The following is a 72,089-nucleotide window of genomic DNA, read 5'->3' on the forward strand; positions in this document are numbered from 1 at the left end:
ATAACATATATACACTGATTTTCAGTTACGAACTGAATCGGCAATAACTTGAATGAATCAAAGTGTCTGACATCAGTCAGACGACGCATTATTAATCTATCATCGTACGCAATACCAACGCCGCCACCTGCCCTGTTCGATCGGTGTACATGAGTAAATTTGTATCCATCTTAAGTATTCTTGAAACTTTTTCAGACAATTGGGGGTCAAATGTTAATCTTGAGAAAACACAAAATAGTGTGCTCAGAAAAGGGGACATCTTTCGAATAGGGATAAGTGGTTTTATAGAGGAAGCCAGATTGCCACTGTAAATAGTGTTACCTTTAAGAATTCGCCGTGATAAACTATGTAAGAAATCCGCTTGTGAACCAGCAAAACAGAACAAAGACAGGTCTATAAAGCTCAAATGTTATTTTTAGCAATGAGAGAGCCAGCAGATAATGTAGATTCAGGCGTTGGCGGATTTTTTTATGATGAAGCGTTGGCAGTGATGTATATCCTCCAGTTATGTGTCCGAATGTGTGTCGCAAGTCATTTCCCGAAACTTCGGGCACATACGACAGTCGTCAACACTGCCCTCGAATAAGTCTCCCGGAAGTAATCACATAGAAAACTAGGAGCAGATAAATTCCGGAAAACCAGAATCCTAAAAGTGTTGACCATCTTTTAAAACGAAGTGTGACCCATCATAATTATTATTCAAAACTCTAAATGTTGTGACTCAATGATAATCCTTACTTAATTAATAACAAAAATATACAAAAAATACACACTCCTAACACTCTCCCCCCTGAGGAAAAGAAGGTTTCGCAGATACAAATACAAATATTTAGGCGTCTGGTTTTCAAGTAATTTAGATATAACTAAATGCATCTCAGACCTAGTAAGCCAGGAGAAGAGAGCATAGATGGAAATCATTGTCAAACTAAACACGATTGGAGTGATTGACTGATTCTTGTGACATGCTCGAATGTTTTGAACATGATAGGTGCATTTGAACTGCATTTTAATTATTATTACTGCATCCCAACTGCTTTACAAACATCCTCACTATGGTCGAATGTATCGAAATATTTATATTAATGCTGGAGTACAGCTCGAATGTACTTCAAATACACAAATACCTGCCTGCGAGATCGCCTGGGACGGACTATTTTCAACACGGACTGTCAGATTCCCAAATCCACATACCAAAATTTCGACGTATGTGAAGATATTCATCATCTTCAGGAAAACATTATCAATTCACTCGTAAGTATAAAGTAAATAAATAAATTAGTTTTTTGTGGCCAGGTATGTTTTGGTGAGGGCTGGCAAGGTTTACATCTAACCAGCCTTTTGATTTTGACCGCTATCAGGAGTATGATAGGAATACACAATACATCAGGCGCAGAATTCACGCCCACCGTGAAAGGATATGGACACACATTACACTAATGTTTGTACAGCGGCAGTATCCAGGTGATCTCACCAAAGGCGCTTTGACTTTTCACTTGATCACTGGATGGAAATCTTAAACGGCACATGGTATTATCACTCTCAACACTCTGAGAATCATACACCTCTTGCAACCACTAGGCACTCCAAAGTAATGCAACGTTCCCGTCCTTACGAGGTACCCATTGACAGCTGAGTGGACTGGGACACATAATCAGAGTACTTTGTCCACGTTTACTGCAACACGTTGCTGCACCCGCAACTAGGTGTTGCACTTAGTCAGGTGGCCACCATCTGGTCATTTACCAAGGGAATCGTGGATTCTCTCAAGTACACAGGATTGTATACGTCAAACACGAAGGCTTTGCAACGGTTCGCGCGTGTGTGTGTGTGTGATTGTGAGAGAGAAATGGGAGCATCTTGCTACGTGTGTGGGCGAGCAGCTGTGTGTGGGTGACGTATGTTCGTATGTGAGTTTAGTTTGTGAGTGTCGATTATTAAGTCGATGGGAACCCTCAGAAAACACAATATCCTGTATCATAAACACGGCCCTGTATTACGAGACTGCCCAAACCGAGAAAAAAACATGCCATCATTCACTAGGGGTGAGCAAAAAAAAGCATTTTGTGTTAATGTTGATAAAAGGGGGTCGATGGGAACCCTCTGAAAACACCATATTCTGTATCAGAAACACGGCTCTGGGTTATAAGACTTCCCAAAACGAGAAAGAAAACACGCTATCATTCGCAAAGGGTGAAGGGGTGATCAAAATTCATCTTGTGATAATGTTTATAAAAGGGGGTCGATTGGAACCCTCTGGAAACACCATATTCTGTATTATAAACACGATTCTGTATTATGAGACCGCCCAAACCGAGAAAAAACTCATTCAGGAGAAAACTACCAACCTGTTCAGCAAACTGATGAATGGGAAGATACACGTTGTTCGTGGAAACTTGCAAACTGCCCACAGCACTGGTGCTAAGCTGACACTCATCAGTGCTCGAGATCCAGTTGGCTGAGGCGCACCTGGCCGAATACACACAGAGTCGATAACACTGCCCTACTGTACCTGTTTGAAATATCTGATACACATAACCAGGTAACACCTTGTCCCGTTCTCCCCCCATCTGTGACAGCCAGTCTGAGGACACACTTGAAACCGTCAGCATCAAGATGATGGTTCTCATGCTGATGATGTTGGTCCTGTGAATTCTAAGACCTTTCTGCAACTCGCTCAGCTTTGTCCAACACCTGTCCTTGACTTTCCGTCGTTCTCTGTACACTGACGGTTAAGTTTCCTTGGTGCTTCCCTATGGTTGCTCATGCGAGAATGATGTCGATGATATTTTGAATGGCTTTCCAATGTAGAATGGAGATGATTTCAATTTATTATTTTTCATCAATACCATATATTTAGAAGCAGGAATTAAATAAAAGACTATTGATGAATTGTTCGAAAAGCAGATCGATTAGAAATCAATCATAATTTAGGAGACTTTTGTGCAACAAATCGGAGGAATAAATATTTCATTTCGTGACGATGAAGAAACGTTTCAGTCCCTGAAGTTGTGCCTGCGAAATAGCAAAACAGATAACAGAAAGTTTTCTAGTGAACAATTTCCTTTCCCAGTTTTGCTTGGTGTAAGTAACATGGAAAGATGTGGGACTTGTGTCCACCGACGATTCCATGTTTGTTATTATGGTCGGCGAAGTAAGTGATCGATACAAGACCAGTTCATATTAATGGCACAATCATTACAGAGAGATAGTGTCAACAGAGGGTACTTTCACGCATCGTTGGATAAATGGAGAGAGACAGTTGTTCTGCAAGACCAATGATGAGAATGACATTCTGGTTACCGTCAGTTAGTAAATAAGACTCGCAGTGCCACACGATAGTTTTCTCGCACCAGCACCATTTGAATTTCACAATGCATGCGTATGGTATATCGTATTTCATGGGGTCCAAAGCAAGAATGTGTTCGATCGCTTTGACGATTTCCCGAAGTTAAGTCAGCGATTCTGACTATCTGATTGCTCTGGTTGTCTCTTTAAATTGGTAAAAGTTGTAGGGAAAGGAAATCTAGGCCAGAACCTCAGGCATGTACAGATTTGAGTAAGTCATTAATTAGAGAAACAGCAGCCTTGGTTGAATTAAATGAGTGAGTGAGTTGGGTTTTACTCCGATTTTAGCAATACTGCCGCCATATTCCAAGCAATATTCCAAGGAGGAGGCACCAGAAATTGGCTTCACTCACTAGGAACACTTACACCACCAAGCTTCCCCACCGCAATCCTGCAACACACAGCCTCGAGCATATATGTTCAGACCCTGTGCTATCTACATACAGCACTTTCATTATGTCTTACAGAGAAGGCTTAGGGAGGACTACCTTTGGCGGTGGGATAGCCTGGAGGTTAAAACATTCGCTCGTCATGCAAAGGCCCAGGTTCGATTCCACACATACATGCTATGTGTGAAGCTCATTTTGGTGTCAGCCACAGTGATGTTGCTGGAATGTCGCTAAAAGCGGTGTAAAACAATACTGTCAGTAGGAATGGCGAAGAAAACGTTAAGCGTTCACTGTGGCCGTGCTTCAATTTTCAAACTCATAGACACAGATCCATTGATGCCCTCAGGTGTCGAAAGCGCAAGGCATTGATTTATCTCAAGTTGCCATGACTACTGTATTCAACCCTGATTGTGCTGATTGTTCTGGTACATGATTGATTGTTCTGATTCAGGATTGATTTTCTCTCATTTATTGATTACTAAAGTATCAGCTTTTTGTTAAGGAATATTGATGGACCTCACACCTAAACCTATTCATGTCTTTATTGTACTCTGATAACGTTTCTCATTTGAAATTAACACCTATCGGGCTTGTAAGTCATAAACAAAGAGCCGGCTAAGCGTACCGGCAAATGAAACAGTGCCCAATGACACGGCGTCGTTACACATGAGTGCACAGCCACCTTCTCTAACTGGGTTCGATATCACTTCTGCTTCGTTTCGAGGGAGGTAAACCAAAGTGCGAAATATTGCACTTTTGATTTGCGATTACACGCTTAAGATTTTGTTTATTTGGGTTTTTCACAAACACTAAAGCATTTTATAGATCACGAACAAGTGATAACTGTGTTTTAACTATGTTTGATATTTTGGGTGCATGTGACCTTTATCAGAATTCCCATGAAGCCTTAGCAGTACCGTCTCGGTACAGAGTGAATACGTCGACGAGGTCGCTCTTGCGGTATTCTTCCCTAACTCCTCCTGCAATACGATAGTCAGTTGTCATCAACAATAGCAGAACAGTGTTTACCTATGTAAACTGGAATAGAGCTGGCCAAAACCTGATTCCCTACACTCATCTTTAGCTTTAGATTAAAAGTTCTGCTGATTCTTGATCAACGATTTAGCCCCATTTCACTCTTGTTATCATGTTTTGATAAAACGATTTCATTAACAATTGCAGATTAGTTTGAGAAGTTTGCTTTTGCTATGTAAACTGGCAAAGAGTATATATATTTATTTATATAGGGTACATATCCACGCACTAATGCATGCTCAAGGCACTGGTATTTTTCCCTCGATCCCTGGATGTCTATCTCAACAGCGCCTCGTATTTCTCTCAACTCCCTGGAGAGTATACAACTCTTGCTGCCACTTGGCGCACCAAGTTTATTGTGGCTTTGTCCAAGTTCTCTCCACGTTGCTGTACCCGGAACTAGAGTAGTTCCAAATTACTTTACCAAGGTTACTCATTCACCAAAGAATAACAAAGAGAGCAAGTTAACAACAAGACGGGAGAATACCCAACGCGGGATAACGACATGCATGGGTGCAATGACAACTGAAATAGAAGTTCAGAAAGTAAATGGGACAGTGCCACTCGCCATACCCACTGGTAAGACTGCCCTCACGTTCAGGGTAGACATGAATAAGACGGTCAGCAAATCCAAAGAAACTCCAGCCCAAGTTCTAGCCACCCCAAGGAGTACTCAGGCTGATCAAGAGACATAAACCCTCTAGACTCTTTACCAACGTCCGTGCGGTGGGCAGCGTGTGACAGACTGAGAAAATCCAACACGTCAATTTGTATGACATCCTCCAGTCTACGTATCGTGGTCATCACAGTATCGTTACAGCACAACTCGAGGCCTTCGATTATTTTGTGGCGTGGTGTGTTAATGAGCGCAAACTGGTGTATTAACCCTTCTCGATCTAAACAGTGCCTTTTATACCACTGACCATGACCAACGCATCCATCGTCTCAGACTGACGAAACAGCTCTCACGAGGTTCCGGGTCGTATCTGTCGGGTCGTGTTCACACCGTCATTATTGATGGTCAGTACTCGGCCAGCATCAGATATGGTGTTCCACAGGGGTCGATCCTGGGGCTAGTCCTGTTCCCATTGTACATAAGAGAGCTTGGAAGCGTAATTGACGAGAACCGAGTGAATCGTCATTACATTATGTATGGATGATGCACCATTCCCCCGAGAGACATGTCCCAAAGCTGAGTGGGAATTAGATCCTGTATGCTAGTAAATAAATTAAAATTGAACCGCAGTAAGGCCTCTATTCTCCTAGACAATCCATATCTTCCCTTCGCAGATCAAGTCGGAGATCTTGGTGTAATCCTAGACTCAGATTTGTCACTTGACACTCATGTCTCTAATCTAGTTAAGACTTGCTTCGCCTCAATATCCGTCAATACTTGACAACTGAAACAGCAGCAACTCTTGTTCTAGCCGTTGTCATGAGCAGACTTGACCACTGCAACTGCCTGTTGGCCAGTGCATACCAAGTCTCAGATACAAAAAGCTACAAAGAGCGCAGAATGTAGCCACCATGTGACAAGATCTAGGAAGAATAATCATGTCACTCGTATTCTATACTTTCTACACTGGTTATGGATAACAGCTATAACATAATGTTAAAATGGTAGACAGTAGGTGTATAGACAACAGACAATATCACTTTATGATATTTAGAACATTATGGATGTGGATTAGTAAAGTTATACGAATATATAGATTCATAGAATTGGCTTCTAGTTGACCACACAGGACGGCGAATAGGAAAACACTTATCCCAACATGTATACATGCTTATCTTCATGCGCCAGAAGCAGTTGCATTAGTATATAGAACACATATGGATACCTTTAAGATACGGCTTGATCATGCAGTTCTGATATATAAATATGTCACATGCAGGATGCAATCTGTATGTCAACAAGATGAACTCTGCTAGAACAACAGAATCATGAAATAGTTAAGCCTATACATTCCTCTTGACATTGACATCGGAGAGAAATTTAAAAAGGTGATCATTGGGAAAAGAAATAACTGAAAGAAGTATTGGTAAAATCCTTAATATGGCCAAAAATACAAGCCTTGTAAGCATCGTCTGTACAAACTCTGTAAACATATGTAAATATGATATTTGCAAACTGTAAATGTTCTTAAATCAGAGGACGTCCGAAAGGTCGCTTCATTTCATCTCTGACGTCTTTAATGGGTGGCAACTCAGGGGATCTTGCGCACCTATGTAACAAATTAACATTATTCTTATCACAATACCGTTGTTCAACACAAACCACGTGTGGTCTAGCGTAATCCATCGGTGTTAACATGGGGTCGTTACAGGTGGGGGCCATTAAGATGGCGCTGTATAAATTATTGTTTTGACGAAGTACCAAATGGTGTTTCTATGTACGTTTGATCGACAAGCAACATCGTCTCACACTGCGAGATACCTGATTCTTCAAAGCGTACATATAGATCTGTAGCTTCGTTTTTTCTGAGCCGTGACAAATCAAACTTGCTCATAAAGGAAGAGCAGAGCTGATGTTTCCCGATGTATTTTTGTCGATACACGAATTGGAAATTTAAATTCTATGCATAAAAGAACAATCTGTATGTGTGTGTATGTGTGTGTGTGTGTGTGTGCGTGTGTGTGTGTGTGTGTGTGGGTGGGTGTGGGTGGGTTGAGTGTGACTTAAACATCAACGCATGAGTTGCATGAAGTAAGAATGTATGACGTCCATGTTCGTAACGTCAGCAGGCACGAGGCCCCCAACAAGCTGTCACATCAATATCTCACATGTACACCAAAACAACCACTCAGACGTATACCAGATCGATACTTGTAATGTGATTTCGATTTCAAGTAAATATAATCAGATCGATAATGAAGCGATTGAATTTGTTTGTTTTATGACCCTGGTCACGTATCCACGAAGCCTAATTATTCTTACGAGATCGAAGATCTTTCTCTGTCATGAATATAAAATATCTTCATTGATTAACTGTATAATTATTACATGCATAATATGTGTTGACGACCAAACATAATAATAAACATTATTTTACGAAAGCCCTGGAGAGGGCCGTCCCCTATCCGATTACCAAAGTACATAAATAATATCACGCATTCGTCCAGACAATGCTTTGAATAGGCATTGTCAGTGGATGTCCTTCCTTGTCATAAACAGAATTCGAGCCAAGAAACCTGATCTTGTCCTTTTTGGAGAAACCAATGAATTTACTTATCTCACTGAATTTTTGTCCCTTTTGACAGCAACGTGATTGGTAAAAAATTCAGGAAAACCATGCGAAATATCTGGACCTCGCCTTTGAATGTCAAGGCCATCTATGGCGGACAAGTGATAGTTAATTGCCGATGGTTTGGAGAAAATGATTACTTACCAACGAGGAAATTATAATTATGCATTTTGCAATAAATTTTAGACCCATGGAATGTTGCTACCGGTAGATTCAAGTTGATTCAAGCCGTACATAGGTAGTGTCAACGTGGATGGATCGATACACCAATTGTGACCATTTACTCATTTTGTAGGGAAGTCATTTTTCGATCCGTGGGACTCGATGGGGCCTTAAAATACTTTATGTGGTGAAATCCAACTTGAGCAGTGGGTAGTTTCGTCGTTACATCCCTTTCCTTTATATAGCACTAGGGTATACACCTATTTATCTTTCCAACACAGTTTAAAGCGATACACGCCACTGTATAAAACATAATAAAGATAATATGTAATAACACCGACCGCATTCTCATAGCATGGACAGTTCATTATTACTCCGGATGGTTCAAGCTTCTTATGATGCGCAAGAAGGCTACAGGGTACGTAAGTCCCGAAACGTTCAAGTTAATGTAAACTTACCAGGCATTTTAAAACTGGTATTTTTGTTATTTTAATTTAGGCTTCCGTACACTCGTCGGCGGGGATGGCGCAAATTCGACTACGGTCCATGCAAATACTAAAGGTATTGTAAAATCCCCATGATCCCTAGTCTAGTGATCTACCTCCAATTTTCGGCGATCTATTGCCCGTTTTATTACTGTATTGTCCACATAATGATATTAGTTTTAACTTTCTACGCTAGTTGTTTTCCTGTCCTTTGTCGCTACGTTTAAATAATACACATGTACATTCCATTTTAATGTTAAATGTTCTCGTCACGATATGGCTGAAATATTGCCGATGTGATGTTAAATATTAACTCACTTACTCACTCAGTAGAAAGTTATAGTCATATCACTTACCTGACTACATAACTAACCATATTCTGCTGGGTGGACAGGGGCAGTTACTATATATGGAGACACTACTACAAAGTGCAAATGCTGGCTTCGGGTTGTAATATAATTGCAACGCATCCTTTGATGGCCACAAGAGCCGACTGAAGTGTCTGCAGACGCTTGATAGTAAGGTTGATGTAGATGTACGCCGATGTCTTGGATCATTACCTAGATATCCCATCACTGTGCGGCTGAGATTGACGATGCCACATTATACATATTGACTCACGAACTAGCAAACAATGTAATAATAACAAAGACAGGCACACAAACGCGAAAACAATCGTGTTTAATGATAGTTGGTCACGTGCAATAGCCAATAAGAGGCAAATTACGCCATTCACACACTTTCGTGAGTGTTTGACTGTGATTGTTGAATATTTACTAAAACAAGTTGTAAGAGCTTTCGCCCACGTGATCCTGCCAATCTACATTTGTCAGAGAGGTACACAAGGAACGTAATCCATTACTGGTGGTAATGTTCATGAACGTTGCAGAGGCTGAGTGGGTTAGATCACTTACTGGCTTTGTGCCCTGGCGATTAGGTTCCTCACTTGAGGATAATGGCTCAGATCAGTGATATGACGAACAAACGTACTAGAATGTGTACTTTACTGACGAAAATGTAAACATATATATGACACAAGTCAAAAGAAAGGTTCATACGAAAAGATTCGATAAATGTAAAGACACATGTGCGTCATTGCAGAAAAGGTTTGGCAATGATCAGATCAAAGGAGTCAGAGATTAATTCTTTAACCTCTTGAAAGATTTGTTAGTTGGTTTGGTGTTCAGCGCCACATTCACCAATATACCATCTATATGGCAGCGGTCTGTAAATAATTGAGGGACAGACAGACCGTTCGACTTCATTTTACCTTACATGCCTATTTCCTTTTGAAATTGAACAAATCCTTGCTCAAGGAAACGCATTGACACACAATGTATCCAATGTGAAATTATCTTTTGTAGCCGGAACTGCATGTCTCCATGTATATAGACGGACTGATATTTGATAAAGATATGTTAATCTATAATCGTCAAAACTGCACCTAAATTCTTCATGGGTGCAGCTACCTGATAAAATTAAAAGGAAACCAATGAGCTCGTCATTTGTTTGATTTTTACAACTCAGCATGAATAGTTAAAGTGGAATAGCTATGATCGAGTTGTTCCCCTTTGACTTTCATGTTATGTGTCGCTTCAGTTCAACAATGTCAAGTGGGGATAGAAACGCTCATTATGACAGACATATCCCTCAGCTAAAATCTGAAGAAATGTATCTGTGGTCCCTCAAATGTGTTTTTGTGACTAAAACGTGGGTAACCCCAACAAGCCTGTGTTGTCAAGCGGAATATCTTTAAAAGGTTTAAACGCATTGTAAGTAACCTAATGTCCATGTTTCCACATGTGGCCGAACCAACATGATACATAGCTATATTTACATTCTTTCCACAAGAATTTAATTCTAAGGCTTTCGCATATATACTTTGTAAATATTCATATTTAGAATCTAATTTAAAATAATGTGTCATCGTAAAGATGGAAAAACAATTAAAGACTGAGCTTTCTGTCTGGAAATTTCAGACAAGAAAGAAGAATGCATTTCAAGATGTTTTACGTACCCTGTGAGCAAGTATATACAGTGTATATCCCAACACGACAGTAGTGTAAAGCCTAATGTATAAAAGGTATATAGCTGTGAGAGTGAGTGAGTGAGTTTACGCCACACTCAGCAATATTCCAGCTATATCTGTAAATAATGGAATCTGGATCAGACAATCCAGTGATCAACAACATGAGCATCCATCTGCGCAGTTGGGAACCGATGACATGTGTCAACCAAGTCAGCGAGCCTGACCACCCGATCCTGTTTGTCGCCTCTTACGACAAGCATAATCGCCTTTTATGGCAAGCATGGGTTGCTGAAGACCAATTCTATCCCGGGACCTTCACGGGTCAGCTGTGAGACAGAGTAGTACTCCTACGGTGGCTTCACTGAACCCTGGCATTGGACAATATGGACAATTTGACACGATTCTGGTTCCCGATAGCTACTGAAGTCAAGAGAGTTGTTTCGTTGGTATATCGAGGTACATGCAGTTTAAGGTATGGAGCAAACCTGCACGGTTGTCCGAGCTCAGCGTTACCTAATGTAACACGGTGTTGCATTAAACCCAGCATATGTCCCATTTGTCCAGCTTGATTGGTGATGGAAGTGTTGAGTGGGTTGTTGCTATTTATGAAAAACAATGTTGGCATCGAGCGATCTATGATCTAACGAAGATTAGTTGAATCTACATCAGCCGCCCCAAATGCAGCATTGGAATTCCATAGAAACGGCATGTCCTGTAACAAATATCGCAGTAGAATTGATCATGTCGAATGAGGGGGCTAACGGGATCGACCGTCAGAACCGCTGACTTGGTTGACATGTGTCATCGTTTCTCAACTGCATAGAACGATGTTCATGGTATTGATCACCAGATTATATGGTCCAGACTAGATTCTTTCCAGAAGCTGGAATATTGCTGACTGCACGCTAAACAACAAACCAACCAGTCGAACCAACCTTCAGTCAAACTGTTGGATCATCGCAATGACAGCGATGTTGCAAACACTCTAAGAAACAACAAAACACAAATGTAACGAATATATATTACTAACGCTCAGTACACAAAATGATACATAAAATGCCATTTTTGAAATTGATTATCTACTTCACAATCCATCAGCTGAACCACCTGTTCTCTCTTATGCACATACGTCATTGATGTCACGTGTGTTGCACACAACGTTCCGCTGGCATCAGTGTAGGTCAGCTGGCTGTCCGAGTTGACTGCCCATTTCGGCCAAGTCATGCTTCGAGCCACACACGGACATTCCATCAGTTTCAACACCCTCGATCCTTCATCATATCCAACACACGCACCTTCATATAACATCCGACCAGATTCATCTATAGTAAAGGTGTTCTCGGGAATAATTCTAAACTTAAAACACAAAGATGTGACACCAATATAGCCATCCTTCATGACATAGAAACATCCTGCTGTCTGATGATTTGTCACCTCCCCAAAGAAGCGAGCATCCCGTGTTGGAATCTTTATCTCTGGCATAATGTGCTTCAGGAACCAACCGAAGTCTTTGCACTTCAAGCGTCGTCTCAATTGACGTCGTTCTTCAATGGACGCCAGCTCCGCTTCATTGAATACGGGGACCTTCCCATTGAGGTCTCTGGATGTAGCATAAACAATGTCTTTATATTCGTCCATCCAGATCTCAGCAACTCGGAGCAGATTCCTGGCCAGAATGTATCCTTTGCCTTTGGGACCATAACTGTATTTGTTGCTTTTGAAAACGTGACCTACTTTAGAGCACGGTACCGTCTCCACTCTGCCTCCGCTTGTCCATACCTTGAATGACAGATCAAAATGTTCCCCGCCCCATATCTGGAGCCCTGGATCAAACCCACCAATTGAGTTGAAATATTTTCTGTTTATAGCTATTGCGCAGCCAACTAGAACAGGCGTTGGAATTGGATCAGTACGGGAGGTGAGCATCTGATAAACATATGGCGGAACAAACATCCAGGCATACCTGCAAGAGGGAGATACACCTATGTTAAAATCAATCGCAAGGGGACCCTGAAGGACCCTGAAGTATTGAATCAAAAAGTAACAAAACCCTTTGTGTTATCAGTGAGTGGTTGGGTATGGTTTCACGACCTTATCAGTATTGTTCCTACAATAGACATCGTATTGTCCACTGTACAGAATTATTGCAGTATTTATGGTTGTTTTATGTGTTCGCCCTTGTCACTCTATGGCTGATGGGAGTGGTGGGGTGGGGTGGGGTGGGGAAGGTGTGGGGTTACAGGAGTGTGACTTTAAAGTATATCTCACTCACTCGTTTCACATACTCGTCAGAAACATTCTAGCAAAAATCCATATATTCAGTTAAGACCAACCATTATTGATTGTTAATTGAATCTCTCGAATCATCATGTTTAGCAAAAATAACATGCATCGTGAGTTGAGTTTGACGTTTAGAATCTACTCAAGTTATATCACTGTGAGTCTGCTTAATGTGGGAGGAAATCCCGGGGGTCTAAAACGTTTGCAACTGTCGTGAAACCCTTGAGCACAGTAACGGTGCTGGAAACCTATGGTCTGAGACTGGATTCGAGTCAGTGAGTTTAGTTTTACGCCGCGACCAGCAAAATTCAAATAATGTATGCATTATATATGAAGCAGCACACGCGTATTCCGTTACGTTCCATTCGCAAACCAGTGACGCAGACTGAAGTTGGTCGGTTGTTTTAGAGACTCAACAATATACCAGCTATCAGCTATATGGGTACGGTCTGTAAATAATGGATTCTGGAGCAGATCATCCAGTGATCTATAACATGAGTATCTATCTGCGCCACTGGGATCCGATGACATGAACAGGTTCGAACACAAAATCACGTGTCCAAAACTGTCCAAATGTGCACAAGTATATGTATATGTCACTTGAAGAGCTTCATACAATACAGGATGGCATGATACACTATACTTTACATAGTTACACAAAGCGATACATACCAACACTTACTTAGCTATCAACATCTTTCTTACCTCATGTCCCAACCAAACCCTCCTCTAAAGGCAACAGTGTGGCCAGTCTCGATATCAAAGGTGTCACCGTCGATTCCAGGCACATCTGGTTGCACAACGATAGCTGATTGGCTGTTGAGTCTGTCAAGAAGAGGCTCCGCCCAACCAGTGCACACTTCCATATGGGCGTCAAGGAAAACAACTACGTCTCCCCTGGCAACATCGGCACCATGTAACCTTGACATTACAAGCCCTTCGCGACCATTGTTCCGCAATATCTTTATTCGAGGGTCAAGAATAAAAAAATAATTGTCCAAATCTTTACCTAAATAAGAAAACGTACTGTTATCGTCCACCAGAATAATGTCTTTCAGCAGTTGATCAGGAGTGCGCAAAAGAATTGCGAACACGTGACGGACGAGGGTGGACAGAGCCTCGTTGTGGACTGGCGTTACCACGGAAACTGTCGGTAAGGCTGAGTAGTTGAATGTGGCATCCTTACACTGCTGTGATCTTCTGTCGGGGATGTCCCTGTTGAAGGGAACTTCCTCGCTGCGAGTGACGTTGAAACCGTAGTAGTCGTCTCCTGGACGCGAGTGGGAGCTCAGAATATTTCGCATAGCGACGTCAAGGCGAGCCATCTTCCCTGGGCCGATGACAAACTTCTCAAAAGACCCTTTCTGTGTCTTCGATGTTGGTTTGAAATGCAGCTTGTTGCCTTTCCTGGAATGTAACACAACCAAGAAATACACACTCACACACTCAAAACACACACACACACAAAGACAAAATATCCTGTTTCATTCCGTTGATAGTTTCGTGCTTCTGAAAGCGTGCTTTGCTGATTTCAACAACGTCAGCCCCAAAACATACGCAGGCTATTTTTTTAACAGTAGACGAAATTAATTACGCACAAAGACGTGATTTTTTTGCAAACCGGTAAATCCCGCAACGTCAGCTAGCCCGTAAATAGTCGAGGACAGATGCAAATAATATACATATATATATATGTGTGTGTGTGTGCGTGCGTGTGTGTGTGTGTGTGTGTGTGTGTGTGTGTGTCGCAAGAGTATTGATGTTTCATTATTTGACAAATATCGAGATTGAACCTACAATGATAGATGCAAACCGAAACAAATGAATAAATGAAATAAGTCAAATAAACCTTTTAAAGTCCATTTTCCTCCGCTCGTGCCGTGTGTGAGACGAAAGCGCTGGTTTGGGTATAGGATCTGGTGCTGGATTTTCAAAGCTGGCTGATCCCGTCCCTACCCTCTTCTCTACCCCGCCCTCTTCTTCCAAGGGTCTGTACACACCGGTCAGTACGACGAGAAGAAGAATGGTGTGGAGGAAGAACCAGGTCACAACAGCCAGAGTCCACAGCATCACCTTCTTCCTCTGGCCCATCTTCACTGCACCGTGAGAGTTACCTGGGGAGCCCTGGTACCTGGATGCAAGCGATTCACTGCGTAACTGAAATTATGGTCCATAGATATGTGGTGTGGTGTGGTTGATGATAAACGCTGTACCATATTTAGCGTTATTGTTATTGCTGTTGTTGTTGTGTGTATGTACGTAGCGTGTGCGTATGCGTTTGTGGTACGTTTAATTGTGTGTGTGTGTGTGTCGGTGTAAACCTAAGTGTCAAGCATACACGCTACACCGATCTAAGGGGCGTCACTATTCTACAGTCAGTAATTGAGGGAGCATCGTTTTACGCCACTTTTGGCAATATTCTTGCTCTACCACATTGGGGTACACCAGAAATGAACTCCTGTAAGGTAACACTTAACAACCATAACTGATAATAGTTTTATTTGTGCTAATGTACACAGGCTGTTATAGTTGTATAATCACAGGAAGGTAAAGGTCTAACAAGTGAATAACAGGAACCGAACAAAAACAGTTAACTTTCTTTCAGTCCCCTCAGTTGAGGCCGGAACTTGTGAAGGGGACCAGGTCGAGGATGTGGTATCATATATGCTAACAATAATAGCTACCAGGTGTGTATAGTATCACTGGGTGATTTTATGCCCTCATTCCCAGTATGTTGGTCCGCCACTTCATTCAGCCCATCATATCCAGACTCGGGTATTTACCGACCGTCGCCATATACCTGGCATGTTGCTGCTTGCGGCGTAAAACTAAACTCACTCACTCACTCACTTAGACCATATATCAATTAAAAATTACGTTTGTGCACTTGATAAATATTGATGTTGTCACGCAAGCCTGACTACACGTAACAACCGCTTACAATTATTATTTACACATGATGAAAGTCTGTTTGATTGGCATCTTTTAAGTGGAGAAATACGATAAATACATGCAGCAAAGAGGGTTCGAGTGATCGTGGCACAGACACGTTAGCCCGGTTCAGCATAAGTAGATAAGCCTCCTCCAAAGTAGATAACCCTCCTCCTCCAAAGAAGCACTGCCAAGCTGAGTCCAACCCAGCAAGAACTTTCCTGGGGATGTGAAGACTGTCCAGCACTGCAGCCTTCTGCATTACCAGTTTCATAAGTCTTGAATTGTTATAGATGCCGGCATACGCGTTGTAATCGACGTTGCAAAAACGATCATATGTCTTATTCTATTGGCTCTCTTGAGATATGATTACTTCAAACTGCATCCCACATGAAAACGTCGCAATATTAACTAAAAGCCTTTAACGACATAACATGATCACCCACACATACCGACACATGAGTGTCATTAACCGATTCAGATAATGACCTTCTTTTCAGCCGATGCGAATTTTCTCGTATGAAAGTGAAAATGGACACCACAAACAACTCTGGTTACACTGAATTCCTGTTCCTTGCATTCCTTGTAAATGGTATGTACAAATGAATTTCAATTGTAAACTTTAATAACACCGTATTTCAATGTTTTATGTCGAGGTCGTAACATAATTCACAATGCCTCCGGCTCACTGGTGTTTGCGCTTGTTCAGTGTAGCTCTGTAACGTTCAATGAGATTGATATATATAATAGCAGTTTTTAAGATTTCCACGATTTCCAGGTTTCCGTTTGTCAGAGCTCCCTGTTTTGCAAGAATTAGGAGCGTAGTGTTATAATATGTCTGTAGAACCCAATAAACGCGAAACGAGACTGTTCTTTAATCAATGTTTTGACTTACAATTGACCACTGTAACTGACATACGTGATGATAAATACGTACCTGTGCGCGGACATACCTGTGTGGTCCTGTGGTCCTGTGCTGTACTGTGCTGTGCGTTATCTGTGGAGTAACCTGCACGGCGACACTCTCGCCGTATACACGAACAGCTGTCACGGTGACCCAGCTCATTTGCACGATAGTCGACATTGAAAGGTGCGTATTTCAATCTTCCCATTACTCACGTCCTGCACGTGCTGCACGAGATTAATCTTCCCCGTGCAGCAGTATTTGGCGACAGGTCAATGAAACGTGTACGTGAAGTTGGGCATGTGATGAAAATAGATTGTACGACATTCACGCCTGCTTCTCATTTCATTCGTCACACAACAAGTACGTTAATGTAATTTTAATTCTATTTCCCCCAGAATGACCTGTTAATTGAATCAGTGTAACTGGCGATGGATCAGCCGACTTACTTTCTTAAGTTTGATAAGGGATGCAATAGCTGCACTGAAGTGCACATATCTTTTATATGAGTTCAGTTTTACGGCGCACTGAGCAACATTCGAGCTATATGATTTAACATACTTACAAAAGAGGAACAGAATCGGTAACGGAGCTGTATGTTGCTCATTAGAATACCGCTCCGGAATACAAATAAAACTGTAGATATAACAATCTTGAGGAAGAAAACATGCTATTAATAAACAAACAATAGTTTTATATAACAATCAAAAACTAAATATAGCAGTTTGTAGCATTAGAACCATTAGTTTCGGAAAATTCTTAATAGATAAGTAGAATTTCGTTTTTACTATTACAGCACAAAGCTGACAATACAAGAAAAGAATGGATAGACTCTAATAATTCAAGTTTATCTGTAGTTGATCCATGTTAGTGTGACCGTACATAAATGAGTTGACGTCATATCCTCTAGTTAACAAGTGTATTTAAGTTATAGTTAAGAAATAGTGAACCGGATCTCCTTAACAATAGCCACGAGAACATGGGTGAGCTGAAGTCTTAAATTTGAAGATTTAAATCGTCAATATTTACGTTCAGTTAAATCGCTGCACCCGTGCCTGGGACGCGAATGGATAATATGACATATCCGGGTCCAGAGTTTAAATTTAAGTAGTTTGACTTGTCATTACTTGACACCTTAATCTTTTCCAGCTATATGGCGTTATATATTAGTGTAACAGTAGTATGAGGGTGCATTCAACTGGTTTAAGGTATGCATGCAGCGTTCATATGAGCACGTGGTTATGTGGGAATACATGCAACGGCAATATTGTGCAGTGTTATAATGTATACAGTTGCAAGAGAATTGCTTGCAGCAAGTAATATTTACTTTACAAGTAGGCTGCTTACTGTAAAGATAAATTTGGCGCAGATCTAATAACAACAAAGAAGCAAAAACATATATATATACATATATATGTGTGTGTGTGTGTGTGTGTGTGTGTGTGTGTGTGTGTGTGTGTGTGTGTGTGTGTGTGTGTGTGTGTGTGTGTGTGTGTGTGTGTGTGTGTGTAGGTGCACACACGTATACAGTGGAATCTGTCAAATCCGGACACTGAGTAGTCCGGTTTACTCCAAAACCTGAGCCACTTTCTGAGTCCCGGCAATTTGTTCTTAGTGTGTGTCTCCCTCTGCAGGGAGTGGGGGTTGTAGGGTGTGGGTTGTGTGTATGTGTGTGTGTGTGATGGAGAGGTAGGTGGGTGGGGGGGTTGGAGAGAGAGAGAGAGAGAGAGAGAGAGAGAGAGAGAGAGAGAGAGACTAGTGTGGAGTAATGAGTCATGTACACATTACACGAATGCTTACTTCAGTACGACTATAGCGTTACTTGTTGAACTTGTCAATGCGTATTTACCTTATAGCAAAAGATATCTCACCGCATACTACACGAAAAAAGCCGAAAGTAGCCGACAGCATACATGAACCGGTTTCGCTGTCCTTATTGGTATCCACCTTGACTGTCGGGTGGAGGGAGGGTGTACAGCTATAAACTGCAGACGTTTGAGCTAAGACTCACATATATTCACGTATTGCTGAGCTTTTTTTAACATGGGACTGATACGCTGGGGAGTTACCCTTCTTCTCTTCACCCTGGCGTTCACGTATCTGCCTAGACTGTTCTCCCCGAAACTGAAGCCTCATGTCGATGGTTATTTTCATCCGAAGTTTCGCAAAGTTGCTGACACCCTGAGGTAAGTTACATAGTGAAGGCGTAAAAATACTTTCTATTTTGTACATTGTTCCTAGAGTCGGTTAATTCAGGTTAATTTGTTTTCAAAGTTACAGCTACCTGGTCGGTGTATTGGACTATGGACCGAAACCGGTAGTCCAACGTTGTGTCACGAGTATATCTGTAGATTATAAGTGTGAAGTGTGAACTGTGACAGCTCAGTTTTAAATAGGTTGATACGGTGTGAACGATTTTCTGATGCGGGTACGCAATTCAGCATTTTTTATGAAGTCAAACCTTTGAGGTGATAAAATGCACATTTGCTTCGTCATAGGCATTTTTGTTCACCCACACAATCTACTCCATAACACTGAATGACACTGGGCCTGACTCACTCCCAGACTGACCTGATTACATGTGATCTGCTGCCTAACATGTACACATAGGCATTTTTTAATCTACTCCATAACACTGAATGACACTGGGCCTGACTCACTCCCAGACTGACCTGATTACATGTGATCTGCTGCCTAACATGTACACATAGGGGTTCACCTGTACAGGTATTGGCGTCCCTGTAAATATACCACTCAACTTTTGATAGGACATGCGTTCTTTGACCGACTTAATATAAATCAACATTCATGGCTTCTATTACGCTTTCAGAATAATTATTGACGTATATTCCCAATTTGTCTTAGTTCTACCCATGTAAAGGTATCATCTACATGCAGACTTACTTCTACACAAATTGTCTTAGTTCTACCCATGTAAAAGTATCGTCCACATGCAGACTTACCTCTACACACTTTGTCTTAGTTTTACACATGTAATCTTGTCGTCCACATGCAGACTTACTTCTACACAAATTGTCTTAGTTTTGCACATGTAAAAGTATCGTTCACATGCAGACTTACTTCTACACAAATTGTATTTTACCCATAAAAAATTGCTAAACGCAGCGTTTTAACTTTGCATTCCCACACGTCTTGCCTTTTCGGCTACAACATTGCGTTACCCATACACACATTCTATCAGCATACACAATGCTGATGTCATGCTGCTCTTCAATCTGAGTCACGCGTACACATATTATCTTACCCGTTTACGAATCGCCTCACACATATATATGATGTTTTACCATAGAAACCATTGCCTGATTGGTACTATGGCCTTATTCATCCTAATATTGTTCACCCATGGAGATCCTTGCCAGAATTGATATTCTGGAACACATGCTTATAAGAATCAAATAACGGGGTCGGGTGGTCAGGCTCGCTGATTTGGTTGACAAGTGTCATCGGTTACCCACTAAGTAGATCGATGCTCATGATGTTGCTCACTGGATTCTCTGGACCAGACTCGATTATTTACAAACCATCGCCATATAACTGAAGTATTGCTGAGTGCGGCTTAAAACTAAACTCACTCTTTCTAATATTGCTGTACTCATAAACGTATTGTATTACACATTATCGTATTGTTTTACCAGTACACATATTGCCTGAAATATACACGTTAAGCCTTACTCTTTAATACACAAATTACGTTACTGATATATATGTTGCATTATAAATACATACAATGCCTCACCCTAGCATGATGTTTGAGTATCAGTAACGAAATATGTGTTAAAGTAAGATAATATGTGCATGACAAGTATTGTGTTGACCCTTAAGAACATTGTCTTACTGTACACATATTGCCCAACATATTAACATTGCCCTTCAAGTACACATATGGCCCTATGGCCCACATATTATATTGCTTATGAAAATAGTTCGTTACTGGTACTACTACAACCCCTTCTCCTTACTCCATATATTCCATACATTCACTTACCCGTAAATATATTACATGTAGTTCTACCTGTAAACAAATTGCCTTACTTGCATAAATAGAACCTAACACCTACATACATTACTTCACACAAAGCTCTGTCCGTTATACTGATTTGCTTCCACACATGTTGCCTTATCCGTACGAATTATGCCTTACCCATGTATTGCCATACCCGTAAACATTGCGCTACTCGTAGGCAAGTATTGCATTCTTTTTACATACCCGTTGACATAATGTCTTACCCATTCAAATACTGACTTACCTGTTCACATACTGTTTGTTGATACAAATATTGCCTTACTCGTAAATATATTACTTACCCGTTTACATACAGCCTTACACAAATTGGTAGAATTGTGCAAATTAAGTCTTACGCTACATAAATGGCGTTGTAAGATAAACGTAGAGATTGTATGTTTGCGAGTCAGGCAACATATGGACGATTTATCCAACTGCATCATGTGTGTGACTGATGTAATATGCGCTCGAGTAATGCAATGTGTGTAGCTACAGGAACATGTACCAATCGTGCCATATGTTTATTTATTTTTTTGCTTTACTGGTATACATGTTCCCGCAAGGCTGGTGTATAGATGGTCTCCTCCAGGATTTGAGGGGCTGTGACGTTGGCTAAAGCGTTTGCTCGTCATGCCGAAAACCCGGGTTCGATTCCCCACATCAGTACTGGTCTTCCCTGGGATATTGCTGAAATATTGCTGAAGTATTGCTGAAGTATTGCTGAAGCGGCATAAAGCCATGCTCACTCTCTCACTCCAGAGTATGAGTCATTCAGTCAAACAAATGATAATCTCTTGCGGTTCGAAAAATGGCTGAACAAGTCTCAGTTGACTGAGCCAGACCTTCGCGCAGCTTTTCCATCCGGCTGATAAGGTGTTTTGCCTTATAACACTACTGTGTTAATGTGACTTCACTTTGCGCCACCACTGTCATCACCTCCATTGAATGACGTGCCTCTAACAGATATGGTGTTTTGAAAGTCAGAATCGTTTTATCTTACATCAGCCGCATTGTGTACTCAACACGCTTCTCCATTCAACTGTAACAAGGTCCTACTCTGCTCAGTTGTTTATCACTTCCACATACTTCTATGCACATGCACACAAGTGAAGTCTTCTTCATGATACATACAATACCGACCATGTTTATGTTTTGACCAATCGTGTTTCATCTGTTTATATCCACCCCCTCAGTTTAATGTATTCAATGTACAAAATACACCCACTGTTCCAGGAGTCAATCTACGAAGCGATCGTAGTGCCAGGACAATCGGACCAACACCTTAACAAACTAACGACAGTCCTATCAGTAAGGTCGCTTCGCACAAGAGCACCCTAATATATATTATCGTATGTTAGCAATGCCTTCAGCATCTGTTCCCGTATCACTGGCAACGAAGGAAAACTATATAGATACACGATATTCTAATTTGCCTCCGTCATATCAGTCCAGATTCGATTTGTGCAACGATGTACCGTCACGCTTCAGAATGAAGTTATGTCAAAGACTGTCAAGAAAACATTATCTGAAATGAGAGATAATGACTCTTGTTCCTAATTCAAACGCTCAACAACACGCACATGACTTTGACTATGACATTATTCACCTCGAAATCAGACAATGAAACCATATTGGGTCAATGTTTCCTCTCTCCTGCCAGACATAAGTCTCTCTGACATTTCTCTGTCATGTTTCTGTGTCCTTCCTTCGGCTGCATTACGCATTACACATTACTTGTGTTACTTGTTACTTAATACAAACTGTCTCAATGTCATTCCAACTGCAAGACTGTTTCATTTCTCCTATTACATCTCAGGTCTCTGTGTCCTACCGCCATCCTTCTTATCGTCAAATTATTGTTGTCATGTCTCCTGCCAAATTTGATTTCTCATTATTCCTTCTCCTCTCATTTTATGCTTCTTTTAGTTTCTCATACAGAATAATGTTTCTACGTTCTTTCTCCCAGCACACTTGATTTATATCATGTATGTTTGTACTTTCACCCATAAATGTTTCTCCTTTGCCATTTTCCCTCTTATAAAAATGCTTCTTTGTACTTTTACTTTCGCCTATATAAATTTTTCTCCTGCAAATTATGTTTGCTCTTTCTCTTGCTAAACAACCTGTGTCTACATTCTTCCTTCCGATAGGTAGTGTTTCTTTGTTTGGAAAACAATGTATATTTTCTTTCCAATTTCTCCTGTCAAGATGTGCTTCTTTGTTTTCTTCTCCTCCCAGTTAAATCTCTTTCTCCTGTCAATCAAAATTCTCTATTCCTTTCTCCTGTTAATGTTCTTTTTCAGCAAAATTGTGTTTCTCCTACGCCTTTCACCTAAAATTATCTTTCTGCCTCTTTTCTCCCGCAGAAAAATATATGTTTGTTCTCCCTGCTTTGACATCGTGATGTTTCTGTCCGACAGAGACAATGTGGAAAGTGGAAAGGAGCGGGGTGCGGCTTTCGCTGTGTATCACCATGGAGAGGTTGTGGTCGACATGTGGGCAGGTTATGCTGACGAGGAGGCTGAGAGACCCTGGGCCAGTGACTCGATGTGCATTGTCTTCTCAACTACGAAGGGCATGGCCGCTATCGCCGTAGCGAGGATGGTAGACAAGTGAGTGACATAACAGGAGATTAAAGGGATGTAATAAAAATGAACATTCTGTGCATCTCAAGGAGAAACTCTAAAGGTATATCCAAAGTCAAACCTAAGATGTGTATCCTGTATGGACTCTTGTGCACTTTGTCGTCATATTGATAGAATATTGCTGAGGATGGAGTGTGCCATCCTCCTTCACTCAAGATACCTTTAAACACACACGAAAGGACTGCCTGTGATTTCTTTGTTATTTTTATTCATTAAATTCAGTGAGTGAGCGAGTTTAGTTTACGCCGTAATCCGCAATATTTCAGCTGTATGGCGGCGGTCTGTAAATAATCGAATCTGGACCAGACAATCCAGTGATCAACAACATGAGCATCAATCTGCGCAACTGGGAACGGATGACATGTGTCAACCAAATCAGCGAACCTAACCACCCGATCCCATTAGTCGCCTCTTATGACAAGCATAGCCGCCTTTTATGGCAAGCATGGGTTACTGAAGGCCTATTCTACCCCGGGACCTTCACGGGTCATTACATTAAGTGCAGCCATCCTTGCATATCGAACAGCTAAACTATTTTTCTTCCCTTTACCTTGTTTCAAACTTTAAGCAGTTGATTGGCATCATTCATATAATGACAGGGGGATTGATGGATGTCAGCTTCTTTATTGTAGATAATGAAGGAACAAGCATACACCCAGAAACGTCGTGTTATGCCCAATAAAAGCGTTGACATCCATAAATCTTGCTTTTCTCATGTATTCCACTTTAAATGCATTTCAAAAACATCTTGTCATGCCAACCACGACTTTTATAAAACCCGTTGTTTCCATGGTTACATCCAGGGGATGGCTGGACTACAAGAAGCCGGTGGCCCACTACTGGCCGGGATTCGCGCAGAACGGCAAAGGGGAGATAACTGTTGAGCAGTTACTGGGACATCAGGTAGGCTGATCCAGTTTCTTATAAGACAACAAAACATGAAGTTATCTTTGAACATATATGATCAATATGTGGACAACGTGCATTGGGTGGTTTTGATGGGACAGAACGTGCACCCTGTAAGAACAAGGTGACGTGTGCTGAAAATAATTAGCCCAATGGGTATGAATATCAACACAACAGTTACATCTGGAATATTAAGGCATATTTATCCACAGGGTGGGCTGGTGTCACTTGGGGCTAACAAGACGAGTCTGCGTGAATACCGTGACAACCAGGAAGCATTCACTCGACGGCTGGAGGAGGTAACGCCTCTTTGGGAACCAGGTTGGTCTCTGTATGATTCATATGCAAGTGATATATATAGTGATTCATATGATGGTGGTATGCAATGCAGTAAGGTAGCTTATCCACGTTCATTATTTCTGTTAATACTAGTTTCAATGGAATAAACAACATCGTCATCCCTATTAGCTTCATTTCGTGTTTTTGGAATGCCAAATTCACTTCGAGTTTGCGCAAATTACATATTTGTACAGATGTAGGATACGGAACGCCTCCCATATATCCTTTGGGATATTTTATTTCACAGATTCGTGACTTTTGGAGTCATTAGCGATAGTTCTCAGTGCAAACGTCGCTGTTCAGCTCAAGAACCTGAGATGTGAATTTGTCTCGGTCATGTTCTGAGTGAGTTTAGTTTTACGCCACACTCAGCAATATTCCAGCTAAATGGCGGCGGTCTGTAAATAATCGAATCTGGACCAGACAATCCAGTGATCAACAACATGAGCATCGATCTGCGCAAATGGGAACCAATGACATGTGTCAACCAAGTCAGCGAGCCTGACCACCCGATCCCGTTAGTCGCCTCTTACGACAGGTCATGTTCTGAATAATCTATATTCAAGGTCAATGTCACAAGATGTCTCATAAACAGCGGTTCTGATTACAAGAAATGCTGCTTAATTTATGTGGAAACAAGTATTTCTTCTACCTGTTCATAATCTAGCGACCGTCAAATGTCTTGGGTAGGTCAGATGTCAATGTATAAATGGCGCGTTATATCTTAAATCTTTTACATTCGAACAAATAACATGTCATTTCAGGAATCAATTACGTTTTTGTGGAAATCTGTGACAGTTTACGGCATATAGTACATGCACCAACCAATATATATATATATATAGATAGATAGATAGATAGATAGATAGATAGATAGATAGATGCTAACACATATCTTCATTACGTGTAGGCACTGCCCATGGTTACCATGCCTTTACGTTTGGGTTTTACGTGGATACCCTTGTCAGGATGGCAGATCCCAAACACAGGAACATGACTCAAATATTCCGGGAGGAGATCGCCGAACCGTTTGGTGAGCAAACAAAGACAGATATGTCATACTCTTAAAACAAAATATTGTAAGGAAAGGACGTTATTAGTAACGTCACAGGACAAAGGGTCATGGTTGTGCTAAAATAATCTAGCTGATCCTGGCCACTGTATTCTTCTCAAATAGTGGGGTAGCTTGCTTGTTGAAACGTTCTCGCATCGCGCCAAAGACCCGGGTTTGACTTCCCACTTGGGTACAATCATTGTTTTCACAGAAAGGAATTAACATCTATTGGGTACCGAATTTTACCGACTACATAGTCTTTAAAATCAGTCTAAAAGAAACTGGAGGCGTTGTGAATTAAGCCATATGAAGTTACTGGCGATAAAAAATTCAGCTTTTGATTTAAAATTCTTCTGTCCACTGATCGGATGCTTCTAATGAAAGTTTTATACGTTTCTGTTGCAGGCATTGACTTCCACATCGGTCTCCCTAAATCTTTGGTACATCGGGTAGCTCGGGGACATTACATGTCTCCCCTGGAGTCGATTGTCAAATCCGTGCAATCTTGGCATTTGTTTAACCTCTTTGCCAGTAGTATGTTCTTCCCGGAAAGTTTCGCTGGCAAGGCACTTAATGTTTTGGGTTTAAAGGTAAGGGGCTCTTCGGACAGTGCGTGAGGTAGGTGGGTGGGTAGGTAGGTAGGTAGGTAGGTAGGTAGATAGGTGGGTAGGTAGGTAGGTAGGTAGGTAGGTAGGTAGGTAGGTAGGTAGGTACTACATTATTAGAGCTTTCAACTGATTGTATCAGGCATGAACTATCTGATATCTGAAACATAGGTTAGAAGTCGTTTAAGTTTTCAACATTGTATCCATGTAGGGAATCGAAGCCAGGTCTTTTGCCCACGTCACTAATCGACTTAGTTCATTAGAGTTGTGTCTACCGTATCTTTGTCGGCTATTACCACAGAACCCATGTAGATTTAACGTTCAACTGTGTAACAAATATCTGGTTTAGGAATATATATAGATAAGACTAAGTCAGTATGGATAGGCTCAATGGCAGGTAGTAACATGATTTTGTGCCAGGACCGTAAGCTTGATTGGCACAGTGGGGGTATTGATATACTAGGGATAAGGCTTAATCCTAACTTATATTACAATTTGACCGAAATGATCACCACTATATTGCCGTATTTCCAGTATGTATAATATCTACCCATATGGACTTATGTGTTATTGTGTATTTGTACTATTGCATTAAGTATTTTTGTGTATTTGTGTCTACTGAAAAATCCATCTTATATGTCCTTATATGTCCTGGACGATGTGATATTGGTAGTCAGCATCTATACCTGAAAAATCCATCTGACTCACGAAGATTACTAACAATATAGAAATACCTAAATACTTTATCCCGGAAACGTATCCACCTGTTTTACATCCAATGGTTCTTGTGATTTTGAGCAATGTTTACGATATTGCTATGACACTATCGCGATACAGAGAAAGAAACTTTTGAAATGTAGCATGAGTGTTACAGTGAGAATTACAATCTACACAATAACCATACTTCGCTATATTTTAAAAATAATTTTGCCGTACCATTTGCACAACGGTAATGGGAGATTTAAAACAGTCTCTGGAGAAGTATAATAAGTAATAATGTGCCTTAAGAAGTATAAATATGTCTTGAGAAGTAATGATATGTCTTGCAATATTTCAACACTCCTTGCGACACACCTTGCTCACTGGACCAGTCATTTTGACCTGTCTAGTGTCCACGATATTCCGTGGACTCCCATTTTACGTTGTCACAACGTTGTGGTCTGACGTTGTTATGTGTCATTTTACGTCGCCACAAGCTTAAAGTGATTTGATGCGAACGTTTGCACGTTGTCACAACGTTCTGGTTAACCTTAATAGTTGAACAGAAACAAGCAAATATTCACCTCAACGTCAACTTCCATGTTGTTTTGGTATTATGTTTTCTGAATCTGTAGTTGCATAGTAAAGAAAGAATCTTAAAGTGAAAGGTTTTACAGAAATCTCTGTAGTGATACGTTATTGGAAATCGTTGTCAGAACGTTTTCAGAAGCCCAAAGAATAACGTTTCCTCAACGAAAATGTGCAACGTTGTTCTTACATTGTGACCTAACGTTATAAGATGTTGTAATGGCAACTTTGTGACAGCGTTGCGTGTTTGCATCGAAACCAGCACTGAAAGATTTCGTGGAGATTTCATGTCAATCCTCCCTCCATCGACATTTTGATGTCCGCCGTCAGTGTTGGCAAAGCTGAAGCAATACTGGTTTTCAAGACAAAAAAACCCAGTCCACGGAGATAACCCGGTTTAAAGCACAGGCATTAATCAAAGCCCACTAAATCATTACATCGTTGCTACTGAAGCACAGGTGATCTCTTACTCCAGTTCAAGCTACATTCTAGGGCTGGGACGGGTAACCCGGAACCCTGGGAGGAATGGGTAGCGTAAAGAGCTGGACCCGGATACCTGTAGCAATACCTGGAACCCTATGTTAATAGTATTCTTTAAAGGTTAAAGATTGTATTATCTTTAAAGGTTGAGGCAAAATTACAGTCGCTTCTTTTGGAAAAAAAACACGGTTAAGATATTGAAAAAACTTGAGCTTTTAGTCGCCGAGAAAAGATATTGCAATTTCTTACAAATTTGATGTCTGGAATTAGCATAATGGGTATCCGGGTAGGGTAGGGAAATTTGGGGGTGGGGTAGGCGGGTAGAAAAATTGTGCCCGTCCCAGCTCTACAAGATTCTTCCCATGGATGCAATGTTTAATGTCTATCCATGGGTTAAGTCGTCTGTAGGGTAATCCATGCTCACAGCATTTCATTTCATCACAGTATATTTGTTTGACAGTTCAATACGTTTAATGACCCTGACGAGATGAGTATTGGTCAGTCAGCGGTACTTGGTATCGGGACAGCACGCAGTGTGGCCAAACTCTACAGTTACATGGCGATGGGCGGAAGTATCAAAGGGAAGCAACTCCTCAAACCGGAAACTTGGAAGATGGTGACAACCAGTTTGAGAACAGGCCAGGATCTCGTATTTCCTTCGCTCACATCAGAGTGGGGCAGAGGTGTAGGATTTCGTGATCTCCCTCACCCAAAGTATAAGGTAGGTGCAGAATACATTATCAAAAAGAGTCGTACAGCCTTCACATTCTTGCTTACACTACATTAAGTTGCTTTGGCAGGTGCCAAATTAAGTATGCAAAATTCTGAAGTTCATAAAACACTTCCCACATATAAGGTCCAGTTAAGAAGATACACCTAGTAATATGTCATTCACATGGACAACAGACATAAGACGATTTCGAGTTACTGCTACAGGTTCATATTCCATATGTTGATACACATTTATCCTCTTCCAGTGGACACGCCAAGTTGATAGTTTTCTAGGCTCCTAAAGGACTAGTCACATTGCCATCACAAACAATATTTTACTTTAATGGAGTAAAGTTTGGTTTTACGCCGCATTTAGCAATATTCCAGTACAATTACGACTGGAAACATCAGAAATGGGCTTGACATATTATACACATGGGGGTTAATAAACCCGGGTAATCGACGTGACGCTTTAACCACTGTACTACCCCAACATCCCGCGCTTCAATGGAGGTAGGTTTTTTTGCGTGACAATTCAGATTTCCACCATTCTTGCGTTTAACTATCAGTAATACGTTGCGTAAATTCTGACAAAAATACTTCAACTTTGTCAACACACTGAAACGCTCAAACGTAACCAAATCCGTAGGTAGCTAAAACGTGCCTAGCCGATGGAGCCCATGTATGGCGATCGACATTATCCAATGAATATAGCATTTCATATGCTTTACGTACGTACGTACCTACCTACCTACCTACCTACCTACCTACCTACCTACCTACCTACCTACCTACCTACCTACATACATACATACATACATACATACATACATACATACATACATACATGCATACATACAGGTAAATATCAGTCAAAATTTGACACATCTGAACAGAGAAGACAAATAAACTGGGATTCTGCCACATTCACATCCATAACTAGAACATTCGGAGCCCTTGCACTGATGTTAGGAAACCGTTTGATCGCTAAATGTACTCTCTAAACACTCTAGACTCTGAAAGCCCTACAACTCGGAGTCGTAGAACAACACTGCCATGATCTGGGAGTCAAATATTGTAAAGAAAACCTTGTAGGTAAACTGCCCATAGGAATACATCGTTCTTAAAGCTTCAAAAAGGCTTTCTTGGCCTTTATAGCAAGGAAACTGCAGCTTTTTGAAAAAACGTATATAATAATTGGCTTGTAAGAACTAAGCCCAAATAGATTTAGTTAGAAACTACGTCCACATTAATCCCACTGTCGGTCTACTTTTTTCCAAACGTGATGATTTTCCACCTTTTCTAAAAACCATTAATTTAGTTTTAGACATACTAACCGTCAAATCCCCTGATTCACAACAACCTAGGAGACTATCAAGACGGTTCTGCAGATCATTGACGCTAGCTTCAACAAGAACAAAGTAGCCAAACAACTTCAGAGATATCAGGATACAACTGGATACCTCTACCGTTTGTCTTAATTATTTCATTCGCCAGCTCATTCAAAAACAAGGCGAATAGTACAGAACTCAAGACACAGGCTTGCCTTACTGTATTAGGAGTTTCTACAAAATCTGAACAACCTTCATTTGTCCTGACACAAGATTTAAAAACCTTATACATACTCTTAACGCTACGAAACAACTTACCCTTCAAACCAATTCTGCGAAGAAGTAACAGCAACGTATTTCCGTTGACACTATCGGAGAATTTTTTTATAATCAATAACGGCAACACAGAGTTTGCCTTTCCTCTTGCATACAAACTAAACCGATTATGAGCCATACAATATCCAGTCTGCACGTGAAATTGATGCTCTAGCAACTCTTCTATGCATACGCTTGAAACAGTACCAGAATCTATGATGATCATTCTTTGTGGCTAAAAACCACTAGTTATCTAACGCTTATGGAATAATTTTATGGAATATCTGGTTTTTACCTCTAACAGTGGACTTATACTTATGCCAACGCTGTTTATATTGAATATAAGTATGGCGCAATTTACATTTCCTATGGTGTCTAAGCAACCTTCTACTGTTTTAAACCGTAACATTCTTTATCATACCACACATTGTTAACGTCATGGGATGTACTGTGGGATGTTTTAACAAAACATTCACATGCATCATATAAGATCATATATTAAACATAGAAATAGACGCATCAACATCAGCATGAAGCATATCAGTTGCATTACTTAACATATATACATCATATATGACACTGTACAGCTTCCAGTGACTAGTAAATGAGTTGAAGATAGTTTGATTCAGATCTGTTTCCAAACTCACAGTCCATTCTGTAAGAAAACAATTCAGAGGATGCAATACAGTAATCTTTGGAACTTGCACCATTGTCACAGAGGATGTACATTTACCAGTTCGAGTAACACACGCACAATAGCACTGTATAGCAGCACTGCGTTAGAGTCATGAATATTCTCCGACGTGTATTTCTACTATCTAAAGTTCTGCATAACGAAACATTTCACAACATAATAACCATAATTCATACTCCGAACCCTAGAAAGGATACAATAAGCACTACGTAGAAGTTACTATGCCCTACGTAGGTGTTAATAACCTCAACGTAGGGGATAGTATTCCTACGTTAGAGATAGTGACATCAAAAACATTTTTCACCGTACCCCTACTACGTTGCCGCACGATGTATGGTATTGTGATGAACGTTGACGGGTTTGTCGTCGTTGGGCAGCTGCAAACTGCGACTACCCAACTTCACGTTGGCCCACGACGATGTCTCCATTGGCTGTAATCGGTCGTGGCATGAAGATTTCTTCTTTTGCACTCGAAAACGAATGACATAATTCAATACAACGTTTGCCTTTTTATAGTGATCGATACCGCAAATATCTCCTCAAACACTTCTAACACAAGGGGGAAAGTTCATATTGGCGTTGAAGCGTTTTTACAAGGTGACGTTTTGGAAAGAAATGGTGAATTTGAATTGTTTTTGCTGCAGCTTCATGACTCCAAATTCTCAAAACAAAAAAACAAAACAAACAAAAAAAAAAAAACCCCAAAACATAGCTACCATTATTTTTATCTGCCGTAACAGAGACAGTAGCCCATTGGTTAGTGTGCCCAATACAGTTCAAAATAAATCTTTACCTAATAAATGTAATATCATGGTTTCCATTTCGTCATTTGGCATGTAGCGCTAAATGCTCAGTTATAAATAACTATAATCTTATTTCCATAACCAATATTCATTCACACAAATTGTTTTTCAGGGTCAGAAGGTTATCGGTCACTCGGGCTTTGGAGGACAAGTCGGATACTTTGACCCCGTCAACCAAGTCTCCTTGGGGTACATCACAAACCATGCCTCTGTACATGGTCTGTATGATGATCCACGGTTCCTCGACCTGGAGGCTGCCTTTTATGACTGTCTGGAAGATTATGTACGAGCGAGGAAATAGTAACTACCGAGAAACTTTGATTTATTTATTCAGGTTTTTATATGCCGGAATATCAATTTTGTTGGCACCTTTCTTTTCTGGATAATTGTTGACGAAGATGGAAATAGTATTTTTAGACAAACAATGATTTTTGTTCAGATGTTTGCCCGACATGAAATTCAGGAATATATCTTTGTTAACGTGTTTTCAAACCTTCCGCTTCTCTTCATGTGCAAGACTTTCCATATTCCTTTAGGGAATTTTATTAATCGATTTGGTGAACTGGTCCATTTTTTCTGCTAAGGACTTTTAAAACGTAGTTTCACTAGGAATATCTACATAGCATTTCAAGCATAAGTGACATCTCTCGGATAGGTACTCTTATTAAACAAAGCATCACAGACCTGTGCCTGCTTCCTTCCACGTGCAAACATGTAAATAGAAATTATGGGATACCCATTTTTAATTTCATTTTCAAATTTTAACCATTTTGACAGGTTCAAAGGATGCACATTACATTCTGTGCGTACAAAGGCTTCGTTCCCGAAAACTAATGCATTTTTCATATATGTGCTCTTTAATAAAACTATCTGTGACACAGACAAAAACATCATTATGTCAAAATGTTAACATTTCGAACTGCACCTTAAATAATGACGCCAATATCTTAAGATGAATGAATAGTTTGTCAGTGAAAAAAGCAGAAGAGTACATTTAAAAATGTACGGAAAACAAAAGCACTTCGTCCAGGTCCTGGTTTAACGATATATGTGCATATATTGGTCTATAGTGTAAGCACCAGATGATCACTTGGCAAAAGAACAACAGGCATTCTTATATGCCCTGTCTAGAGCCAAACTGTGACGACCGCAGAATACCCCAGACCTCACGTGGCTCCAAGTCAGTCTTGAGTCAGCAAGTGGGGTTATCCTTTATGCCACTTATGCTTGTTTCAATTTCCTGTAAAAAGGACTTGAAATAGAAGTGATGAGTTATTGAAAAACTTCATTTCAATATCATGGTGTTCAGTTCAAGTTCCTTCAAATATGTCGAAATTAACAGGTTAGAAATGATATTGAAAAGTGTTGAAATAGATTGAACATCATAAAAACGTTCGCGAATCTGCGTAAAATTCGCACACTAAGATAAGATAAGATAATACTTTATTGTCCTGAAGGAAAGTTTGATTACATCTTAAAACACGAGACAAAACAGTGCAAGATATCGCGTTTCAGTCAGCACTCAGATAGTAAACGTAGATAAGAGCACTGAAAGAGGTGGTGAGTAGGATATGATGAACTCAAATGGTCAGTTAAAAAAGCGGTGGTGTAAAATGGTTTATATGATGGCAAGATGATGAACATAAATACTGTGTATTAGCTGTTAAGATAGTGAAACCGGCAATCAGCACTCTTTCCAGAGATCTCTGAGCGTGAAAAACTATGATAAAAACTAAACTGAGGACGTTTCTTTCCTTTCATGCAAATGCAAACACTGGAATGAACGTATGAAAGGAATTGTATTAATTGTATATTCGAGTGTGACACTTTAATTTTGATCTGCAAGCAAGAACCAAGGCAATGTACAGCATATAACCACAAAACTCTTTTTGTGCAGGACCTCACAAATTGTGATTTATAAAGTAACAATTATAAAGGCAAAATGAAATCAGCTGTAAAATCCAATTTCCCAGCAATGGAGCAAATCTCACAAAAGAACTTGCACAGTTTTAAGTTATGTACAAGGACAAATCTTAGAAAGGTTGGAAGTAGTTCACCTTGCAGTGTTTGGGCAGTAAGATTCTGATGAAGTGTACCAAAGAACAGGTTAAAGGCACCCTTAAAAAACTCAGTATGGCAAATACTATATAACCAAAGACTATCGTTAAAAAAAACCCCAAAACCCAAAATATATCACCTCAAGAAGGTGGAGCATGAAGCGGGTTCGTGTACCAGTAACAGGGTATTTTAAATAAATTACATATTTCACGCTTTTTATGATTACGTTTGGTGTAGTGAGAAAACACTGTGTGGTATGTTTGACATCCTTCTGGATAATATTCATGTGAAGAAAGACATTTATCCGAAAGAGAGGGCAGGTCTACATTGTGCTGGCCATCTTCTCGATCTGTTTGTTTATGCACATGAATCGGAATATCGTATGGGACTATTTGTTTGATAGGCATTCTAGAAGTTGGTGAAACATAGTTTGATAACGGTGAATAAATCTATACTGAATTCTTCGAGCCGACAATTTATCGTAAGGTTCGAGAGCTTCAGTGGTATGATACCCTTCAAATATGCAACCAAGGGGCATTCCCCTTCAAACGACGTATCCACTAAACGCAAAGGAAGCCAGTTAGACGGCTTCATCTGTTTCATATTTAAAGAATAACCATACAGACTAGCAAAAATAATTTCTAAAGATATGACAAGGGGGTGACTTCACCTTTCCAATAGCTACGAAGATTATATGGCGCGACAACAATTAAGGCCTTAGCTGCTAAGATTCAACTTTTTCCTACTCCCGATATGATCTATATCTGATAGTGACTCCTTAACAAACATCCTGACACAGCTGGAATTGTAAATCTATTTCATGTATGGTTTGGGGGAACGTTTCAACGGTTTATTTATAAATGTGGTCCCTGCCGGGTTCTTATGATTCCATAAATGGTTGTGAAACGTTTGGTATAAAAGAACATCGTGTTCCACATGTTGTTTATTAGCGTTCCATATATGTATATTAAACTTTGCGGGTTTTTGTCCTTGGAGAAACACGTCATCATAGTGAAAGCGTTTCTTCACTATCCAGTCCTGTCAAAATGTAAAATCCTTCTTCAACTTGTGAAGCGCGTCTCTCTAACTATTATTTATCATCATTACTTTTGAATTTCGGATTAAGCAACTTTTAGGCAGGGAGTGTTATTTGTTCGTCTGTGTTCTCTATATGTAGTGATGTTATTGTCTTGTCGTTTTCATGAAATCAACATGTGATTGAATGTGGTTATAGGCTGTATTTGGCAATCAATGTTCCAACAAGGACACGGTAGCCGACAGAAGAGATAGGGTTCACACATTGTACTCATGTGAGGAATCGAACCCAGGCCTTGGGCATATATATATATATATTCATGACAGATCCTATATCCCTCTACATATGCTGGATTGATGGGGTAGAATGTATATGTTCGTTTTCTGAATGATGAACTGGAATTGAAATGAACTGTACCTTCATATCTTCATTAAATGTCTGAGTGATAATTGTCACAGTGAAAACGGGTATTACAAGTAAAAACCAACACAGCACATTGTTTTCACATGGAATGAAGGCATTTGACTTCTACCCTTAAGCTTCGTCCACAGTCTTATGACAAATGAAGCGTTCATGAAAGGTTCCATCAATTTATGATTATTTTTACTTGAAACATTGTTTCCAGGTCCTCCATCACTTTGTCATGTACCATATCTTCTTTGCAAATGCACTTGTCTGCTGCATACCTTTTGTACCATGTACTTGACGTTGAATCTAAATTATTGAAAATAAATAGTCATGAAAATGACCTGTGTTAATGGATGTACTTAGTACTTAATTTCTCGAAAGTCATCAAAGGCAATTTGATGGGCCAAGTTCGATGACTAGTCTTTTCAGTGGTGAGTCGTCATGTGTATAATAGCAAGATATTGTTGCTTCATGAAATGCAGGTCGATGATATTTAACTGGAATAAATCATCTAGTATAAACTGTTACGGTTAGTAAATTACCGTGAGAAAAGGTATGAGAATCCCCTCTGGACCAGCCAAATATAACACAGGCAAGTCTAAAATATTCAGAAATATATTGAGCAAACAATGAGCAAGTTACAATGAACCACAATACAGATTTCTAGTAACATGCAGTTGAGTCACAAGTCTAAGGTAATGGGTCCCAAATATCACATATGAACAGTCAGGCATGGAGTGGCAATCTTGGAAGTACATTCAGATGATGCTGTCGACAAACAGTCGATGATAGGTTAGAGGCACACAACTCCAGTATAAATTCTCGAGTGTAAATCCGTGTGTATGTGTGTGTGTGCGTGCGTGTGTGTGTGAACACAACCAGCCTTGTGGAACTGGTCGAACTGGAAGTAAACAGTAGATTGTCAAGGGAAGGTAACTGCAGCGCTACCAAAAGCCTGCCGCTAAAAACTACTCTTGCCATTGACCATATATGATGATAAAAGTGGCCCACAATCCACAAAAAACCTCTAAACATTGTGGTCCAATGATAACTATCACTTAATCAATGATAATACATCTTACAGAAAACACACCCACATAACAAAACTATGTGATAGTAGAATTCGACAAGTGAGTAAGTAGAAATCAGTATTACATAAATAATGAGAGAAAACGGAAAAGCCAAAAACTGTGCAATTCACCTCTGGGTGATACGGGAGGAAGGTTTGGCTGAAAAAACTCGAAAGGCTTTGAAGTAATACACACACACACACACACACACACACACACACACACACACACACACACACACACACACACACACACACACACACACACACACACACACACACACACTTTGAGAGTTAGTGAACGCTGCTTACAGCAATATCACAGGGTGGGGGACTGTAGGAAAAGGCTCCACACATTGTGCACATGCGGGGAGTCGAACCCTTGACAAAGGAATGCTTTAACCACTAGGTTGCCCCCAACGCCCCAATATGAATTGTAAAATGAAGTATGGCAAGAACAGAAGTGCATATCAAAAGACTGCAAGAAAAGAGACTTACTCACCAGAATTGGATATAAAGGTGACGGGTTAGATTGGAGACCGGTTCCATACTGACCGAAATAACAGTCCACTGAAAAAAAAACTTTCCTCAAGGCTGTATGACTCGAATTGACCTTTAAAAGATTGTCACTATATATTTTATCATGGTAATAAAGGTCTAGGTCTCCGGTCATGCTGAGCGTCAGTTACAGAAATGGGTGAGTGAGTGAGTTTGGTTTACGAGGCACTCAGCAATATTCTGTAAATAATCGGGTCTGGACCTGACAATCCAGTGACCAACCGTCTGAGTATCGATCTACACAACTGGGATACGATGAAGTGGTTCAACCAAGTCGGCGAGCCTGACCACCATGCCCCGTTAGTCGCCCCTTACGACAAGCATGGGTTTCTGAAGATCAATGCTCTAACCCAAACCCTCACTGGTCAGAGTGACAGAAAATGTTCTCAGGTCTGATAACTGCTTCATCGTGTATTTGATTGAATATACTAATATACGCAGAACAGAATAAGTCAATGAAGAATAATACATGGACATCCTACAAAAGCTGTAGAGAACATTTATCGCACACCTATGAAAAACATGTCAAAGACCAGTGGTCTGCTGTCCAAACAGTTCTCAACAGTTTTCAAAATATTGCACTAACTGACATATTTTTACTTTGCACATATTGAATGTAGGGGACGATAATCAACGATCAGACCCAAGTTTCATCTTTCATCAAGTATAAAACAGGAACTTGTCTTCAAAAACTGAGTGATGGCTGTAACAGTAAAGCTACAGAACACATTGTATTTACAAAGAATGGAAGCAATTCATTTCTTTCAGAGAGCACTCGTTATGAGTCACGTAAGACCACGGTAACACGAAGTGTCAATGACAATTGCTTCCAAGTGAGAGGAGGCAGTTGTTAGGGTAACCGGGTTCCGGTGTGTGTGTACCGAGAACTCCCTAATTTGATTCAGTGTGTTCCTGATTTATCAAACTGTTCCTATCTTTTTCAAGTAATGTTTAGCCGTGTGATAACATCAGTCAGTGCATACTAAATTCAATTGACATAAAACATTATTATTAAGCAGCTGACATTAAACGCAACTGATGCTATCCTCAGTTATAAACAGCATATATCTCAATATTGTAAGCCATAAAGCATTTAAAAGGGTCAACTATTTTATACACAATATGTGTTTTTACTCATTCGGTGATATGCTTTGTGTAACCTTACACCATACTGAATGCTGATTCTTTCGGATTTCTTACATCTTGATAAATCCTTTCCTGATTTTCTTTTGATTCTGATATTTCGCCCAACCTAATCTGACAGACTTTAATTTTAATCTCAGAAAAAGCTGAATTTACACCCTTTATCATAGTGATCCACAAACAAATGTTCATGATATAGTGAAAACCCTACTATCAACTTCACTTCGGTTTTCTTGTGCCATGAATTTCAAACAGTCGTCTTCCACACTTTTGTCATGGTAAAGTAATATAAAGCTTCAATTTACCATTCAACCATACTATATTCTTCTAGATTGCAGTGGCAACATTACAGATTTTTTTGTGTTCACAAATCATCAAATACACCGATTTCATCATCTGACGGTCATGTCTTTGAAAATATAACATTTGTTAGATTAACCTATGTATTGCCAACAACTGAAGGTAGATCACCATAGCAGGGACCATGCGGACTTTTGCTACCTGCATGTATTCTGTTAGGAACTTGATAACTACTTTCTGCCTCAGATCAAGCAATCAAAACGAGGCACGGATAGTATGCATTCGTGCTCAGTTCGTGTCAGCCCCTGCTATATTTGGTTATGTGCAGTCAGATTGTGAAATCAGATTCGGGAAATGGCAAAAAGTGACTAAGTGGGTCAGACACTTCGCGTCATTTTGTGTACTTCAGTCATTTCATGTGATTAAAGTGTTCGCTTGTCACGCCGAAGACCGTGTTTTGATTCCACACATGAATTCCTCATCATTGCATTCCTCAGCAGTGTTCACTGCTATTATGTTGCTAAAATAATGCAAAAAGTCTCACTCACTCGCAGACTATTTTATGAACTGTGAAGTGATACTGAACTGATATCGTAAACACCAGAAATATATCAGGGAACGTTCACACTAATGTGTCCTAAGTTCACACTTACCTACTGTAACCACACGTTTTTCAACACATGCCATTTCCATCACAAGGAATACCTATTTCAAAATGCAATGTTCCTGTTGACACGATTCGTTTACATTTGATTATCTGTCTTAGAAACAACATATAGCGTATATGTATACTGAACATCATTGAAAACGCACCACCTGTAAAGTTTGAAATAAGGCAATAGAATCTTTTGGAAATGGAAAATTAATGGTGGGAATTTTGATAATAACACACTAGATCGTAAATAACGCTCTACAGTAAAAAACGGATCGTTCGAACACATCATCGAACACATCACATGAAAACAACAAAATTCATGCACATCACACACGAAGGGCACAAATTGCATGCAGAAAGCATGCTGTTCAGGGGTATAAATGACCTTCGGCACAAAACCGTTCTCATTTTCGCAGTACTTTCGTAAGTAAAGTTTTTTCGCCATGCCAAGATTGTCACCAGAGGAACGAGAACAGGCCTTGGGTATGTTGCAGGTCGGCGCTTCAAGCAGAAACATTGCACGACGATTTGGGTGTCATCATTCGACCATTCTGAGGCTTGCTAACAGATACCAACAAACAGGAACCAGCAGAGACCGGCAACGCCCAGGTCAGGCACATGTTACCACCCCTCGTCAAGATCGAGACATTGTACGGCGCCATATTCGGGATCGAACCTTGCCCGCTGCCAGAACCGCCAACGCTGTCCAGGGTCGACGTGGTTTGATCAGCGCTTCCACCGTCAGACGCCGTCTCCGTGCGGCAGGGTTACGTTGTCGACGCCCTTACGTTGGACCCATCCTGACTGACAGGCATCGCCGTGAACGCCGACAATGGGCTGAACAGCATCGTGTGTGGTTGTTACGACGTTGGCATGGTGTGGTGTTCTCCGACGAGTCGCGTTTTCACTTGCGAAATGCTGACGGGCGTCTACGGGTATGGCGTCGACGGGGTGAACGTTATCATCAGGATTGTGTTGTGCAAACCGATCGGTGGGGTGGAGACAGCATTATGGTGTGGGGAGGGATAAGTTATCACCACAGAACCGCTCTGATTGTTTGTCGTGGCAGAGTGAATGCCGTTTACTACCGTGACAACATTCTTCAGAACAACGTCGTTCCCTTCTTTCACCAGCATCAAGATCTGCACACATTTCAACATGACAATGCACGAGCCCACACTGCACGTGTTTCGATACAGTATCTGGCTAACAACAACATTCCTCTACTTCATTGGCCTGCATTGTCACCAGATTTGTCACCCATCGAACACTTGTGGGATTACATCGGCCAACACCTCGCACGTCTTCCGCAGATCAACAACCTTGGGGAACACGACAATGCCTTGCAGCAAGAGTGGAATGCAGTGCCTCAGGACTTTATTCAGAGACTTATCCGTTCAATGAGGAGACGTTGCACAGCTTGTGTTGCTGCTAACGGGGGTCATACACGCTACTGACTTTCCATTTTGACCCCATCTTTATTTCATTGTCAGCTGCATTAAATCTTCACTGTTTTGCTTGATTCTTTTTTGCTTCTTTTCTTTATCAAACATTGGTCTACACAAATATGTAAAATTTACATAGATTGCTCACTTCTGCTCTTAGAAATCCACAATTTTAGGGGTGGTGCGTTTTCAATGATGTTCAGTATATTTTGATGTGCCTTGTATAAAACAAGGGACCTTGAAATATGGGAAGAATAAACAGATAGCACACATGTACCTGTCCAGTCCATAATTCCAAATTGCAGAATCGGAAAATATATGCTATTTAGGTAGTCCACACTTGATTTTCCTAGACGGGTTACTAGTTTTAGGGAGGGAATCCCCGACACGATTCGAAGTGAGTGCGAGTGATCGACAGAGAAGTATTTATGGCTGGCAAATATTATAGAACGGAGACAGGGCGCAGCTGTAGGTTTAAGTACAAGGAAGTCATTCATGTATGAGGTTCGAGCAAAATAATGGTGTTCTATTCAATTTTGTTCTGTAATTTCCGTACACGAGTACCCTGGGTGGACCCCGGAAAACTGTATAGTGGAAAATGGGTTGTTGCAGAGGTGCAGCATCCGTTTTTTTGTACAGTCGAATACTCACTATGTGTACCTGTGTGTTTTACACGCCACGTTATGACTGCAATACATCTTGTATTGAATCGTGCTTGCGAGGGAACATCGCCTTTGAGGAAGTCTGTACATCGTTGCACACTATGTGACATAGCAACTGTAAACAGCCTGTTCATCAAGTCCACACGGAAGATGTGGTCCGTAATGACAACTGTATTGGTGACTTCAGCGATGTTACTGTTTAGTGGAACATTAGGAGGAAACAATATACAGGAGCGGATATTCAAGTCAAATGGCTCAATTGCTTCCTTGACTGTTACCTTTTTAAACCGACAACGGGTTGTTTCAACCCTTGAATGCGATGTCAAGTGCAGTCAATACGCAGACTGTAAAATAACTGTGTACAACCGATCCACAGCTTTGTGTGCCATGCTCCGTCTCTTCGACATAACACAGGACAGGACTCTAACCATTCTGCATGGTAACTTCGATGTCAGGCATTTTATGGTGATTGGTAAGAAACGTTTATATTTTTCAAACCAACAGCCACACATAATGTAGAATGACAGCGTTCAGTGATACTAACTGAATGATATAAATGTTATTCAGCTGCATAAATGTTAGAAAAATGCGAGTAGCCTCCATGGTTTATCATTTTACAAAATAACGTAACTTGTTTTAGGACAGAAAAATACACGTTTTAAATATAGGCAATTATCCTATTTAAAGTGCATGGTGATTTCAATGATGTTTTTGAAATGTCAAATGCTTGCTCTATCACATCATCAGGGTTATTTTTAGGAAAGTTTATAACTTCATTTGAGACTAAATTAATTGGTAAAAATACAGGGTGATGCTATTGTATGCTCAGATATCGAACCTTGGTTTCCCCTTTTCGTGTTCACTAGCATCAAGATTTCTAGTACACCAAGGTAGATATAAATAAGCTACATGAAACTGGTTACACCTACTTGTGTTGTCAGTCCAGAGAAGTGGTTATGTTAAGACTATATGTAAAGACACATCGTAGTGGTCATTCAAGCTGTACACATGAAAATCTTTCAAAAGGCGAGGATCCTCAATTCTGTATCTCTAGTGATAAAAGAATCACGGCCAAGCATATCCTGCTTGACTGTATTGTGTGTTTTTTGTTCCATTACAAGGGATCGATATTCCACGGCGGCATCACTAATTTATCTTTTTAACCTATGCCCCCGTTTATTTTTTAAGTTACATGAAATTTAATCATTGATCAATTTTGACATGCATTGCATTTAGTGAGTAATTTCAATTTGGTAGAAAGAATAAACAATTCTGAATGTTAGCGGCTGTAACCCGAAACAGGGTTGAAGAAATGTGAAATAAGTGTCACCTGACAGGTTAGTAAGTCCATTTTCAGTAAAAGTATTGTTCATGTATATGGTAGCATATTAGTTCTCTTAATGTATGGCTGTTTTGCTAAACAATTGCTATCACCTAAAGTTAAGATGTGAATCCAGTGTAAGTTCCTAAGGGAAACCTTATTGCAGTTGAAGGTCGCCTATTTTGGCCATACTGAACGCCCACTGTCATTGCGCTTGCGTCTTGGCAGATTCATGGTGTTGTGTGTGTGTTACAGCATGCTTGCCCTATCCAACATCGCCATTTTGGCCAAATTCAGCACGTGTTTTTGTTAAACTTTGAAGGTTATACTTTTCAGTTTTCAACTACTTAAGTCGAGCCTTATCACCATAGATAACAGGCATTTGCAACAAACGCTTTTACTGAGCCATACGATTCCAACTAAAGATTTGTATAAGAACCACGAACATATAACGAAGACACGATACCTCTCACGAAATGATGCAAGGACAAAAAATCTTTTCACACAAGCGAACAAAGAATTTACATCCAACACTAATGGTTCATGTTTGGGAATGTCCTCCACATGTCTCCTATGAAACGCTTTTGAGCTTTATTCACATTTTGAATGTCGGGACGCTGATCAACAACTTCTGAACAAGTGAGTTTGGACACCTCTCTAAGTCATTGTAAAGAAAGTATGCTCGGTGGTACATCACTTCACTAGTCGCGTGACACCTGTAGTTGGTACGAAGAATATTTGTCTGTGTACACGATCAGTTGACTCTGTACGAACTTGTGCGAATGTTTTGTCATTCGTGGTATATGTTATTTCCCGTGGAGATTTTAGGTCAAAGTTGTCTTCAGCAGATTGTTGTTAGGGAGGAGACCATAATATCAGGTAGCCACTGACTAACGCGCATACTTTGGTAATGAATGTCATCCTGTCCGAATTACGTAACTCGCTGTTGATAGAGTTAGTCGAGACCATATTATTCCACCCAGTAGTTCAAGGACATTCGTAATATTTAAGTATCTTTTGGATTGAACAATGTTTACAAGGGGATTTTCATAATTTTTTACGAACGTTTTACAAAAAGATTACACAGTACACAGTACACAGTCTGCATCAACATTTTAGTTTAGGCATGCTGATCACCTGTTCTTGAGAAGGAGTTCCAAATTCGCCACGTTTTGATCCCCAGCAACAACAAAGTCAAGCATGATCCATGTTCCTTTTGGGTTTCATTAATATATATACCCAGATATGAATTGTAGTTTTTGCGGTTTCCATGGAAACGTGACTTAGAGTGTGGGTTTGTGGATGCCATCTTGTCCGGAGCAGATCTCTCAAACTTCAGCTTTATCAAACTTGGTACACATGTTCGCCATGGTGCCGAAAAGTGCCTTTCGGATAATTTTATTTATATATTTTTTTGTAATTTCCATGACAATAATGTTGACTTTGACTGAAATTGGTGGTTGTGCTTTTTTCCAGAGCAGAACTTTAAAACCGTTCACTATTTCTTTACCAAACTTGGCACATGCATTGGCCTGGTGGTATAGTGGATCCTTTTGTTGGGTCTGGATTTCTGAATTAAAATATTTTATTGCGTTTCTATGGCAACAAGTTCAACCTCGACGGAATTTGGTGGAACCATTCTGTTGAGCAGAACATTGACGTACTATAATCATAATTAGTAAACCCATTCATGGAGAGTATTTTTCCGTTTCGGAGGATATTGATGACTTTACTTCTTGTTCGTCAGTATTGGTTTGTCAGTATCACACCCGTGCTCGAAGGTATCATAAGATTCTAAAAGTATTTGTTCAAAAGGTGGAAGGGCGAAATGTAATTCAGTTAAAACACCAGTGTTACTTTTCAAGACAATACCCCTGTAAAACCCAGTTGCCCTTATCAGCCTCCACCTCTCAGATACGTTAACGTTAGTGACGGAGATCAGTTTGTTGGAAGTGTGCGTACATACACTTGTCTGCATGGTAACCGCAACACGCTTACCAATGGGATGGCCGCTAGCACCACATGCCGTGGAAACCTCATTTGGACACATGCAGCTCTCCGATGTCCAGGTTGGAATACAGTTACAGTTAATTTCTAAACTGCTAAGTATTGTGTACAGTTTTATGCTTAATGTTGCTGTAACGATTTTGTTTAGCAGTACGTAGTTTCTGAGTGTGGCAATAAACCATGTAGATCGTGTGTTTCCTGCTCCACTTCTAAAATGTACAAGACTATCCAGTTCTGAAAAATGCTAAAGTTAATGACGGAAATATTCTCTACGTCTTTAGCTTGCCATATTGTCTCACGAATCCATGTTCTGAGCAGCATTATATCGTCTCTGCATGTTTCTGTTCCAGCCAACATTTGCCCTGATCAACCGCCATCTCCAGCAAACGCAAAGGTCAGCGACGGAAGTCGGCTTGTTGGCAGCATTCGGACGTACACGTGTCATCACGGTTACCGCGACTTGTCTACTAATAAAATCACTGCAAATACCATGTGTCTGAACAACCTCACGTGGAGCCGTGCTGCTCTCAAATGTTCAGGTCAGTGTTATCAAGAGTTTAATTTCTGTACACATTGTCTTTGACTGTACACATCATGTTTGCCTTCATAAAGAAAATGTATTTTTGTTGAAACTTCAGCTTGTATGTTTCACAAACAATGTTAATGACTGTCTTGTGCTCAATCCCAACTCGTTACTGAATAGCCAGATCTGTAGACTATAGACAGAGGAATGTCATGTCTAACAGCAAACGTATTTGCATTAGTCACGTCCCTTTCAAAATCATCTAGAACCAGCTTTCCTTTCTCTTCTGTTGTCAAAAGTGCTTTGGATGCCATCTGGTGTGCCAAGGGAGAACTGTAACACAAGTCAAATGCTTCCCTTCCAGTGTCACTAAGAAAGTATGCAAGTAAAAGCAATGCAGGCATGAGTTGTTTAAACTTTTAAATGGTTGTTATTTTGAAATATAAACGACGTATCAAATAATATGTTGCAGACATCATATTTAGTGAATTACTGTAGAAAAGACACAAACCCTTATTAGTTATAGTATGATAAAATTGAAAATAATTATTGGTTATATCATGTGTAATCATTTCAGTTGTCCTTGACTTCTTTCTGGATTCAATTCCTTTCTTCGTATGCTTTTTTTCATGAAATTACGGGGTTTTTTCAAAGAATAAAAATGGACTCTCATTTTCTCAATTTCATAATACAAATAAAACAGTTTTAATAAAAACATCATGGATCTTTCAAAGCATGCATCAAATTAATCAGTTTCTCAAACGTTATCTGTTTTGTTGTATTTCCGTATCACTTCTTCCTCAAAATCAAAAGAACGTTATTCCTTATCGCTTTGATGACCAACGTTCCTATTCCAGCTCACAGTTGTCCAAACAAACCTCCGCCTATCCCCAACGCCATGGCCAGTGGCTACGGTGTGGGTGTAGGGAGTGTCTGGAAGTACAAATGTCACAGTGGTTATATGGACTCCGAAACTGATATGGCCACCACAACATGCCTTGAAAACCTCACGTGGAGTCGCACTGCTCTCCAATGCACTGGTAAGAAGAAGCTGGAAGGGTCTTTGTATTCTTCATAGTCCTCCTTAATCTTTCAGGGCCGGTAGGGCAGTTTTGGGTATACGCGTTTGCATCACGCCAATGACGGTTCGTTTCCCACATAGGTACAATGCGTGAAGTCCCTTTTTGGTGTCACCCTCCGTAATATCGATGGAATATTACGTTGCGGCATTAAACTAAAGTCTCTCACTCCAGTGTCGGTACAGTGTGTGAAGCTCAATCTTGGTGTCATCCTACATTATATCGCTGGTGTGTTGCGAAAAGCAGCGCAAAACTAAAACTTTCTCACATGATGTTATAACTGTGGGCATCCAGTACCTGCTGCTCTGTATGTAACAGAAATACAATATTTATTTGGTTTTACAGCTTGTACTTTGGTTCCATCAACATACTGAGATAAAGACATGTACAGAAATATAATAAAATATCATAGTGCAGAAACGGATATTGTTGCCTACGTACCTAGGGCAGTTGGTTAGCCTTGTGGATAAAACGTTCACTCGTCATTCTGAAGACCTGGGTTCGAAATTCCACATGGGTGCATCGTCTGAAACGCATCTCTGGTATTCCTCGTCGTGATATTGCTGGAATATTGCTAAAAACGGTGTATAACCTCATGTACTCACTCACATAATTGAGTACATGTTTATCAACATGCTGACACCCTGTAACAAATATTGATTAAAGTCTTTAAAATTTAATTTCAGGGCCTTGGTTGAAAATAATAACCCCTGCAAAGTGCATGAGTAGGAAACTGACAAAGATTGAGCTGAAGAAGGTGTTCGTTAAGGAAACATTCATCTTTCTTGTCCAAACATGTCACAGTGCGTATGTTCTTTTCAAAGAATACAAAAAGAATGAAATGATTGAGAGGGGGATATGTTTTGGATGTGATGAAAATTCGTCCTGGGATATAAAGGGGTGTCCCGTCAAGAATGAAAAGAACATTGTATCCTGCACTGAGTTCAGACCGTTCTGGATCAGGTTCCGTGGTGACACAGTTGCTGTAGGCAAGGGGTTAACGGTAGGAGAGGGAGAAGTTTTGTCCTGTAGAGTCTCAGAGATTAGTCCAGTATCTTTTGCATTGACAACCTGTGCGAGAAATGAGGGATATTGGCAGTTCCTAGAAAACGATAGAAAATAATAAGTATTCTCTTTTTTTTTTTGCTGCGACGTTTGATAGGATGCCCTGTTTGTTGGTCACTCTCTACGGTATGATTCCAGATGGCAAAACTGACCAATGGAATGTGTAATTCACCTGCCGTTTGATAATACCGTGTCTGTTCATATCACTGTCAATTAAAAACGAGTAAATTGTAGGTACAAAAGTTGTAATGAATGTCTAAACATAAACCTCTAAAATCCATTTTGGAACTATTAGCTAATACCATAGTCACGTGCACGATTCCGACATACCTCACGTATGTGCCTTGGAAACAATAGCCAGCAGATATAATACCGTATCCTCTCAAAATCGTGAACGACAAGCTGGCATAAGAGTGAACCTGTTACATTATAAGCTTTAGATTCAGATTACACTTTATAGTTTACTTGGCAATAAATGCGTCGTTTTCTCTTATTTGTTTTATTCCTTGTCCTGTTGGAATATTTCATACCCTACCTTCAGTTCACTTTCTGCCTACGGATTTGAGGAGGTACTTACGCGACTAAGTCGCATTGGCCATACACGTTATACCGACAAATACGTATTGAAATGTGAGGATCCTACATTTTTCATCCCTTGTGATGAATGAAGCCCGGTCAAGAATTCCTGCTTTGACTGCATTGATTTTTACATCACAAGAGATAACAATATCAGTGTCTAAACAGTGAAGGATCTTTTCATGTTAATTATCATTTAATTGTTGAAATTTTAGAGGAATGCGATTACTTGATACTTTTTTTTGATTGACATATTTTGAATAGAGATATATGTATTTTATTACAGCTAGTTTAAATTAGCAACGTAGATTGTTGGTGGCTTTATCCTGACAGGAGTTGAAGCATTGAACAATTACTGTCCTCCCGTGGGGGCGCGTAAGTCTCAAAACATACTAAAATTAAACTTGGTATTTGCGTTGTTTTACACTGTGTCTGTATTATCCTACAATCGCCAGCGGATGAAAGGGCGGTATAAATCCAACAAGGTTAAATGCAGGTAGCAAAGGCACAGTACGTCCCCACTGCCCCTAGAGTGGTGACCTACTTTCAGTGATCTCCATCCCAATCCGTTTCCTAACTGAATAAAACATGTTTCAATCAATCACTCCAACGCATGTTTATGTATTGTATTGTTCTTAACATTGTTAAATTGTGCAGTTACATGCTAGTTTCAATTCTCTGTCGGTGAAAATGTAGTTATGTTACTGTCCCTCGTCGACAATTTTTTTCTTAATTTAATTGCCTTTGTTATGAATTTGTAATTTGTTTAAGTCACGATATGGAAGAAATATTGCCGATGTGACTAAAATCTTAACTCACTCATTTTGACCACAATGCTCTCACAACCTTTTTGAACATGGTTTATTAAATATCTGTGTTTTCTCAATCAACTCAAAGCAATAATATTTACATCCTATGTATAGTATCAGGTGGCAGTGTTTGTGGGCACTGTACACCAGCGGTGCATTTTTTGTCGTCCCATTCTTCAGACAGACGTTTTTCAGACACTTGAGTAGAGGAATTACGTAACCTCATCCCACAGAATATAACAGCTTAACCAGCCAACTCAGTGCTCAGGAGAGTAGGGAGATTTGTTACACGCAGAATAATTACCCTTGGCTGATTTCTTAAGATGACTCTGTACTTCTGTACGTTATTGCAGTCCGTGTTATTAGTAACATATTTATGATTATTAATGAATTATGAAAACAACCTAGTGTCATTGAGTGTCATAGTAATTGACATATATGAATAGAGATGAATACACGATATATGGACATTTTACTACGTCATTCATGGCAACATGATGATATCATATGAATAAAACCATGTACATTCATAAGTCAATGTAGTTGTGTTCCCTTTCTCAATTGTACCACTTAACAGGCTCCTTCTATTTCTGTATCAAAAGTAAACGCTGTGCATTAAACCGTAAATGTGGTGATGTTTTAAGCTGTCTGAAGAATGACTGTCTGAAACATGGGAGGTAACCGTGCATTTGTATTACATTGTATCTGTTACTATTCGCTTTAGGGTATTGACGCCCATCTTGTCATAATAAATGTCTAGGTATATTCTGAAAGATCTCCATGTAATCAGCAAAACCTACCCTCAGCCCCTTGTGTTTATATATGATACTGAAACCGTACTGTCACTCTTGTTCGTATCGTCAGTGTACATCATTTGTAGTGAGCTGTATTAATTTGTAAACTTACGAAGGTTTAGAATACAGTTGTGAATTACAAAAATTCCTTTGTTGTTTGTTAGTTTCGCAGTGTTGTATAAAATAAAGAGACAACCTAGTAATAAGAATGAACGGCTACCCCCTTGAAAATATTATTCACTGGAAAAAAAACAAACTTCTTTTGGAAGTCACTGACATATATAAAATACATTTCTAAATTTACTACTTAATCAAAAACATCACATCTTGAACCTGAAAGCTGACAGAGACCATGTACCACCACTGTTATTCTCTAAATATCATTCTATACCAGGTTGTGCAAATGTGAAATAGTTTCATCATAATATAGTGAAAGCCGTTCTATCACTCGGGATCACAACCGTAGACTCGTTTAGGAAATGGAATGTCTTACCTCCGATTTATGCTCCACCTTCAATCCACCTTCGGCCTCATTACACCAAACATATGCCATAAACACTTTTGTAGCTTACAACAACACTTCTTTTTATGACAGCATGATATACCTCTAGTCTCATACATTGCTTCTGCAACAGGCACACCTGTAGCCCATTTTTGTCACGTGTAAAGTATGACGGTGTTGAATACTTTCTCAACACCTTTTTGTAAAGGTTCTTATTTAACTCTCAATAAAACAACACTGTTAACAACACAATAACCATAAGAACAAGGCTAACAACAACGAAAACACGAGTTCTTGACCAAACAACATCACCATCAATATCCACAACTCACATTAAAGAACGCAAACACCAATACAATGACACAGATTTGTAGTCTTTATTCAAGGAATAGAAGAGTACACAGTAAACGCAAATGCAGTTTCCAAGCGAAACAAAATTAAGCTCTCCGTGTATGTCAATATACATTAAGGCTTTCTATTTAAATTCTATCCTTTCTTGTGAACACCCCCTTCGATGTCTACATATCGTCTTGAATATGGACGGAAATTTCTATAATTCATAAATCTTGGTACATTTTCCAACACGTGTACGTTTCGATTGCTGTATCAATATGTTGTAGCTGTATTGTGTAAGATCACAAGATCCGTCTGGGTCATAACCCTTGGTGTTGCCTCAAGCTTTACCCCACTGAATCTGATTAAAGATACTATGGGAAACTAACTTCTGAAACCCGAACTGCCTGGCATGTGTAGGTGTTATATCACATGCTTGTGTATGTGTGGCAGCTTGCACTGGCCCAGACGGGTGTAGTAGTGCTAGCGCAGTTAGACACATTGTTACGAGTGTGTATTTTCTGTATATTTTGTTATTGATTAAGTAATAATTATTATTGGGTCACAACATTTAGTGTTTTGAATGATAATTATGATAGGTCACATTTCGTTTTAATAGATGGTCAACACTTTTAGGATTCTGGTTTTCCGGAATTTATCTGCTTCTAGTTTTCTATGTGTTTACATCCGGGAGACTTATCCTAGGGCATTCTACAGTGTTGTCGTATGTGCCCGAACTTTTGGGAAATGACTTAATATATATAAAAAGGCTGGTTGCCGTGGTGAGGGCGACACTCATTCATATTACCTGGAGGATACATCACTGCCAACGCTTGATCATCAAAACCCGTCACACGCCTGACCTACATTATCTGTTGTCAGACCGATCGCTGTGTTTACATTCTGCATAATTGATTCTCTCGCACTACTGGTAAACACATATAAGATGATCCAGGACTTGACAAATGACCCCAATTTGCATACTTGGGAACGCCCCACAGAACGATCCACTTAAAACAAGAGGGAGACAGGTTGTCTGATAAATATCGAGAAGTTCATTTTCCCCGTGCGTTTCACGCATGAATTGTTATAGCACACTCCATTTGGGAACAGGTACAATCCCAACGAATTGAATCAACACAATATACTGAGCAAATATGTTTAGGACCATTTCACGAAGCAAATGACATTTTCCTGTTGTTTTTTTTTTAACAAAATTGTTGAATATCTAAAATGCTTGTCAGTGCCCCAATCATTTATCTGTCTTCGTCTTAACTAAAGGTTAGCGTGGAATATCAGTATCTTATGCCTGAAATTGCAGTCTTATCATTCGAAGGAATATGCGGTGTTGTTTTAATGGACTTTTCGTCTGCTAAATATTAAATAGATAATAACTACATATAGTTAATTGTGTTTCATTTAACCTTTTAATATGTTAAAAGTTATCTGTTACTGAATGGTGCTGGCTAAATCAGAGTAGCAAGGGGGAAATATTTTTATCCCATAATTGTGTTCCTATTTCTCTGTACGGGCTGATTTACGTCCATAATTCCGCTGGTGTTACACAGTAGCGAGACGGATGTTAATCAGTAGCGGTGTTGATTTCATGTCACGGTTAGCATGTATTGCACGTGCATAATCGTCAAGCTATCTGTAGCAGCCAAGTGTACTCGCCCAATTCGTTGTACCGCCTCTCTTGTCACAAATGCGTTTAGTGCGAAGGATCATCAAATATATGTGTCTAACAGTAAGACTTTTGTGAGTTTGCTATGTTATGTCTTGTGACCCATGCCTTAGATTTTGTCTCACTTATATTGTATTTGAAATCTGTATTGTGACTATTGACTAGTGACTTTGTATACCTTGCTCTCGTTGCATAATAATACAATTTGAACGTTTGTGACCTGTCTTTTGTTCTGTTTTGATGGTTCACAAGGGGATTTCTTACATCGTTGGTCACGGTAAATTCTTAACCGTAACAACATTAAACTGACTCCGAGTCAGGCTGTCCATGTTGTATCTATTAATGTACAGGGACAGGCAAGGGCCAACAGATAACATACTTCAACGTATATTGTCATGACGCGGTCGGGGATCGAACCCGCGACCTTCCGCTCTCCTGACGCTCTAACCACTACGCCAGGTCAGATCAAGAAGCGTAACAGTCACATGATGATCATGCATGTTTGCGTTTATGGGGGTAAAGCAAATCACAACACAACACAAGCAATAGCACAAAGCTCTCTGTCAGGATAAAGATGGATACCCGGCTAACATTTCAGCAACGTTGTGGGAAGGCTGTAGATTGGTAACGTCATGACAGAACGTTGTTAGCATTTTATAACGTTATGTCACAACATAAAAGAACGTCGGAAGTTACCGAAAATTAGTTGCTGTGGACTCTCTAAAACATTTCATTTTGAGATTCACCTCTTCAGCCTAAAATTTGATAGTTAAACTGTCTTCGGCGTGACAACTTAAACGTGGCGAGGTCATTTATACCGTAAGGTAAATGTATCTTTCAGTGTGCTTAATGGGCACTTTGAACGACATGTAAGAACATACATTGAAGCAACTGATTCAATATGATTGAAATGAAACATTGTCAAAAACAGCAAAAACAAGGGTATTGAAACACACCAGCACAATTTTTTATGCAAACTCCCAAACACAACAGCCTAGTGCGCGTTTAAACTAGGGATACCTTTCTTTGCACATATCTAATTCAGGAAACGTTTATTTCTAACTGGGTTGAGTGTGTTTCACGTTTCTGAAACTGGTCCTAGTTTTTCATGTCATGTTCCTTTCATACAGGAAAATACACGCTAAATTCATTTACCATGAAAAATTAATGTAAAGCAATTTATAGTGCAAACGATGCTATCCTCAGTTATGAACATTAATGATATAAAACTTTAAGGTCATTAAGCACCCAAAAACATCAAACCATTTTACATCTTGTTTTCACTTCTTGCATTGTTTTACAAACCTTATTTCTGACGACTGCCTTTTCAAAATCAGGTAACATTTGATAAAAGTTCAAGAAGTAATATGAATACAATACTATAAGGAATCTGATATTGTGTTTATGGGTGAATGTTGAGTTGATTGTGTAGCCAGACAACAGCATTTTATATGGGAATGAATCTAATAAACATCATTATGTTAAGAAATATAATTATGCAGTAGATGTAAAGACTGTCCAATTCATTGAACACTACTGCTACATTCCCTGACAAGGACAAAAATGATGTCCGATGCAAATCCCTATTTTGAGTTGAATCATACGTTCTAAGAGTTATTTCAGGTGAACAAGTGATAAGACTTTGCGCACGTATTTAATAGTTACACGGGACTGTAAGACCTTATAAATTCTCTGCATTTCCGGAGACTGAGGTCTTAAAGTCACGTATGCCCTTTCAAAACACCGTGTGACCAATGTAGTACCTTAAAAGCTCTTAATTTAGCTTATCTTTGATCGACAACATTCAGCTTTCGACAGAATGAGACGCAAAACGTTTCGCTGTTGTCCTGAACGCTCATAAAGGGAGAGAACTCGACATGGCTTAGTTTGTGAAAAAAGGATCGAATTTGACGTTTTTTTGAACGACAAATGAAATACAGAAGCATTTTATTTTTGGATATACATGTATGTGTTGACACAAACACATAAGGTATTATGGAAACGATTGTATAACTCTGTTTGTGTTCTGAATTGAATTTCGAAGCGATCATCCGTTTGGCAGCCACGTTCCATCTACGGTCAAGGTTATTCGTACAACCCGTTTAGTGTACCACGTGAAAGATTTGAAGGAGTGTACGGTTCGTACACCGTGCTTTAGCTATTAATCAATCAGAAATCGTCAAATTTCTCTTAAGGGTAATGATGACTTGTTTCATGGGCAAGTGAAGTGAGTGAGTGAGTTGAGTTTTACGCCGCACCCAGCAATATTTCAGCTATATGGCGACTATCCGTAAAATAATCGAGTCTGGACCAGACAATCCAGTGATCAACAACATGAGCGTTGATTTGCGCAATTGCGAACCTACATCAAAACGTCGCTCAACGTAATAAACAAGAAGCTGTAATCCATACATCTGTATGTTTCATTTTGGGTAATAATGACGTTTGGCACAGGTGATTCAAGATACGCTCACCTTTTGCAAAAACCTGGTTTCATCACTAGTTCAGGGTGATTCATAAACACATGCATTGTCACTGTACCACATGATGATAATCACTGGATTGTCTGGTCCAGATACAATTTTACACTCATGATGTAATCATCACAACACAACTGTGATACTACGATTAGATTACAAACAGGCGAATGACATGATAATGTAATGTTACTCTGATGTAACCAATCAAAGAAAATGTAATGCCTCTGAACTTGATCTAGTCATTACCCCATCGTTATCTGTATACTCATATACATTATTAGTGAAGGGTTATGTTATTGTTAACACTATTCAGTTTTCGTTTTTGCTTGAAATATACAACTGAATGTTTTACAAACTTCTTTAACATAATGGGAAAATACATCACGTTGAAATGTGATTTTACGTCTGCTAGCTTGTGTTACAAAAGACACATTTTCTATTCAATTGTTAATATGAAAATCCATCAGCAACCTAATATCAATGATTTGCTCTTCGAAATCGCTCTATCCATGGAAAATGGAAGAAAGTGCACATGCATGGATGCTTTTTTTTCAGTGCCGTTCGCTGTTTACAGTTACCTGAATATGTGAACTTAAAATGAGATGGTCTTCATACAATTGCTGTGAGGGGTCAGTCTATATAGGCCTTTGTAATGTGGTCCAACTCAGCGGAAGGTTGCTATTCGCCGTAATGTGAGTCAGAGTGCTTTTGTTAATCTGTGGTGGGTTCGTAGAATATGCACGTCGACCAGGTCACCCCAAAGCCACAAAGGGCACATATTCATGACTTCTTGCTTTATTCAGCCGCTAAAGTGTTACTGCTAATGGCACATACAGTTAACACCCGGTATATGAGCATGTCACGTGATTTAGAAAGAGTGAGTGAGGTAAGTTCTACACCGGTTTTAGACATGTTCCACCAAAACTCATGGCAGGGGACTCCAGAAATGGGCTTCACATAATGTATCCATGCGGTTAAAAAAACCGTCTTCGGTGTGACAAGCGAGCCCCTGCCACTATGTCCCCATCTCCGGCCTCCCCCAACCCGCCCAGATTTAAATGCGCTGTAAACAGAACGCTGTATCAGTGAAGGGTGTACATGCTACGTGAGACATCTTCCATGTTTCTCAGTAATACCTTTATGGCAAGGCCTATGGTGTGAAGTGATTATTAATACAATGAAAATTAACTAGTCAGGCGTGAGAGGACGTTCCCTACCGTGCGAACAGTTCAAGGTATGCATGAGTTCCTTTTTTTCTTAGCCTAAAGTTTTTCAACAAAGGAAATTTCCCACAAGGCACAACTATTTCAAGATTCACCAGTAGCAGATGTTTTAATACGACCTGTTCGCACCTAGTAATTTGTTTTGTTTTTTTTTAAATTGATCGATTAAGCAGATTTAAATTTATATGTTTTGTCAAATGACATTTTGTATTCGTAAAATACATAAAAACCAGATACTGCGTTTCACTGTACTCTCGAAACTGGATTGGGTGCTATACACTAATTGTTCACTGGGATGGTTCTCTGAGATCATTTCTTTCCAGGTATATTCACTCGTTCCACCTTTATAAAAGGCCGAAGGCCCGGGTGACATTCTCCACATGGGCACAGTGTGTGAAACCCATTTCTAGTGTCCCACATCGTGGTATTGCTGGACTATTTCTAAAAGCGGCGTAAAACTCAACAGAATCACTCAATCGCTAACTCTTATACTTGCATGTTTGGTTTAAGCATAAATCTGACAGCCTAGTAATTTGAAATCCATTTATTACACACTAAATGCATGTGTCTTGTTGATTTTTATTTGTGGTTAAAATACTACCGATTTGACTTAATGTTTTAATTACCTCACTGTACGAGGCGTACGGTCATCAATGATATCCGCAACAAAACTTTCCGTGAACTTCATTCATTTATCCAGATACGTCACGTGACCAAAGGACCATGCCTCTCTAACGAGGAAACATCAGTTTGAAGATGCCTGTGTGTAATCGCAGTCTGTATAATATTACACTGACAGTCAGTAGGCAGATGTGATGTGAGTGTACGGTGATGTGAGTCAGTACCTGACAGTTTAAAAATGTGGTCGTCAGGACAGACAAGTGCTTTCAGGATTTCGTTGATAGTTCCGTTAATTGGAGCATTAAGAGGAACCAATGTGCAGGAGTGGATATTCAAGTCAAATGACTCAATCGCCAACATAACTGTTACTTATTTAAACCGACAGTTGGTTGTTTCAACCCTGGAATGTGATGTCAAGTGCAGCCAATACCCAGATTGTATGATAACTGTGTACAATCAATCCATATCTGTGTGTGTCATGTTCCGTCTCTTCGACAGAACACTGGACAAGACTCCAACCATTCTGAATGGTGACTTCGATGTCAGGCATTTTATGGTGACTGGTAAGAAAAACCTCCATTTTCTACACTTTTAGACACATATGTAGAATGTAGCCAAAGAACTTATAAATATTGCGGTTCTAACTGATTTCACTGAAATTTTATGTTGGTTGGAAAAGACTGTGTAAACACCTTGTATTGAGCCTTTCCGTGACAGTTAGAAGTGAATGACAAAGTGAGAAAAGATTAACATATCAACTGCTTTGCTTTCCTCCAACGGACACACTGTTTTGGGATTTATTCACGTAATGAATTCACCACATACTCTTTAATGTTAGGTTCACATCCATAATTCTCCCTTCGATGATTTGGTGCACATTAGCTAACGCAGCATTTAATGAGTGAGTGATGTTTAGTTTATTCTCATTAAAGATTACATATACCATAGGGGTTACTCACGGGCAGAAGAAAGTGAACGCTTTTTATTTTAATTTTGAATTTTGGCAAAGTTGTTCGAGTTAGTAAAATCCTTCTAGGCCGAAACGGTTCGCCCACACAGTGACTAATCATGCGCCCAAATGCAGCATGTTGGCTGTGTGAATTTGCGAACAATATTGAAAAACTGCTTGTCGAGAACTGCTATAAAAAGGCAACAAATCGGTTGCCATACATCTCAGCTGACAGAAAACCACCGAAATTATGCCACTGCTAATAGAGCGAGAGCGAAGGACGACCATAGTTATGAGGCAGATGGGCGCTAACAATGGCCATATTGCAAGGGCTAGCTGCACCCAAAACAGATCAGGCAGACCACGTGTGACGACCCCGCACGAAGACCGCCATCTGTGTACTCTTCTCCTGCGCAGCCGGGTCATCAAGGCAACGGAAACGGCTCTCGGACGTCAGAACTAGATGTACCATGCTACGACGTCTGCGTGCAATAGGTATCAGAGCTCCACGTCCTCTGCGTGGAATGGCATTGCCCCAGGAACATCGTGGTCGGAGGTTATAGTGAGCAAGGACTATAGGCTGCTGACTGGTACGAAAGTGGCAGCGAGTGGTGTTTACAGATGAAACTTTCATAACGATGGCCGGGTGTCCAAGAAGTGCATTCTTTTGGAGGCGGCATGATGGTGTGTGAAGGAATTAGTGGGAATTAACCCGTGGAAATGCCATTTCTTCACCAGTAACAATAGGAAACAATTCCGCAGTACACATTGCGAACTGTCCAGATCTTTCTTGAACGCCCATAATATCCAAGTTCTTCCAAGGCCAGCACGTTCACCAGACTTTAACCCCATAGAGCACTTGTGAGATCACCTGAATCGCCAGGTGAGAAGGCAAACACGACACTCAGCGAACCGACAAAAATATACGGACTCTCTCAGAAACGAGTGGAATAGGATTTCGAATGACATCATTCGTCGGCTGATGACATCGACGAGCCGGCGAGTCTAGGCGAGTATTGCTGTTAGAGGTGGGCACACTCGTTACTAAGGATGTGTTTGCGTGACCAGAGACTTGAAATGAGGGAGACACTCCATGATTGACTCTTGTTGTATCTGTGAACTGTCTTGTATCTATCCCTGCTCCTCTGTCCCTCACGAATGGATTCTGAAGTCTCTTCAGTGTACTGACCTCCCTGACCTCCACTTACTCAAGTCTTTAATGAGTCGACTCCTTCAGTCATTTGCTTTTTGTCTGTCTTTAAATCCTTTGAGCTTTTTGATCAACAAGGAGGAAGGTTAACATCCTGGACCTCCTCAACACAGATCCCCATCACCGCTTGGATCACTTGGATCACACCGACCTCCTGGCCAAAGGGGAAACCAGTTTGAATGAACAGGTTCTCTTTGTCGAGTCCTTCTCTAATGATATTGCCATGACATATGGACTCGATAAATGTAATACTCTTCATTTGAAACGTGACAAAGTAACTAATGGCGGATCGGTCAAGTTACAAGGGGAAGGAGTTATTGAGCATCTCGCGGAAGATCAACCCCACACCTATTTTGGAATGTAAGATCGAGAAGTCCAAAATGCCCAGATTCAAGACAAACTTCGGGTTGACTGTAAATCCCGCTTAAAGAAAATCAGTAGCTAAATGCCAGAAAAAAGGTCAAAACCACCAATACATTTGATGTGCCAGTCCTCTCGTATTCCTTTGAAGCAGCTGATGGGACAAAACAGGACATCCAGAGTCTTGACCGCCTGACTGATATCATGTATGATATATGCCATTAAATGTGGAGGTCCATTAATGTGGAGGCTCTTTTTGTTATTGTGTACTTTTACACATATTTATTTATCGGATGACCCTCTAGTGATGCATGTTAAGACATGTTCACATGTTAAGACGAAAGTAAGAAATTCTACAACTATTTTAAACGCCACCCTAACGTCGTACACTCACATTGCTGACTTGCATTTCTACTTGCATTTCTCAATGTCATAATCCAAACATTAATAAGGATATATTACTAATAGAAGAGATAGTATGTCCTACGTAGGCGGCATTATGTATTACGTATGAGATACTAGGTCCCATGTTGTGGATACAAGGTCCTAAGTAGGAGATAGTAACTCGTACGGACGAGCCATTAAATACTACGAAGAATACGGTAAGTCCTACTTAGGCGATGTTATGTGCAACATAGGTGATTGTGAAACAAATAAAACGTAACGTAACACCGTAAGCAATTGCAGCTCTGCTAACCTGAGTCTATTAATGTGTCGGTCAACACTTACCTGTAGTGAATGTGGATATACGCTGACACAGAAGAGTAACGTAGAAATTACACCATTTCTGCCGCTGAATTCTCCAAAAGACCTTCCAGCGTGACCCCTCATAGGTGGAAATCAACGCATCGGCCATGATGGCAGCTACGAAGTGTAATGGACACAGCCAGAGACCTAGATGTTTTGGGAACGCCTGAATCAAGGCAGGGCGAGTAGAAGAAGACAGAAGGAAGATGGGTTTGTGTATTCAGGAAGGTTTTCTCCATACGTTCTTTCTCAGAACATGCTTCTGTTTACAAACAATCGAAACAACGAAGATAACTGTTCACTGTGTGTTCTTGCTCGAGAGGCACCCGTGGCGAGCCACCTCCTCGTGGTGGGTGCTGGGTAACGCTAAGAGCACGCCGACACCCCCGTAGTGGACCCGGGGGGATATTTGGTCCACCAACCCGTTGGCCGTGGGTTGCGGCCCTGTGTCGGTGGAGGAGGGGATCCTGGTGGTTGAGGGCAATGGGAGCAGGACCAGTGTTCCTGTTGCTCAACACACCACTTTGGCCCTGACTTCACCTAGACGGTCACGCCAAGCCCTGAGCATTACTGTATGTAATGTTGCACAAAATTTTGAGAATCGTAATATGTATTATTATTAGGTCTTGGCCGATTTTGGGATCTTCTGTGAATTTCAAATTTTACTAATTCATGTTTTTGCCTAGAGTCGTATGCCCAGAAGGCGGTGGCTCATGGGCCAATCTGGTAGAATTATTAATGTTTTAATTTTTCTGCTGGAGTATGTCATCCGAGTATCCTTGGTGCTGTAAGCTGGAGGCCCGCTTACTTTAGCATTGTCCTTGCTCGGATGATGAACCATTTACACTAACCATGGCTTATGAAAACCCAACCAAAAAAACGAAACGTCCACTTGATATTGACCCTGTTGATACTGACCATAGACCATCTGCATCGATTGAGTATTGGCCGCGTTTCATTGTGATTGAGACTCCTGACAAGACACCGTTGAAGTTTAACCCCTTTGCTGTATCCAAAGGTATTCAAGGTATTGCAGGGGACGTGAAGAACATAAGACGCTTACGTTTAGGTGGCCTACTAGTTGAGTGCTGGAAAAAGTAACAAGCAACAAATTTGCTGACCATCAAATCTTTCGTGGGCATTCCGGTCACGGTCTCTGCACACAAAACCTTGAACTCAAGCAAAGGTATCGTTAGAGATCAAGACCGATTGTTTGATGATATGTCGGAACTTCATATAGGATCTGAAATGAAGGATCAAGGTGTACTCTACGTCAAGCGCTTTTCAACTCGGAGAAACAACGAAACCAACAAAACGAACACGTATCTGTTTTCATGTCCAAATGCTCCCAAATCAGTGAAGCCAGGCTATTGTAATATTCCAGTAGATACCAACATCCCCAACCCGCTCAGGTTTTTTAAATGTCAGAAATATGGACACGGTGTGAATGCCTGCATATTGTCTGTTGTGTGTGCTCACTGTGGTGAGAAGACACACACAACAGAAGATTGTGACAGTGATTATAAAAAATGCACCAATTGCTCAGGCGACTATTCTTCATTTTCTAAGCAGTGTCCAATTTGGAAAGAGCAAATGGAGATCAATAAAATAAAATTTACAAAAAATATCTCTTTTTCTGAGGCCAAAAAACCGGTAAAGAGATCGGAACGTTCAGAGCGTTATGCTACAGTAGCAAAAACATCATCGGGGTCTAGCTCTATAAAAAACATCGACCACGGGCTGCCAAACTACCTTGACTTGGGTCAGTTGCGATTTTCCACAGCTTTTGTCCCCTGCTGTGTCGTCACAGACTGAGGAATCACTTCCAAGTACCTCAAAGTCTTCTGATCGCAAATCATCATCATCATCTCAGTCACATTCAAAGTCTCAATCAACAGCTGATAGTCAATAAACGGTGAAAAGTAAACCGAAGCCAAAGCCTGATGCTTCAAAACAACAAAGTGGCAGAACTCCTATGGGTTCACAAAATAAAATTCAATTGTTTAATAAATGTGGGTCTCTTGAAGACATGGACGTTTCTGAAAACGTCCATTCTAGGGCACATAGCTTGTCGCCCTCCAAAAGAGTGCGGGGTAGATCCCCAATAAATCCCCCCAAAAGATTGTTTATTCCAATAATATTGTACAGTTGAACTGCAGAGGATTGAGGACTAATTTACATGAATTACAGCTATTAGTCCAAGATTTTACACCTTCAGCGATATGTCTCCAAGAGACATATTTAAAACAAACAGATACATTTGACCTTCGTCATTTTAATGCATGTCATTGTTTTTTATCTGCGGGCTATAGAGCCACTGGCGGATCATCCATTCTAGTCAGACAAAACGTTATTCAAAGCTCTGTTTCACTTAATACTAATATGCAGACTGTTGCCGTGATAATTACTTTACATGTAGCGTTTACGCTATGCTATTTCGCCGTCTTTGACGTTTGCCAAAACTGATCTTCAAGCTCTATATGACAAGCTTCCGAAGCCCTGTATTATAATGGGAGATTTAAATGGCCACAACCCACTCTGGGGTAGTGTAAATACAAACACCAAAGGTAAATTGTTGGAGGACTTTTGTTCTGACAATAATTTATGTATTTATAATGATGGCTCGAGCACATATTTACACCCTGGTACAGGGACTTATTCTGCTCTCGACTTGTCACTTACAAATTCAGAACTACTAAATGAATTCGAATGGTCAGTCCACGATGACCTGTGTGGAAGTGACCATTTTCCAACTATATTAAAAGCTGTAACTCCATCTGATGTTCCTCCATCATCAAGGCGGAATTTTAGAAAGGCTAACTGGGTTCTATATGAAACACTGTGTGCTGAAAAACTTAAACCCGAACGTTTTATTGGCGTTCCTGATGCTATTAAATGTTTTTTTCTGAGGAACTGACTTCCATAGCCAGATAATAGTTCTATTTTTACAGCAGAAGCTAACGCCATATTAACAGCTCTTAAATATATTCAAGACAATAAGGTTTGTGTTACACCCGAAACGTAAACAGTATGTAGTAGCGGACAAGGTTCCAGTTGTATAAATAACACGGAACAGCTACTTGATGGTGAGCTGACAGTATGCACTTTATTAAACAAGCCCAGATTTTCCAGTCAGTGTTTTCCAGCTCTGTGAATATTATATAAATATACTATTACCATACATGGGATAAATTGCTTGTACCAGCCATATCACATAATATCACAAATTATGCCTGAATAACATAGAAATGGAATAGTCACTACAGTTAAACTGCAAAAGATTATTTTCTTGAGAATAAACAATATGTCTACAAGGCTGACACATTACAATCAAACTTTATGATCTGCAGCCAATATATATACAATATGTACAGCTAACTTACCACTGTGTGGCAATGAGCGGGCAGTTCATAACGTTGCCAGTGTCCAATCAGGATATCCTATAAATGTTACACAACTATGAACTATGAGGAAATATGGCAATAAATCTATAGGTCATAAGTTCATGGATTAGAAGTGAAACTATAACCTTAAAAGCCGTTCTAATATCCGCACATATAAATATACTTACACACTAAATATGAATTTCAATAACACACCATAAATTGCAAGTTAATTTGTTGGTTCAGCAGAGAAATATATCCTATCAATGCATTAGCTTAATGCATTTAATTCTTATATAGCTATACACCGGCACATCTATATATACATAAATATGAGAACAAAACACAAACTGACCTTATATATATAAGCAGAGGTGAAGTCCTCAGCCACTCGGTCCACAAAAAGCCAAACTATTTGCTGAGCAAAGTATTGGACCTCTGACTTGTAACACTCTTATCTTACCACTGCTTGATCAGAAAAAGTTGAACTGTGGGCAACATGACTTACATAATGGAGAGATAGGAAAAAAGGCAGACAATGCAGTGCGCTTGGCATAAGATTGAAGCTGGCTGTTGAAGAGTTAATAGTTATGTAAGTGCTGGGTTGAACCTATTGTCAAAGTATTCTAACTATGCTTCTTGTGTTATCTAGCTTGTACATGTACTTGATGCAAGAGAAACAAAATAGATTAAAACACGTTTCTAAAACATTTATACAGAAGTAATAAAATCATCCCGGCCACATACTTCCCCCTCCCAATCAATGACGTCCTCGTCATTAAATGCTACCATCCACAATCGAAATAAAAGCACGAGATAAATGTTCCAATACTCCACTGGAAGCGAGTTCCTGGATGGTTCGAGATCTCCTCTCCCTGTCCTGGTCTGGAATCTGTTGACTCATCAGGTACTCCCCTGATATCATCCAAGGTGGTTTCCGAGTAGGTCTTCTGGAACGTCTGGCAGCATGTGGCCTTGCCACTTCGTCAGTTGTCCCTAACAGCTCCTGATCATCCTCTATTCTGAGTGCCGCTGGAGTCTCAGATAGGTTCTGCTCATGACCGAGCTCTGTATCTGGATTTTCTTCTGTGTCAGTCTTCTCTTCTATCAATCCTGACGAGTGGTCGTCACCACCAGAAGAAGATCCCTCTGCCACAATAGGTCCTTGATCGTCACCAGTTACTAATTGGGCAGAATTCTCCATCCAGGCAGCAGCTTCACTATTCACGGCTGTTGAGTCATGATTCTCTGCTGTCTTCTGACATGTCTGATCAGGTACTATACACCATTCCCTCTCCTCGGAAACTTCTGTCACCCCACTCAAGTTGTCATCTGTTCGCTGCATTTCCCTTTGTGTCCTTTTATTTTGTCGTGGAGCAGGAACCGGTCTAGATGGAACATCTGGTCTGGAGATGGTGCCAATGGGTAAAAGATGGTTCCGGTGTAATGTTCTTTTCCTTCCTTCAGTGTTCTCCTTCTGGACCACAAAAACTGGAATGGTAGGATTTGGCTGCTTGAGAACTACATATACATCCTCCTCCCAACGATCGGAAAGTTTATGCTTCCCTTCAAAGGCTAAGATCTTAACCAAGACTCTGTCTCCTACATCCAAAGTAGCTCCTCTTACTTTCATGTCATAGTTGGACTTTTGATGCTCTTTAGAGGTTTTAGATGCTTCAGCAGCTCGTTGATATGCTTGTCGAAGTCGTTCCTTTAGAGACCTGGTGTACTGAAACAAGGACTTCTTCTCTCGGTTATGCTCAATCCCAAATGCCAGGTCGATGGGAAGCCTTGGTTCACGTCCGAACATCAGGAAGAAGGGACTCTGGCCTGTGGATTCATGACGAATACAATTATAAGCATGAACGAGTGGTCCAACATGATTCTTCCAGTCTTTCTTCTGATTGGGTGCAAGAGTCCCAAGCATATCACACAGTGTCCTGTTGAACCTCTCACATAAGCCATTGCCCATCGGATGATAAGGTGTGGTCCTGGATTTCTTGATCTTTAAAATGTCGCAGAGTTCCTTCACTAGCTTGCCTTCAAAGTTTGCACCCTGATCTGTGTGAAGTCTTTGTGGCATACCGTAATGCTGAACAAAGTGGTTATAAAATGCTTCAGCTGTGGTCCTTGCTGTTTGATTCCTTGTGGGTATTGCCATGGCATATCTGGTGAAATGGTCCGTGATGACCAAAATGCTGTCATAACCTCGTGATGATTCTAGAGATAAAAAGTCCATACACACTAATTCCAACGGCTGTGTCGTTTGTATGCTTACTAGCGGAGCTCTGGCGTTGGTAGGGGACTTCCTTCTAAGACATCTTCCACAGGTATGGCTCCATTCTTCTGTATCTTTCAGCATACCAGGCCAGAAAAATCTGTCTCTAAGTAAGGACAGGGTCCGGTCCCGTCCTGGATGACCCACTTCATTATGACATCCAAATAAAGCCATTTCCACATGGGATGCCGGGAGTACAAGTTGCCTTCTCTTCTCTTCTCCTACACGCGTGTTCCTGTACAGAACTCCATTCTCCATAACAAAATGGTCGAAGATCTTGAAGATTGATGAGTTGGCTTTGCTTGGTGGCACTGTTTCTCGTTGGGGTTTCCGACCAGCCATGACACAATCAATCCATGGCCTGAGCGTTCGATCTTGAGACTGTACCCTCCTCCAATCGTGCTCCGTCATATTGCGAATGTCTTGTCCTTGATCTATTTCCACGTCCACCACATCCGCAGAGAGGCTAAGGGATTCCACAAATGGCTGCGCATGGATAGTGTGGCAGATGGCTGTGACTGATTCTGCAGATACCTCAGATGTTCCTGTGTCTCCCTTCTCTGTTAGTCTGGGTAATCTCGATAAAGCATCAGCGTCTACATTGCTTTGTCCTGGACGATAAACGATGTCGAAGTTATATGCTGATAATGCAGCTAACCAGCGATGACCTGTTGCATCCAGCTTAGCGGTGGTGAGAACGTAGGTCAATGGGTTGTTGTCAGTGAAGACTGTAAATGCATTCCCATATAAGTAGTCCTTGAATTTTTCTGTGACTGCCCACTTTAAAGCTAAGAACTCAAGGCGATGAGCTGAGTAATTCTGTTCAGACTTGTTTAACCCACGACTACCATAGCATATGACTTGTTTCCTCCCGGTCTCCATCTCTTGGTACAGAACAGCACCAAGTCCATGAGTACTGGCGTCAGTATGTAATTCAAACTTCTTTGAGTAGTCAGGATAACCCTGTACAGGAGGTGAGGACAGCAGCTGCTTCAAATGTTGGAAAGCCGACTCTTGCTCTGGACCCCATGACCAAGATTGACTTTGTGCAATCTTCCTTTTGATTTGCTTTGGAGGTGGCATAAGACAAGGCAAGGGTCTGGAAATCTTTGCGAAATCCTTTACAAACTTGCGATAATAACCCGCAAAGCCAAGAAACTGACGGACTTGTTCTGGAGACGTTGGTCGTGGCCAATCAATGATGCGCTGGACTTTATCAGGATCTGCTTCAATACCTTTGGAGGATACAACATGACCAAGGAACTTTATTCTTTCCTTAAAATAAGCACACTTGTCCGCAGTTAACTTTAGTCCATTTTCTCGTATTCTTTGAAACACTGTAGTGAGACGGTTTAAGTGCTCCTCATAGGTTTCTGAGAACACAATGATATCGTCGAGGTAGATCAGACAGATTTTCAAATGCAAGCCATCAAAACATTCATTCATTAATCTTTGATATGTAGCAGGGCTGTTGCAAAGACCAAAAGGCATCCTGTTATACTCGTAGAATCCGAGAGGTCCCACTGTAAACGCAGTTCTCTCTTTATGTTCTTCACATAGTTCAACTTGATGGTACCCAGATTTCATGTCCAGAGTGGAGAAAAACTTTGAGCCAGCCAGAGCGTCAAACATCTCATCAACTCTTGGTAGCGAATAACTGTCTTTAATGGTCCTGTTATTCAGCTCGCGAAAATCTACACACATCCTCAGCTTACCATTTCGTTTGCGAACAAGTACTACATTGGATGACCAGGGAGAATAAGACTTACGAATAATTCCACAAAGTAAAAGCTGTTCTAAATGGTCTCTCACTTCCTGGTACATGGGCGGAGGAATGCGTCGGTGTCGTTGTTTGAATGGTCGCTCATCACTAAGTTCAATCCTGTGAAGTACCTTGTCTGTGTGTCCAACATCAGTATCTCCAGTTGAGAAAATGTCCAGGTTGTCACGGATCACCCTTTTGCCCTGAGACAGCTGTTCTGGAGTCACGGCTGCTTCCTTGAAATCCATCTGATTAATCAAGGAATCTGCACTAGATGTAGATGACTCAGGTATATCTTCTATACTGACAGGCTGAATCTCACAAAGTATTGCCTGGGGTGATATGGATACCGTTCGAGTTGTAACGTTGGAGATGCATACATTAACTCCCATCTTTTGCGCCCTTGAGTAAGATACTAAACTAGGAGCAATCTCGAGGTCGTCTGGTACAGCTGATGATGAAGTTGCATAAAGAACTCCACATGATGAATGATAGTTCAGAGGTTTGTAGAGATATCCATGAACTTTCACTTGACTGTTTGACTGCACAATGATCCTCTTAGTCTCAGCACATTTCACAACAGCTAGTTTATTCTTCTGTTTTACCAGTTCTTTTTCCCTGATTAGAAGGCACCTAAAGGCTAAGTACCATGGAGTAAAGAGATTAGCAATCTGCAGGAACCTTTCTCCATGTAGGTCTTTACACTTATCTAACAATGTGTTCAAAATGTTGGTTCCAATCAGAACAGGAACAGACTGGTTATAGTTGCTGTCTGGTACAACTAAGAATATTCCATGCTGCTCGGTTGGGGACATGCCTGTTAAGAAGAGTGGCACTTCAACATAACCTAAATAAGGTAAGGAATGACCATCTGCACATTCAACATTCAGGATATTTTGTAGTGATATAATTGGAATGTGAGATAAATGCTCTTGATGGAAAGACTCGCTTAGAGTTGAAACTGTGGCCCCAGTATCCAGCAACGCTCTGGTTTTCACTCCATGGATGGCCACTTCCACTTCTGAAGAACTTCCTACAAGTCCTGACATGTCTGTGTTAACTGTGTGTTTATCAACAGGACGTTGCGTACAAAAATCCATAGCACGTCCCAAACCATGGATTTCCTTTAGTTTAAAGAAGTCCACCGGTGGTCTGTTCGAACCTTACACTGATAGCTCATATGCCCGACTTGTCCACAATGATAGCAGATAGGAGCAGGTTGGCCATACCCATCAGTTGTCCATCCTGGCTTCATCCTGGGTGTCGGAGCCATTGGTGGCCTCTGATAACTAGGGCTTCCCTGATCTGGAGGCGTAGGAACCTGAAAAGGAGATCCTTGGGGCTTTCTAGACTTCCTCTGGACTCCCTGAGCAGCGGTATACCCTCCACTGGTAAAATTATCTGGAGGTGACCTTGACAAATAAGATGAAGCCTGTGAAGGTGATTCACTTCTTTTCTTCAGTTCTGCCACCTCACCCGTAAGTTTCTTGATCATCCCCTTGAGTTCTTCCAGTTCCTTGTCCTTGTGTTCAGATCTCACTGCAGCCATTACAGGAGTGGGCTTAGACTTTTGTGATCCCATCCGACTTTTAACATCTTGTTCTGTTCTCCGAAGAGATACAAGAAGTTCACTGAAGGAGTGGCTGCTGTCATACTTGTGGCCAGAAATGTCCTTCAGACCTGGTGAAAGTCCCGTCCACAACATGGATCTCAGCATCTGGTCCATTTTATCTGCCTGTACTTCTCCAGCATCCACAGCCTGGCCAAGGAGATCTTCCAGACGCAGTGCCCAAGATGCAACAGACTCTGAATCGAGCTGCTTTGCAGAATAGAACTTAGCTAGGAGCGTCTCAGCTGTGTTAACATCGCCAAAAATGCTATCCATCCAAAATGGCGAAAATATCTACATGAGCTCCTAACCTAAGTAAAGCCCTGGCTGCTGGACCCTTGAGAGACCGTCTAATAGCTTGCCTCATGGTATCATCTGAGTGGAGCTTGTCCTGACAAAGACACCTAACTTCATACCGCCATAAGTCATAGCTTGCATCCTTGCCAGTCTCACCGGAAAAGAAGGGTAAACGTGGGACATCTGCCACTTTTAACACAGTACTGGGTTTAAGCTGAACCTCTGGTTTCCCCCCCATGCTATCTGATTCTACCTTGACCCCAGTGCTAGCCATGCCCTTGTATTCATGCATCCAAGCCAAGAAATCCTCAGGGGTATCTGTCTTAGGTTTCAACTTAAGTGCATTTAGGGTTTTAACCAGTTGATCAATGTCCTCCTGAGACATGCCACCTTCAGCCATGTTGAGAAAAGAAATACTGCCCTTGATATGGTAAATGTAAATCAAGCTAATCATGCAATAAAATGTATAAGGAAATTACACTTTCAGCTAACCTTGGAATGTGTGAAGTATTGCTGCAGGGCGACACACTCACTTCATCGCTTACATCATGCACTAGCCAGTTTTTAGCTCAGCCAAATACTGCACACAAAAGTGAGAGCCAGTGCAGAGAGCACTAACATAAAGCAATGTCTCCTGTGCAAACAAAGAATGCAGTGTTACCATGTGTTCTAGACTGTGTTCAACTTAAGAGTATGTGGTTTCGAGCATGTGGTATCCCTTATGGAGAAAAAGACTCCAGAGCCATTAAATCACATGTACACTGAAAACCTACAGAAACCCAGGTATATTCAGTAGATACAGCCTCAGTTGGCAATAATATAAATATACCAATAAACATTTGCCAATCATAAATACATAAGTCCATTCAGAGAGTGTTCAAAGGCAGCGTGTCGCACAACAAGCAGATAGTGCTTAATGACACGCTAAGCATATGCAAATACAGGCATGACCAGTCATATAGACACAAAGCAAATGGTATGTAAATATATCCATCAATGAATCTTGCAGATCTCCCTGTGCATCAATTAAGGGTTAAAGTATATCGAGTAACTTATAAAGAAGTCAACCACATTGCTGTTGAATCTAAGTCTATAATGGCATGAAAATATCTTAGGTAAATACAACTTCCAGTGGATAGATGTGTCTTGTCATCATACACAGAAGGGTGACTTCTCACAGGAAAATTTTCCACCACGACAACACAATGTTATAGAATGATCTCAATATAACCGTGGCAGTAGTATGAAGAAAGTCAGTTCCGAGAGATCAGTCACTGCAATGCAGAGTCAAACTGCAATGTTTCACATGTATAGCACATTAATAGTCACAGCTGATATCTGTAATTCACAACAAACAAGATGAGTGATACTCAAGTTCAGCTTCTACTTTCCTCGATCTTCGAGCTGTGTTCTTCCATGCTGTCAATCCTCACTGGGGGCTCCAAAATGTAGTAGCGGACAAGGTTCCAGTTGTATAAATAACACGGAACAGCTACTTGATGGTGAGCTGACAGTATGCACTTTATTAAACAAGCCCAGATTTTCCAGTCAGTGTTTTCCAGCTCTGTGAATATTATATAAATATACTATTACCATACATGGGATAAATTGCTTGTACCAGCCATATCACATAATATCACAAATTATGCCTGAATAACATAGAAATGGAATAGTCACTACAGTTAAACTGCAAAAGATTATTTTCTTGAGAATAAACAATATGTCTACAAGGCTGACACATTACAATCAAACTTTAAGATCTGCAGCCAATATATATACAATATGTACAGCTAACTTACCACTGTGTGGCAATGAGCGGGCAGTTCATAACGTTGCCAGTGTCCAATCAGGATATCCTATAAATGTTACACAACTATGAACTATGAGGAAATATGGCAATAAATCTATAGGTCATAAGTTCATGGATTAGAAGTGAAACTATAACCTTAAAAGCCGTTCTAATATCCGCACATATAAATATACTTACACACTAAATATGAATTTCAATAACACACCATAAATTGCAAGTTAATTTGTTGGTTCAGCAGAGAAATATATCCTATCAATGCATTAGCTTAATGCATTTAATTCTTATATAGCTATACACCGGCACATCTATATATACATAAATATGAGAACAAAACACAAACTGACCTTATATATATAAGCAGAGGTGAAGTCCTCAGCCACTCGGTCCACAAAAAGCCAAACTATTTGCTGAGCAAAGTATTGGACCTCTGACTTGTAACACTCTTATCTTACCACTGCTTGATCAGAAAAAGGTGAACTGTGGGCAACATGACTTACATAATGGAGAGATAGGAAAAAAGGCAGACAATGCAGTGCGCTTGGCATAAGATTGAAGCTGGCTGTTGAAGAGTTAATAGTTATGTAAGTGCTGGGTTGAACCTATTGTCAAAGTATTCTAACTATGCTTCTTGTGTTATCTAGCTTGTACATGTACTTGATGCAAGAGAAACAAAATAGATTAAAACACGTTTCTAAAACATTTATACAGAAGTAATAAAATCATCCCGGCCACAAGTATATAATATATTCCGACTCTCTTTCTTGCCGTCAGGCTATTAAAAATCATTCTTGTAAACATCCACTCTTAATTGGAATTATTGAATTGTATAATGACCTTGCCACTGGCCAATACGACATCGTCTTTTGTTGGTTACCAAGCCACGTAGGCATTTCTGGGAATATGATGGCCGATCTTGCTGCCAAGGCGGCACTCAACAAGTCTGTGACACCAATTCTTATTCCATACTCAGATTTTAAACCTACCATTAGATCTTATATACGTGATCTGATGCAGAAGAAGTGGGACACCCAAGTGGGTATAAATAAATTACATGCAATAAAACCCTACATTGGTTACACCTACTTGGGTTGTCAGTCCAGATTTGACGAGGTCATTATGCGGCAATGTCGTATTGGCCACACCAGATATACACTTGAATACCTTTTGAAAGGTGAGGATCCTCCGTTCTGCATCCCTTGTGATGAAAGAATCACAGTCAAGCATATCTTGCTTGACTGTGTTGAGTATTCCATCACAAGGGGTCAGTATTTTAATTCACAAACTATGAAGGATCTTTTTAACAGTGTTAGTCCTCATTTAATTATTGCATTTTT

At 40.4% G+C, this 72,089-nt stretch overlaps 3 protein-coding genes across 4 annotated transcripts in view; 1 reads left to right on the top strand and 2 right to left on the bottom strand.

Moving 5' to 3' along the window:
- The window catches only part of LOC137272279 (salivary glue protein Sgs-3-like), a 10,352-nt gene extending 7,634 nt beyond the window's left edge, over positions 1-2,718 (bottom strand). The window contains exon 1 of the mRNA XM_067804640.1: positions 2,346-2,718. Within this exon, the coding sequence (XP_067660741.1) occupies positions 2,346-2,627 (282 nt within the window). The 5' untranslated portion in view covers positions 2,628-2,718. The remainder of the gene's footprint in view (positions 1-2,345) is intronic.
- Positions 2,719-11,693: 8,975 nt separating this feature from the next.
- On the bottom strand, positions 11,694-16,993 carry LOC137272280 (polypeptide N-acetylgalactosaminyltransferase 13-like). Of its 2 annotated transcripts, none has more exons than XM_067804641.1 (4): positions 16,839-16,993; positions 14,820-15,101; positions 13,676-14,377; positions 11,694-12,653 (listed from the first exon to the last, which is right to left on the bottom strand). In XM_067804641.1, exons 1-4 carry the CDS (start codon positions 16,850-16,852, stop codon positions 11,723-11,725), a joined length of 1,929 nt encoding a protein of 642 aa, XP_067660742.1. In that variant the 5' UTR covers positions 16,853-16,993; the 3' UTR covers positions 11,694-11,722. The 2 variants fall into 2 exon arrangements, with proteins under 2 accessions (XP_067660742.1, XP_067660743.1); XM_067804642.1 differs by having other exon boundaries at positions 11,696-12,653; positions 16,855-16,963.
- Positions 16,994-18,684: 1,691 nt separating this feature from the next.
- On the top strand, positions 18,685-35,848 carry LOC137272281 (beta-lactamase domain-containing protein 2-like). The gene is made up of 8 exons (XM_067804643.1): positions 18,685-18,991; positions 23,250-23,441; positions 24,278-24,377; positions 24,593-24,701; positions 25,630-25,752; positions 26,179-26,363; positions 28,606-28,866; positions 32,112-35,848. Exons 1-8 carry the CDS (start codon positions 18,849-18,851, stop codon positions 32,298-32,300), a joined length of 1,302 nt encoding a protein of 433 aa, XP_067660744.1. The 5' UTR covers positions 18,685-18,848; the 3' UTR covers positions 32,301-35,848.
- The last annotated feature ends 36,241 nt before the right edge of the window (positions 35,849-72,089 follow it).

Source organism: Haliotis asinina, chromosome 2, assembly GCF_037392515.1.
Source record: "Haliotis asinina isolate JCU_RB_2024 chromosome 2, JCU_Hal_asi_v2, whole genome shotgun sequence".
Lineage (NCBI taxonomy): Eukaryota > Metazoa > Mollusca > Gastropoda > Lepetellida > Haliotidae > Haliotis > Haliotis asinina.

What these genes read in the sequence shown, in the direction of transcription:
- LOC137272280 (XM_067804641.1), bottom strand. An exon ending in AGGAAAATGGACTTTAAAAG is followed by an intron (nt 14,378 to 14,819) that starts GTTTATTTGACT and finishes GTTACATTCCAG; the next exon opens with GAAAGGCAACAAGCTGCATT. An exon ending in GGGTTTGGTTGGGACATGAG is followed by an intron (nt 12,654 to 13,675) that starts GTAAGAAAGATG and finishes TCCCTCTTGCAG; the next exon opens with GTATGCCTGGATGTTTGTTC.
- LOC137272281 (XM_067804643.1), top strand. Translation starts at nt 18,849, where the DNA reads ATGGGACTGATACGCTGGGGAGTTACCCTTCTTCTCTTCACCCTGGCG. An exon ending in AAAGTTGCTGACACCCTGAG is followed by an intron (nt 18,992 to 23,249) that starts GTAAGTTACATA and finishes TCTGTCCGACAG; the next exon opens with AGACAATGTGGAAAGTGGAA. An exon ending in AACGCCTCTTTGGGAACCAG is followed by an intron (nt 24,702 to 25,629) that starts GTTGGTCTCTGT and finishes CATTACGTGTAG; the next exon opens with GCACTGCCCATGGTTACCAT.